Genomic DNA, 72,089 nt, shown 5'->3' on the forward strand with positions numbered 1-72,089 from the left:
GCAACACAAAAGTATTTCACCTTCCAGACACTTCAGATGTAGGTACATACAGCGTTGTGTAGATCAGTATCAATGCTCTGACCAATTCTGGTTGTCTGATATCCTTCAAGGAATGTGAATACAAAGACTTTAAGACACACACAGATGTGTGGACACAAGCTTTTTCCTGTAATGGCAAAACTGGAAAGTATCAGAAAGTGCTGGTATCGTTGCACTCTAGTCGTGATCCTTGTCAGATGTGCTCAGCGTCTCATTTCAGGCTGTGAAACTTGCTCTCTTGACCAGGCCAAATCAGCCAATCAGAGGGAGGGATGGAGTGGCCTCCTATTCTCCAGTTGAGGCACTTTTGTAATGGCAGGCACTGAAGGAGTAATTGAATGTCACAATAGCTGACAGCCCATGTGACAACTCGGACACCTGCTGGAGAGAAATGTCTTGAAATGAGGATTTCTGAGAGGGAGAGGCGCACGGAGAGTGTTCAGAGTGAATCACACAATCCCTGTCAGGTTGTGGCGTTAGGTGGTAAAGTCCGATGTCGAAGTACGTGGATGCGGTCCTGTTATTCTCTAAGGAGGAATGGAAAATCAAACCATGTGTGCAAAATATACATCAAAATACATCAATCCAAAATGGTCATACCACGAAATCATGATGAGAGCAGGCTGACTAATTAATAATCCAGAACATTTTTCAGTTATCAAACGTACAGAACAAAATGGGACTCGCTGGAAAGCAGTTGCTTGGATTACCCTGGTTAAGTGAAGATAATGAATAAATGAGTGAAGGCTTTATGTGGGTTACGTCACGCTCATTGAACTTCTGATATTCCCCTCGTGTGCAAGAAAACATCAGATGACTGAGAAACTGAAAGATACACATCTGCTATCATTTACATGCTTAATTGGCTTATTTCCATAATCGAGAATTAATCAGTGGTATTTTAACAAAGACTCGAATACAGATACATACATATGGACTTTCTTATGAAAGATATGTGCCTAGCTTTTACTGGTAGCCCAAACGTCAGCAACAAATCATTGTTTGTTCCATCGAACCTCAGCTTTTTGCAATTCTAATCCATCTTTTGAATGTCTTTTTTGGTATTGGCTATGTATTTAAGATATCATTTATTTTCCCTCTATCGTTACGAGCACTAAATAACTGACAACAGTGAATGAATCAAATTGAATCACTCGTGGGATCTCTGGGCTCTCTCCACCTGGTTCGACATGCTTGTCCTGTGTGCCGGGCCAGTTATTGCCTCGCTCTGTCAACACACCAGAGGATCAGAATAAACAAGCATGGAAAGGTTCTGTGGAGCAGAAACTGCGATCAATACAGAGTAGTGGCGGTGTGCTGCTGGTTTAGTGCCACCTTCTTGTCAAAGGCCATTACACTGGAATCGATAGCGGTATGGCACGCTCACGACAGAAACACAAGTACTAACGGGGAGACGCTCTAAATGACGACATTCTTTCAACTTGGGGATGTGCGTTAAAAACCACTTACCAGCCCAAAGGGCCAAATAGTTGTCTAAAATATGGTTGTAAAGCTAACAGCAAATTGTACATTATAACTAAACTACGATGTGCACACATATATACTCCACAGAAAGAGGCCTCATGCGTTTAAGTCTTTATCTCAATCCTACAGCCATACATGATCATGGTAGCGTCAAGTGGGCCTGGAGAGTAAAATGGTGCCGCAATGATGAGCGCCCACTCCAATAATTTATAGTCGAGGCACGAGCAGCAATTAAGCAGTCCAAAGTGTGGAAGTCAAGATGACGCAATGGCAGTCACACAGCCAGTGTTTTGTAGCCCTCCCGAGCTAATAGGATGAGGGTGTTTTCTGCCTGGTTCAAAGGAGACACTCTGAAGACCATCTGAAAGATGCTGACATACAGTGTGCTGCAAAATAGCATGCCACATACTTAATGAAGAGAAACCTGAAGACGTTATCTGATGAAACACACAGGAAATAGTGAAAAATGTGCGGCACTTAATCCTTTTGAAGCTTATGAGTGCCAAAACACTCTTGTCACTGACTTATTCGGCAGGGAGTCCAGGCTACTGATTGTATAGTCATGATTCAAAATCCCTTTTCAATTATAGCGATGATCTTTATCAGCTGAGGCGCTTCTTGCTGCTTAGTTCTTTTGAGTTGCAAAACTTCAAAAACAGACTGCTGGCTCTTGCACAAACTTCCTTAATTTTAATTTATTTTCGCCAAGTGTTTTGATTCCGAGGCAGGCCCTTTTTCCTTTCCTTTTTTTCTTTTTTTTTTTCGACATGCAGCAGGGCGATTGCTATAATTCTGCTTTAAAATACTGAGGGGGAGGATGAAGCCTCCTTCATTCTGCCTTGTCAAGCTGCGGGGGCAGTGGATGACAACATTAATGGGCAAACACAGTGCTGGAAGCATTGAGAGTCAACAAGGCCAAGACGTGTTTGGGAGGGAGGGATTCTCAAAATAACGCTGAATAACAATACTCTATGTGTGGTACACTGATGGGGATGAGATACTCTTTTAAGCAATCTTAGGTTGAAAATATTTTTTATGCATTTCATATGCTTATTGTTAAGTGTGAATGCTTATTATTTCAAACTTCTCTGCCAATTACAACACTACAGCACATACAAGGGTGTAACCATGGTATAGACTTTGGGGGGCTTGGGGGATCCAAATAATATTTTTCTACTTTAATATTTGCATATAACATATGTAGCACCCCGCTGCCACAGAGACCCGGTTCAAACACCGTAAAGGCATGTACACGCAAGAGGCAGCGTTGTTATGAAAATATCACTCTTTATTCAGACTATATAATTATTTGGTTTAACCAGTGACAGCTGGTTTGGCGGGCAGGAGTTCACAGACGGTGGGCCAGGATAGGCACCACAAACAACTTAAAGCAAAAGAAACAAAAGACCAAGGCAGCGTCCTACTAACTAGAAAAGATATAAAACGAAAACATAATTAATCACAAATAACTGCCAACAAACAGAAAACGAACCCAAAAGAAGCTACCTCAACCCACCGGCTGTCCAGCAACCCCCCCCCCCCCCCAGCTACCATTGGGTGCACTGCACTTTATTCTGGACCAAAGCGGTATACTGACTGCACCAGGGTGTCTAAAAACTTCAATATATATATTTAACCATTTTTGGACTGTGTGTATGATGCTGAGCAGCAGATGGAACCCTTTGTTGAAGCTGTCCCTGGCTCCAGTATCGGGTGGGTTTTTTTTGAGTTGTGTTCAGATGTGTGGGTGTGTTGCATTCCATCCTGCTAGGTTCCTTTGCTTTCATACTGTTACATTCACTGTCAACTGAGAGACTTAACTTAAAATGTGAAAGTTATCTTGGCACCACTAAATAATGTATTGGGTGGGTATGACCTTTGTTCCCTCATATTCCCCCACTTACAGATAGTTAGAAGCATGGCATCAATAGCAGCATGTGACAGGTGGGGCTAATTGGGTTCAAAAAGAGCAGCTGATTAGTGACCGGATCATGTGTGGGTAAGAGCGAGTGGTAGTTTTAGGTTTATATGATTGATGGGGTGAAACATAAATATTCCTTTAAATCATAAGGGGTTATAATACCAGAGGGAATGGGTGGATGTGAAAATGATAGGGGCAAATGTGTGGTTTTCAGGGAGTAATAAAATAAGACAGAATACACATTCCTGATTGAAATTTTGTCTCGTGTTTTTTGTTATTTTTTCTTCCTTGAATTTTGCCACGGACCAAAGTGTTATATTTTACTACATTGAGGGTGACACTGAAAAACATCCTCCTACAACGGTTGTATGATATCTTACAAATTGTTCCTCCTCGTTTTTTGTGCGTTTACCTATAAAAGCAAGCAGCACGTGTCAATTTCCACTCGTTATATGCAGACCATCTTTTCAAAATAAACTTCTGTCTTGACAGGAAGCAACTTAGTCAGGTTTTGGCAAATCTACTTGGTTAAAAGTTTCGGAAAAGATTTTGAAATACGTAGCTAAGTTTAGGAAGAAATTGTTGTTTGGGTTAAAATGACTACGGAAGTGCCGTTACTAAAGTACACAAGTTACGTGACAAATAATCAACCTTGACTTCTCGTTTGACATAAGTAATGAACAGCGGTCTCCTGGGTGAAAGATTGGTATTTGTTGCGATTAAACACTGCATAAAAAGAATGCTCTGGCTAACTAAAGAATGGACCAAATGCCTGTTTCTGTTAAGAAAGTAAATCATTTTACTTTTATAAAACCTTCTCTTTTTGCTCTGCCTTTTGCTTTGGTCTTTACCAGTTTCTGTTTGTCCTTGTCCTTTACTAACCTATGCATGCACATCAAAAATCATGTTTGAAACCAGCCCGATATATTCAGCAGAATATCTAAAACCCACTAACGGTCAATGAAGATATTATGATGTAAACTGCAAAGATCAGCAGCCTTTTTGTGTGCTGCCTTGCTTGTAAAAGCCCACTGTACTTGTAAAGACAGAATCACTACAGCTAAGCACAGGACAGATCTTTTGTCTTGCAAAGAGATGAGGAGCCAAATGCTACCCTCCCCCTCTTCTTCTGTCCCCATCTCCCTCTCTCTCCATCGCACGCTGTTATTTTTGCAGGTGCATCTGCAGTGATCTATTTTTCTCTTCACATCTTTTAATGATTCATGCTTTGGGGTTTCTCGCCCCCTCATTCTAAAAGCTTAGTGAACACAGAGAGAGAGAATGAAGGGAGGACTGATCAGAACAATAAGTGAGCGATCATAAGGGTATGAACAAAGCGTAGGATTAGAAACACAAAGAATAAAGAGGAGCAAAATATTGTTTCAAAAGAGTGGCAGAAAAGAGGCTTGTAGACGAAATGAAATGCGTGTTCGATAGGATGGTGTTGGAAACGGTTGCTGAGCATTGAAGTATTTGCTGTATCTGAGTCTCTGTGATGCATCGACGGGAAATAGAATGAAATTTCAGCATGAACGACTCACTCAATATAAACATTCTCTGTCTGTATCATGGCACATCGATTGCTGAAGGAAACAGGGAATGTATTAATCCAATGGCTTTTGTGCAATGAGGGTATAAAACACTGCGGATGGAGAAAAATATCTCAATGAAGAATTATACCAGGAATACGTTTCATGCTATTTTATTTAACAATACTCAAATTAGTGTTATTAACTTACAAGTCTCTACGACTTTTACAAAAAAAGTTATTCAAGAATATCTCCATTTCCAATTGGTTATCATGCCTAATTCGAACCGGGAGATGTTGAGATCTGAGGAAATGTGGTGAACTTCCCCAAATGTTAACCGAAGTCCGACCAAACCAATAGAGTCGATGGCAGCATAACCAAAGGAACAAGCTAGAGCCACCAGACTTAATACACAGGTGCTATGGCTCGATACCAACACAGACAGCAGGTTTCATTCAGATGGATTTCGTGATTTTGTGAGGCTAGCACGAACTTTTCAAAAGTTAGACGATTGCATGACCGCCAATTTGACGAGCCTGGTTATTACCCCCTTACCTAACCCTAACCCGACTCATTGTTCCTTGATCCCTAATCTTAACCTCAGGAGAGGAATGAAAGCTCAGCTTGGCATTTATCAACATCTCCCTCAGATCACTGGATATGTCCATAGGCCGGCTGTCCAAGGCAGTCTGAAAATGAACTGCCTCGTGAACTCCCAGGGCTGTGTACAGGCTCCCCTGTAATCCCACCAGGTCCTCAAGTCCAGACCGCGACCACAGGAACAACATGCTGGGGTCCTTAGCCTGTATGTTGCACCCAATGTGGATGCTTGTTGCCAAGATGGATGCAGGATCCGTGATCTTTGAAACCTTCAATGTACTTTGGCTCTTCATTCCAAACTTCTGCAAGGTACGGACAATCTTGATGTGGTTAATGTCTGATTTCTCAGATATGCATCTATCCAACAGCAATAGGATGAATTCCTGGTCCTGTTCCAACATGTTGACGCTTGCCAGGGAGGAACAGCTTGTCTTCTGGATGGTGGGCCTCCTCTTCTCCTTGGCAAACAATTTTAGAATTGCATTCAGCGTCTCACGGACAAAGGTGTGGTTCGTCATGCGGGGGTCAGGGTCGTCCAGTTGGTTTGGACAAGCCGTGAGGTCCAGGAAGAAGCCTCCATCAACTTTGGCTTTGGTGACGCCGACAATAGCACGCAGGGAGCTGATGGCCGGTGCAATGAGCCCAGTTAACTTGATATGCGTACATGGAGTTGAGATCGTTGTCAGTGTCCGAAATGTTGGTCGCATGCACAGGAATATGCAAGCTGTCTTCCTGGAGAAAATCCTGGACGTTGGCAGTTGAAGAAGAAGCTTCCCCCAAAATCTGGCATTTTCTTCAGCTACTTCAAGAGACATATCCATTTTTGATGAGAAAAAAGTCAAAATTAACTAGTACTAACACAATGCACAAATGTAATCCTCTGCAGCATCCACATGACTAGGCTGGAGGTGGTGGCTTTTGCTGTAGTATGACTCCTCCTGTGTAGTGTAAGAGTTGCTGTACCCCCTTGATTTATTAAATGTATATTCAATGACACACTCATCTTTATTAAACAACCATCTCATCTTATCTTTAAAAGACAGAGGACAGACAATGGGTAATGAATCAATATCACCAATATAAAAAATGTAATACCAGTATAGAGATGATGACATTACCATAAAAAATGGTTATTTAATTTTCAAATGAGACGGTTCACAAAGAGTCTTGGCTTCTCTTCCCTCTTTCTTTGCCGCAGTGTATTACAACAATATCAAAGACCAAAGCATAATAAAACTAAATGACACAATGTCAAGAAAAGAGGAATATCATAAGCCTCTCAAAAGGTTTTATTTACTGCAAGGCTGTGTGTTTGATTGGAGTACTGGAGACAGGTATGTCAAACAAACTGGCAACTCAATGAAAATATGTTAAGCCAAAAGAACAGAAGCATGTAAAAACATTTCCCAAAGGTCGAAATAGAGGAGAGATTCTTTCTTGACGTTTAAAGTACATTGAAGCATAACTAACTGAGGAAGGAAAAGGTGCAGTGTCCCTCCTTCATTCCTCCATCCTCCACTGCTCCAAGTGAGAGTTTCACTGATGTAAAGGTGCTGTTGCAGAACCATGAACATTATTGCCCAGATAATGAGCAATTTTTCTGTATGTCATCTGGTGAGCCTGCAAAGCCAACCCTCATGATTGTTTTCCACAATTGCAATTATTATCCATCATTTCACCAATTCATCTAACAGTACTGTAACTTGTAATGTAAAGGGGCAGCAGGATGCTGGTGGATGTGAGACATAGCCACAGTCAGGAGAGAAATAAGGCATTTGTATTTGCCCTTTTCACAACCAATTTGAAGAATATGTCACAAAAATGACATTTTTTATGAATTATTTTGCAATAGTTGCACAGAGTACCTATACTGTTGAAGCAAATGGATCACGAAAACCGAGAAATGTCATTGTCAGTACAGGTAGCACTGTAGGGTTTTCTTTAATGGTGATGATGATAAAGACACACTGAACCAACTGGATAGAACCCAAGATGTTCTTGTTACTGTCGGGAAGGTACAGCATATGAATATAGGCTCTTCAACTATTCCCAGGCTCATTCTGCAAGACTCTTTTTATAGGCCTGGCATCCCATCTTATGATTCTCTTCTTTTATCTTTATTGAAATAATGTATGATTGTGTCCTAGAGGTCCAAATACACTCCCTCCTTATATCCTTATTTAGTCATGTTCTAGATAGGCCCCTCTTGTAACATATGCTGTATGTAATGGGCCTTATTGCACCCTTAAATGCATTGTTGTCAATGTAGACACATAGAAGACCTGCTCAAACGCAAAAGAGACAGTGCCGCGGCACACAATCGCTCCTAAGCTCCCAATTATTCAACTTTTGGAATGCTACACCGTGCACCAATCACAGCCAGCAGATCTCTTATCCACCTACAAGGAAGGATGCAGGCCTTACCTGAGCCCCGGTGAGCTCGACTAGCTTTTTTCGCGGTCACTCCTCTGTGTCGCAAACAGTGTCAGAGCTTGCGTTTGGTTTCAGTTTATTTAGGTCAACAAATAGACACATTAGAAACTTTAACAAAAAACTACAAGGATGAGGGTTATCAATAATTGTCCACCACGGTCTTAAAAAAAAAAATAGTAGCACTAAAAGCTACTCATCACTCGTTTGTTTCTCCGCTCTATCTCCCGTGGTGTCTGCCTTTTGTCTGGCTCTTAGTCAACATGTTCTCACTCCCAACTCTGTGACTGTGACAGTCAACTGCTAATTGCTTGTTTTTTCAGTCACAGAGAGAAAATGTCCCAATATTAAATACTGCTCCACTTATTTTGCCAGTGATGTGTGACAGGTCATTAGTGCATTAGTTGAGAAAATCTCTGAAGAACAATGCAAGGGCTATTACAGGACAAACTTGTACAACTGGCTGATTTTTCATCTAACATATACTAATGTAATAAAGTAAGGTAATAGTTGCTCATGCATTATTTCTGTGGTCTTCTTGATTTTATTTATGTGCAACAGAAACCCTCCAACACCACCATTTGGCTCCTGGTCTTATGTGAAAAAACTAGTCAGAATAAACTAATGCAAATGATCCCTTGCGGTTTATCCATTCTAAAACAGAAAAGTCTCTTTTTTTGAGATGCCTCAGAAGCAGTAACCCCCAAATTAAATCATATAGCAGAGTTCTTCTGCGGACCAGCTTTTGGTTTATCAAACTCTGGATGGTCTTACAGTGGAACAAAACAATTCAAATGAAGAAAATGTAGCAGCAGTGATACTGAAAGTAGATGGTAATGTATGGTAATGTAAGCACTACCAATAATAATAAGGGGTGAGCTCAAAGAAAGAAATATATTTCATAGCTTATGGTCAAGGGTAATGTTACTACAGTAGGCCTTGGATAGTCTCAGTTGGTAAGCACTTTTGAGGACCTCAAGCCACATTTTAGCTGTAAAATTGTTGAACGCAGTAGAGCACAGCATACAAGGTCAGTTACCTACTTTGAGGAGCATACCTGCTCTACATATGGCCTCATAATCCTTTGAGAATATTGCCTTTCAAGCTCTTATTTTAAAGCAAAGAGGTTGCCTGGGCCTGTGCAGGCGAGCGAGGTACAAGTCTTTTACTGTACCCTTTTTCAGAACAGTCATAACCATCTTGAAACTTGAGAGCACATTAGTTACACTTGGTGGAGCAATTTCTTTCAAGGTTCAAATGAGGAGGTTAAGCTAATTCTGTGTATGAAGAAGCAGCCCAGTCAGACATATTCAAGCTTGGGTGGACATACAGCGGAGCCATTTTTGTTTTTCTATATTAAATACAGCCTTTTCCAAGGCATAAATACACTATGTCCAAACTATTAGTCTACTAAACAGAGGCTCACACACACACACACACAGACACAACCTTGTATTTCTATCTTTCTGAGGACACTAATTGACATAATGTATTCCCTAGCCCAGGGGTCGGCAACCTTTTTGATATGACGTGTCATTTCTATATTCTCTTGCTAATAAGTGTGCCAGAACCACACTTAAGGTTTTTGTTTAATCATGACACCACATCATATTTTAATTCTCAAGCAGATCTGTAATTTTATTCCATCCATATAGACAGCTTTCATAGCAACATTTAAAAAACATTTTCATTTTCACAATCAGCACATTGTAATTATATGAGAGCACTGTACAGGAAGGCGGCCATCGTTATGAAAACACCAAGCTGGTCTCGCAGAAATCTGTGAAATGGCCACATGCTCTTTATGGGGCCTTACATGGAGATGGCACGTAATGTGTTCTGCACCATGGAAACAATGCCAATGGGTGGTCAACTAGGATCCTTTTTTGCAGTGGACACACAAACAAACATCCACGCGAATATGCAACAGTAAGAGCTAGTGACCTAGTATAAATACTGAGAAAGACTCCTAATGATGAGTGGGTGGGGAGGGGGGAGGTAGATAAGTCAAATAAACACAGACCTTTCGACCATGAGACCAAGGATGGTGTCTAAAAAATGTTTTAATTAAATTTATTTATACTAAGCCTAATCATGTTTTTCCTTATTGTTTCCATGGTGCCAACATGTAAATTTTACGTGCCACCACCTTGTAGTGAGCTGTTGAGAGGTCATGGTCATTTCACATATTTCTGTGAGATCACATTGGCAAACATTTAACCAACCTTCAGTCAATCTTGTTTATCCAACTGCTACCAGCCAATCAGAGGCATAGGGCCTTGCAGATGGGAATAAAAATCAATCAAACTATCATAACATTACAGTCATTTAGCAGACGCTTTTATCCAAAGCGACTTACAATTCAGATTCTATCACATTTCTACACCGTAGGCACAGCTATTTTGGGGTTAAGTGTCTTGCTCAAGGACACATCGACATGAGACTAGAGGAGCCGGGGATCGAACTGCCGATCCTCTGATTGAAGGACGGCCCTGCTCTCCACTTAGCCACAGTTGCCACCATAAATAAGTCACGCACCTGTGAAAGAGGTCACATTGCATGCAAATAAGAGGATCATTTAACATCTCCAAAAACTCTACTGCACAATTATTGCAAGTCTTCCACTGGTAAAGCTACCGTGTGTAAATGGTTACCCACTTACTTAACCAACACCAACTAAATGCCTGACCCCAACTCTTACCCAAACCTAAAACTAATTCCAACCCAAACCTTAAAACCAACTCGGAACCCTTAAACATTGAGGACTGGCAAAATATCTTCACTTTCCTAAAGTGTCCTCACTCTGAAGGTCTGAGACTCACGTTGGTCCTCACAAAGATAGTTGTACAAGTAGACACACACATACAGCCGCCTTCTAATGTCACCTAGACCTTTATGACTCCTTTGTCTGTCTTCGCTTTTTTCCCCTCATCTTCACATAAATCATGCTGAAAGAAGGTACAATATGAAGCTCAGAGAGAGACAGAGTATATGACAGAATGATTTGGTTCATTTATTCATGGGAACGACAACATCAAAGCGGATACTCAATGAAAGATGAAATGCCTTCTATGTAAATGATTTAATGTGAAAAACAAACGTGTTGTGAGTGAGAAAAAAGAAAAACATGTCACGTATAATATGCAATTAGGTCAACCCCATTAAAACAAGCAACAAAGAATTCAAATGGCAAAAGCATTACATTTTTATTAGTATCTTCCAATATAATAATATCCAGAGGCTGTGAAAAAGACACCATTTGCACAGTTATATTTCATTATTGTTTTTTTGGACAAATGTACAGTAGCAGATATTTGAGATGGATTGAAGTCTGACGTCCACTGTGCCTCTCTGCTCTGAGTCATTGGTCAGATTTCATTCCAACCCACAGAGCAGCCAGCAGCCCCGATGAGGGATGAGAGGAAAGGGAAATAGTTTATCAGCCAAAACAACATCCTTGTCATGACTAACAGCGAGAATAAATGTATAATTTCATAGAATGCTTACTTGTTTAACTGATGGAATACACCCTCACATACTCATTTGCTATTAGTATGTATGTCACATACATTCCAGGTGTTATTTATGAATTATGAAATGTCATGGCGTATTTTTTGCTTGAACTCAACCTGTCTTGTCTACTTCTATAGTGTGTGTGAGTTAATGGGTTTCTGAATTCCACAGCATGCCTTTTGCTAGACGCCATGATTAAAGTTAATTTGGAAAGGGCAAGAGTAACACCCTTTTTAAGAAAAGGAATTCCTCTACTCTGGTCTCTAGGAGATAAAAGGACTCGGTATCTCTGCCGTTTCTATGATGGATGTGACTTTATGACTGTTAAACATCAGTGTGAAATTGTGATTCTGGAAAGAAGCCCTGGCTAATATATACCCATTTTCTATGCGCCACCTTTGGGGGGGGGAGTGTACAACTAGCACAATTACTTAATTCCAAATTGTACTTATTTATAGGATCAATAACCAACTGTTAGCATTTAAAGAGTTGGGAGTCAGACCGGGTTGGTAGTAAGGAAATAAGCAGATTGTCCATAAAGTACCATAGAGAATGGGAGATTTGTGATTTTACTTATTCAAAACAAGTTGAACTGAAAGTGCATTCCTGTCTATCTGCTCTTCCAGCTGGTAGGATGATGCCTATGAGGCTGCCCAGGAGGTAGGACAGATAAAAACACTAAATGCTCCAGGGAGCTGAGGGTTGGACCGGAGTTGTGGTTTGGGATACTAAATGAGAGTTGGAGAGTGATGCATTCCTCAGATAAACGCTAAATCAAAATGACTGGCTTTGAAGAATCACAAAATATAACAGCCACAAGGCCTGGCAATGAGTTTACCACTGCCTGTGTGTGCTGGTGGCAACAAAATACACAAGGGAATAAATGCATGCTCACACACACATTCACAAAACATTCACAAGCACCATCACACTACAAGTCTTCATAACTAACGGGACAAAGTGACTGTCTTTTCTTTTGTCACCGCGGTGGGATCACAACCGTGCAAGATGCAGTCATAAAACGTTCCAGGTGTGTAGTTGAGATTAAAAGGAAGTTTGAAATTGGGTGTGGTCCAAGCAAGGACGCCAGAACAAGCAGGGGGGACGGCGCGGGGAAGGGTCATTGCAGCTGGTGCGATCCCATCACGAGATGGTCTCTAGTTATGATTCGAAATTGAGTAATTACATTACAGTTGCTGTTCCACGAAATGCTCCATTACTTTGATATTTTTGTGGTTAGCTTATTTGCTATCACACCAGAAGTTTGATGGGAGTTTCACGTGACTGGCTTTTCATTTACTCGTGACACAAGTCTTTTGTCACCTGCTGGTCACGGGGGTCATTAGTCTGTCAACTTAAGTACAACTGAACTCTTTTCCTCAACCTAACTCTTGTGAAGACGTCCAAAACTACCGAGCCCGGAAGGGGACATGGAGCAAAGAAAAAAAATCGGTGGTGACATGTTTTGTGTTGTATTGTCAAATAATAGTGTAAAAGACATATTTTATTCTCTGGTCTCTTGTTGGAAGAGGGCTCTCTCTCTATGTGTTTAAGGTCTGCCGTCAGAGCCTGATCACCAACACCTCAGCGCCTGATCACCCACACCTGAATCTCATCTCTCAATCAGTGGAGCTGCTACTCCCATAATGTGTATTCCTCTCTTCTTGGCTCCCGAGCTTTCTGTTGCTAATGCTGCTGTTGTTGAGTTTAACTGATCAAACTCTGTTTTTATTGAGTGCACCTCGGCACAGCTCTGTTAACCTTTGATCCTTGTTAGTCTTGCTGACTGTATTAAGGAAGCATTGTAGGTTCCCTGCTATTTCTTTTGCTTTTTTTGCGGCTAGTCTGCCCTTAAAGACCCGTTTTATTCTTTGTTAGGGGGAACGGGGATCTTTTGGAGGAGTTGGCAGGTGAACAGTATATGCCACTTAAAAGTGATGTACATCACCTGAGGGCAGGTAACTTAAAGATTATTTTCAGATAAAGCTCTGCACTGTGTAAAGTCTAAATCAGAAATGAAAATGAATGAATTCAAATAATTGTGTAAAAGGGCTTAGAACATTATAATGGAAGTATATGATGACCATTCCCAAGCTCTATCATGTCGTTGCAGCAATATTTTGGTTGTGCTTAAAAAAACTTTTGATATTTGGATATTTCTGTAAGAATTGCATTTTTAGCGCTTGGATGGCGAGCACTTCTGTTCTGGGAACTGCTCAGAAATCCCCCAATTGTCAGCTAGCAAAGCCATCCATCACTTTATACGGTGATCTCAGCTTTACATTCATATCCAATGTATATAATTCCAGGACTGTTTAGGGACACCAGTAAGATGAAACCATTTTTAGAATAGGCAAAAATAACACATTTATACTGCATGCAAAAAGCTGCGTGTTTTTTTTTTTATTCCAAAAAATCCATGTGATTAATACAAAATTGGGCATGTCTGTAAAGGGGAGACTTGTTGGTAGCAGTGAACCCATTTTCAACAGTTGGAGAAGTACGTGAGTCAGAGAAGTCATTTCACTTGGCATGCTCGAAAAAGGTTAGACAGATTCTTTGATGTTCATTCTTCCCTCTGGCAGTTTAAAACCAGTATATCTCGTATGTTCAGAGAACGTGGCGATTATCAAAAGCAGCAATGTGAAGCGTCACTACGAGACAAAGCACAAATCTTTTGAGCAAACGTATCCACTCACATCTGAAATGAAGGCTTAGAAAAAAAAGTATATTTGTTTTGTTTGATTCAGTATAATAAGTATTTATTTCATAGTTAGTGTGGATTTCTTTTGTTTGATATTTTGGCCTTGGAGACCCTGGCATCTTATACATAAATGCCACTTATTGTTGCACTTAAAGTGCTTCAGCAGCATTCTCTGTGTAGCTCCCGTTTTCTTTGCAGAAGTTGTGTTCGCGTTGTGATGTTTGATGTTTGTCCTCGTGTTCTCCTGGACATAAAGTTAAGGTCATAAGATGCCTCAAAGCAAAAACACATGAACCAGAATTTCTTTGGTCCGGGTTTCTGGATTGTTTTTTTGACATGTTTAGGGTTAGGGTTGACAATAAAGCTAACTTTGACTTTGTTAGTGGTTGTTGTGGAAAACAACACATAGCTCTGGAACATTAATCAAAGATGATTTGTAATCCTGTAAAACATGTTCAAATGTGTGTATGTGTTAGGGCGGTGGTACCTGTAGTTGTTAACTGATGCCAGCAGTTTGTTCTCATGATTTTTACGTGTCAAAGCGCTGTGTTAGCGTTGCATCGTTTGCTTTATTTATTTATTTATTAGCTTTAACAATTCCAGTTATGACAGGCGTGTAAAGACAGGAACGATTAACTTGTTTAATGCTGACCTTTTCAGAGTAGGAACACTTCTGCAGTAAACAGAAAAGAATCTAAAGAACGTGCTTGTGTGTAAATGTCACACAAATTGATGGATGCTTATGTGTGTGAGGGGGAAACATTGAGAGTTATGCCAAATCTGAATGCACAGACTGATGTCGTGCTGTCCACATGGGCCATTTCCTGCAGTCAATATGATTTCCTCCCTCCTGGCAAACAGCACTATTGGGAAGTAGACACAGACTAGAGCTTAAATATCAATGTTCCCACCTGCTGAAACAAAACGGAACTAAATGAGGACATACTGGAGAGTTTGAAGCCGGTCCGAACACACTAGATAAAGGGAAGGCTGTGGCTCAGGAGGGAGAGCTGCTCGTCCACTAATGCCGTTAATTTTATTTTGGAATAAAATGTCACTCTAAAACCACATTCCTGTCACCCGTGACTGCATTTTGGTCTAGCTGAATATTTTTTCTTACTCTGGGGAAGTTTTCTTCCAAAAAGGAACATTTTCATACATTAAATGCAATATATCAAATGAATGTCAGGCTATGGTGTCAGTCCCCCAGGCCATGCGCCGCTCTCCAGAATAGCCATTTTGCACCCACGTCAAACGATCACAAAGGCAAAAATCCACTTTAGAAGAGGCAGAGATGCCAGTTCCTTCACTGAAAAGTAACCTCAATAGACCAAACTGCATTGCAGCGGCCCAAGACAGGCTTTCAGTACAGGTGTGACTCACTATTTCTCAGCTAACTCACTCTCACCATTCTCATCTTTGCCTCTGTCGCTGTTTCACCCACACATATAACCCAACTGCGGCAAGTCCAGGCAAGCTCTGGACAGGAAGACACTTACTGAAGTAGACAAAGCTGGATAAGGCAAGATATATTTTTTCTTTCCAACTTATTTATTTTGAGATAATATACAGATCAACAGTCTAAAGGCCTTTACACACTGGCAGCATGATAAGGAAACAACACGAACATACAAAATTCTCGCCTACAATTTTTTTTATGTCGAGAGTTTTCATTGTAAAAGGTAAGAAGGGAAGTAGATCCGGTCTGCACTGCCTCTGTCGAGGTTTGAAAGGAGTAATAAAGTTTGCTGTCTTGGTTCGGACTGCGGAGCTTCCATTTCCAAGGCACAACTTAACTCGTTTATTCGTGCGAAAAGCTCAGAAAAAACATTGTTCCCCATAAAATGACATCACATTTGCCACCACTGTGTGATTATATTCATGACAAAAACATCAGGTGTAAAAACTATATTGACATATTAATGAATCGTCCAAAAAAAAAACGTAACATTTGTTTTAGTGGCTATAACATGATGTATAATGGCTGCTGTCATACAGACACATTTTCTTGATTCCTCCACGCGAGACATCAAAGTTAATCACAGCACAGTCCTAGTCCGGCCACCATGTCCCTAACAGCCGTTACATCTGGGGGCGGTGCTGCCATGCATTGCTAAACTCATCAGTCTGCCATGTGGATGCAAGTGCCAGCTGTTGTCATGATAATTACTCGGAAGTTGTAGATTTATGATTTATGTGTTTACCAGCTGAGGAAGGTAACTTGATAGTTGCTAACTCTTCTCTAATTTGTCATGAGAGTTGAGGTTTTGCTACGACATCGGGAAATAATTCTTGTCAGCTTTGTTGATCTATTGGCTGTTAACACCTTTGTATTGAAGAGGTAAGACAATCTTGTTGGAGCAGCAGTACTTTTTTCTTTTCACACCTTTCCGTTACACATACCCTTGAACAGGCAGGGGAAGGCAGAGAATCCCACTATCACACAGTCTAATCAACATGAGGTCTCGTCTTGGGGCCTTTCCCAATTCTCCATTTTGTGCCTCCTTGTCTCCTCGATACTCCGACCCGTGACCCGGAAATCGATCCCCTCACTCCAACACTATTCGTAAAAGTGCATTTCGAACAGCCACATGATGCCACTTTATCAATTGGATTTTAAAAATATATATAGATGTCATGTACACTGTTATGCTCATCTGACAGAGATCATAAAATACAGCCGCATAACAAAACAATGGACATCTGATGCAGCTGCGCCACAAGTCATATATTTATTGGCGTGGCTTTAAAATGACAGCTCCGAGGCGAGGAGGTCTAATTTTTTCAATGTCAGTCTCCTCGACTCCTCTCTTCTCTTCCTTGCTTCCTCCACTCGCATCTCTCGTGGGCAAACTTAAATGCGAGGAGGCGAAGAATGGAATGGAGGATGTTCAAAAATGGGAAACAAGAAAGGCCCATAGTCATCATGAGACTACCTTATCCTGTTTTCTATAAACACTGCAATAGGAACAGTGTCTGGCCAGTCAGCGGTGGGGCATCTTGGGTCAGCGGATGGAACCAGTGAGCCGCCTAATCTCTGTGCCACAACAAGTCTCCTTTATGCCCCCAAGATTAATAACGGCAGTGGAAGCAGGGAGCAAGTGGAGGAAGAAGACGGGTCTAAGTGGGCAGGCATTAATCAGATGTGGTGAGGGCTGCAAGCCAGAAAAGTGCTGGTAGCAAGGTGTTATCAGGCACAAGAAGGAATAGGGCAACTACACTTTAGAGCCACATGTGTGGACACCCAAATATTGCACATATGTGACTATTGAACATCTCATTCCAAGACTAAGGGCATTCATTTGCTATAAAAGCACATATCAAGTATGCTGCTCTTCTTCTGCAACTTTTCCATGGGTTCACAAATTGATTGGTCCTTTAAAACAGAAAATGTTCTCTTCATTGCATGAGATTTTAGATCTTCCTCTCCTGGATCTACACCGTCATTGCAGATGTGAAGTTCCTCCACAAGACCAGTGTTCATCATGCACCCACTAAAGCATGAAATGTGACCGCAATTATTACAAGCAAAGAGTCAACACTACACGCCACACTATTGCCCAGGGATGTTTGAACATTGAGTAACTCAACCATCTGCACTCCCCTGCATCTCTCTCTCTCTCTCTCTCTCTCTCTCTCTCACACACACACACAACCTTTCTTCAAGACCATCTCTCCTTGGGGAGCATATGCGACGCAGCGATCCGACACTATTTCTACTGCATGCGCTCAGTATAATCCAATCTGCTCTACTGGGGGAACGGAGGAACGGGAGAAAAGAGAAGAGGCCCCCGCAAACAAACAACTCTAGTCTTTCTGACAGCAGCACAATTGAGATTTCCTTTACTGCGCAAACTCCTTTTTGATTCGATCCGGCCACACGTTTGTGTGAGGAAGAAATCCGCGCCGTCACTTTGTCTTCTTGCAAATAATCGACGGTTCTGTGCCCCATTTTATTTATCAGCTATACTTAGATAAGGCAAAAACAGAATCGCTGATTGGAACTGCTCCTCCTTTGCACGTCCCTCCAGAGATTTTCAGAGTGTAATCGTTTTGAAATTCAGGCTCGCTCAACTTCCACCAGAGGAGCGTGAATATTTCAACCTCTGCAAATGAGGACTCAGCGTTAAATTCCTTGATGGCAGTGATTATGACACGGTAATTAGTGAGACGGTTACGCGATGATGATTGTCATTATTGTGCCCTCATCAAAGGCTGTCAGTCACAGCTCAGGCGAAGCTTCTAAACACGATGAAGAAAGGGTGCGAGAGCTTGTCTTTCACATTATATAAAGCGCTGACATGCTGGCATTACATATTCACCAGACAATACATCTATAACCCCAATTAAAGATCAAAGGATTGTGATTCTTTTTTCACATGCCTTGACCATGTTCACATTCATTTAATTCTTGACTCGTACGTGGGTTAATCATTGTTGGGGTAAAGTAGGCTATTAAACATAAACATGCGTGCAGTGCAGATGACTGGGAATAGTTGAGATCACTTAAGCTTTGAGGTCAGAACATTTTCTGTTTAAAATAGAAGCTTTTTTTCTACAACTGCATGAAGGCAGATAATCCTATGCTAATATATAAAGAAATGTCAGGACAGTGACGTTGTTCACCTATATGGAGGAGTTTAGTGAAATTAGTAAGGAGGAAGACTTCTTTTAACACCTTTAAAATAAAATGCCACGAGCCAGATTCCACACCACACATTTTGCCTGTGCTGCGCTAATATTTTCATTAACCAGTTCCGACTCCCACATCTCTCTGCACAACTCCCTTCCCTTCATTATTTAAGTCATGCAGCAAGCAGATTCCTGAAAAGCAAGGGGTGGCAGGGGAGGACGAAATACCTCTGAGGATTAGTAACTAATCCAGGCTTTGGTCTTGGAGGCTCTGGCCTCTTCCTCCTGTCATTCAAAACACTGGGAGCTCTGTCGGCAGGGTCACCACTAATGGGTGGGGGCTTCAGAGGTTTACAAGGGAGGAGTGATAGGGGTGCTCGTTAGCAAGCCAAGGGAGTATTAGCTGCTTGTGTTGGTTAGTGAGGATCAGACTGTGTTGGACTGGATGTGCAAAAAGAGTGGCAGGGCTGTAGCGAGTTTAAGTTCCAGTCAAGATTATCGATTTAGGTGATAATTTCCACCAGTAGAACACAGTAAAAGTGCAATCTAAGCGTGTTTTGTTGAGATATGACACTGATTTTGGTGCACAAACACTTGAAAAAGTCAGCCGCTAAAGTCTGTTTTTAAACGGCACCACAGTTGTTCATGAAAACCTACAGACCTTGCTGTTAACAAGATGTTTTTGTTCCTGCTGAGCAGAGAAACTGATGGGGGTGTACTTTAAATAAAAAAAATACCCAAAGCATTTCATTTTTAAGGAAACTAATGGCAACCAACTCTGCTTCTCAGGAACTGCCCCCTGTGATAATGACAACTGAAATCAGTTGTCAACACATATAATCGTACAGCATGCACCAAGCTGTTGTAGGATTACTCTGATCCCTGATCAGTTCATAATTTGGTGATCACGTTTGCAGTTAGCAATCCGAGCATATACAGAAAGTGGCTTGAATCTCACCTTGAATTTATCTGGATGAAGTGATGAAGAAAAGATGGACAGGAAGGTTTAATAATCCGAATGGATTATAATAATGAAGCACCATCATTTACGCGTGCATGTCATGAGGTTGTTTATTGTGTCTTTGTCATGACCACTGTCCATGGTGCTGAATCTGGTGCTGAATCCATGGCTGTGCTGAACAATCCCTAACATTTGGGGACCACTGGTCAATGTCTTACATTAACTGATAGGCCTCATTTGTGTCCAGTCAGCTTTTCCTTGATCTGAGAGTAAGATTCATCTTTTTTCTGCAAGTAAATTACCACATGTGTTAAGCTCCCAACGAAGGAACTAACTCAAGATCTCAACACTCTTGGCTGTGACTGAAGTGAAAGAATGTATTAGTGAAAAAGGTCATGTGGTAACTGATGCAAAACAACTCTAAGGTCAAAACAACAAACAAATGTGCTATCTATCTCCGACCCAGGATTGTACTATCAGAGGATGTGATAGTATCCAGCATATGATAGTATCCACTCATCGGACAATTCTTTACTTGAAGAAATTCAAACTACGAACATTACATTTTCTAGAAACATCAGGTGGTTGTAAATATGATTAAAACGACTGAGAGGCCGTTAAAAGTGAGTCAGCACTTTAATTTAAGTCATAGTTTGATTGCATATTCAAAATGCAAAAAACATCACTGTCCTTTTACTGCACTGCCAGGTACCTAAATGTTGAGTACATCAGAACCGTAAAATAGGACAGGTACCCTGAGGCATGGGCTCAGCCCTGGAACACGGGGTCCCAGATACTGTGGCTTAGACGGGGAATACATTACATTACACTCAACTTATTTGCTCATGTGCTTCTGTTGTGTTGAAATTACTTGCACACTTTTCTACATAGATTTTGAAGTCTGTTCACCACTTGGCATGCAGGAAAAGTCTGATTTCTCTTAAACAATCCAACTGACTGCTACCGATAGATGGCAATTTATTTATGCATAATACATTGATCTTCTTTACTGTGCTAGACTTCCACCTGCCTCAGCAATCAGATTTCTTTTTTTCTGCTTAATTATTCTAGTTTCTGGTAGATGGACTGGGCTGACACACCTGTCATCTCTGTGGAGAACAGATACTCAAAGCTTGATGTTGGAAGGAGAATATCTTGAAGCTGGTAGTCAGGGTAGAAAAAAATGGACGGGGATGTTTTCTTTTTCCTGCCTCTCGCTTATTGTTGAGAGCAGCAACTGATGACGTGATTAGATCCAACGCGAGGCAGGTGTGCTTCCTCTGAGTGAATTTAGATGGCAGCACTCTAAATAGACACAAAATAAAGTCGATGCTAGAACCTCGGGTTACCATTTCATTTTCTTACACCGATGTGTTTCGACAAACAAGCCTCCATCAAAGCACCACAAGCGTGCTGTCCTCCTTTTGGAGAGAATGAGCAATTATCCCCGGGTGTGTAGGAGAGGTGCTATCTTCCGTTTCCGCAATGAACAAGGATGTCCAACACACACTGTTCATCAAAAGAATGCAAGCCTACATTGCACGATGGCATCAAATCGCACACAATATCTCGGAGAACAAATTCTGTATTCAAAGTATACAATGTGGGCATACGATCTAAGCAATGTTAAAGACTTGGTTTAATCTTGTGACGGATTCGCCCAAGTTTACCGGGCACTCTAAATATGTTTATCTTTGGGTGTATGTCTGTGTATGTGTATGTTTGGGCCCATCTAACTAAATACGACAATGGCAAAAAAAACACCCCAAGGGAGTGTAAAAAGGTTTTTTGTGAAATTGAGGAAGTCATATTTAATTTTTCCGTGTCCATACAGATTTTCCAATGCCATTAAAATATAAATATGTCAATTGAAATGCGTCTAATGCCATAATATGAGGATTTCATTCATTGCAATCCTTCAAATGCAATTCTGTTTGACTGGTAGGGCCTATAATGGTCAAACTAAAATACATCTAAAATAAGAAAATAGACCAATTGAAGACAATGTAGCCATTTGGTTTAAATTATTTATGATTTTCTTCTTTGGTTTATTTATGACGGTAAGCACAATGTGGACATAGCCACACACAGGATCTGTCCCTTGATATCACTCTCTTGGTAACGGCTGTTAATGTAACATCTGAATGACACTGAAATCCTCCTCGTCTCAATAAAACAACAAGACATAATGTGTTATTTGAGTGTTAATCTCATCTTTGATGAGTGCAACCACTGAACAATGTGTTTGGACAATGCTTGATTTGAAAAGGTGGGAGACTGAAGACAGAAGGATAATAGGAGATTTAACCAATTTGTAATATTTCGTAAGAACGCACACTCTAGACGATTCAGTCAAGACACGACACACTTGGGGTTTATATTTCACAAAGTCAGATTGGCATTTTCAGGGACTTGGAATTTCACAGAAACTTGTGGTCAAACGTCACTTCAGACAAAAACTGGAGGCGGACTGTCGTCGTCAGACGTCTTGCAAGGGACATTAAACAAGCACTCGTACTGTTGCAATAATTCCACAAGCTTGTCCTCCTTTTCTACATACATTTTACTCCATCGCCGTTCCTTTTACATTACAGGATAAGTCATAAATATTAAACATGTTTGATTTGGAATCCGGGAGATTCAGATCCAAATTAAGATTATGTCTGTAAACCTCTCAGCTAGCTGAACTGTTATAGACAAATCAAATGTTATTCTTCTTCCTCTGATGTTTTTGGCAGTTACCAAGCAGCTTCAGGTGCATTACCACCACTGTCTAACTAGGGCTTACCATGATACGGCTCTGATCTGGCCAACAGATGAATGAAATATGACTAATGTAACGTTTAAATGAAGCTATTATAGCAAGTTGTACCAGGTTGATGGAAACACGTATAGAGAGAAAGGTGCTGTTTTCAATGCACTGATGTGACTTGGTGCTCCATCAGTCTATTGTATAATATGGGGGTAGGAAGTAATGAGTTCTCTGAGGAAAAGAGGCCATCATAAACCCCTGCTGACATGCTAAGCTATTTTTATTTCCCTCTCCAATTGCACTGCTGTTCGGCACAGCATGGGCTTTCCAATCCACAGTCTAAAAACCTTGGGAAAAAATGACTTATTACCCCAAATATGAAGAGAGTGAGACAAAAAGAAAGAGAGGACAGTTTTGATTAAAAAAGGAAAATGTGCAATGGCATTTCAATAGGAGCTAAGTTTAAACTTTGAAAACAAAGAACAGATTGAGGAATGGGGTGTTACTGAAGTGAAACAAATGACAAGTGAGAAATGAAAAACCGAGAACAAATTAGAAGCAATCAAATGAGAGTTCCAGTTTTTCTGCAAACTAATCCATTAAAGCTTATGGCAATCTGTATTGCTGCTCCACTTCTCCCAGGAAAATGAGAAGGTTTGGAGGAGACTGAACCAGGAGTCGTGGTTCCTCCACTGTTTCACAGGGAGCCATTTCTGCCCAGCAGGGTGAGCTGTCCCCGGGGGGCAGACCTCATCTTTCAAAACTCTGCTTCTCACCAACATATCTGCCAGAGGATGATGGGTGGAGGGGCTCTCAAGCTACAAAAGAGTGATGGGTGGTGTCAGAAGGGTGCAGCCAAGCACACGCAGCTCCTGGCTCTGCTGGGACATCCAATTCCATGTGTGTCCGTGGCAAGATGTGCCTTGCATGTCACCTGAAGAGATCGCCGTTCAGGCTCCAAAGGAACGTCCCTGACATAAACAAAAAGTCACTCCAAATACTTTCAAAATAGTAGTTTAAAACTACATGATGTTTCCAAATATGTTGTTGAAATAAAAATGTTAACGCAAGCAAACAGACCACCCTTATCTCTTTGTCAGTTATGAATGTGGTACAGGGTTCAAGAAAAGCACAGGAAAGCATTCCATTTTTAAAAAGCTGCTTTATTTGTTCGGAACTTGGTGAAAAATGAAAACCAGATAGTTTTTTTTAACTACCCATCAGAATGACACACAGTAGCATTTTTTGATCATGATTAAGTTGAGAAACAAGTGGTTAAGGTTGGATTGTGGTTGTCAGGCTTATAAGAAACCAGCATTGACTGTGGGAAGCGTCAACGTCTGTTGGCCCAACCTCTACACTGGCCATCTTGGTTTTTGGCAACCGGAACTGACAGGAGTCGCCCCCTGATGGCCATTAGAAAGATTGCAAGTTTAAGGCACATTCGCATCTGCTTCACTTTTCGGACCGGGAGTTTGCCGCCTGTGTAAAACTTACAAATACAGAGCATCCCCTGTTGCAATCAATGGGTGTTTCATTAATTGAAATATTTTTAAGAAAACCATTATTTTTTGAAAAATCACTGATGCATTCAAGTTAGTTTGTTCTAATGTCTAACCTTGTATTTTATTTTATATCTACCATATTTAATAGATTTCAATTCAATAAAGAAGTAAGTGTGCGGAAAGCAACATTTAAGTTCAACATGAAGTTGCAGTATAGCACTATCTCATTTGTTCAGGGAAAAGTAAAATAAAATGTCTCCTGAAATGGAAGGCAGACAACATCAAGTCCTTCCTTCTAGGCCACTCTCACTGAGAATCACCCTTTCATTATTGCGAAATTGCTGGTTACTGTGTCAAGGTTGCCTTTTTATCCATTCATTTATTGCCTTCTCTTCTTTTTTTAGCTTGTCACATACAAGACACAGCTTAGAATTTTAAAGTCAAAGTGATACCCATCTGGTGCATCTGCGAGGTGTGGATTGATCCGTTAAGTCGATGTGGCAGGTTGTGCCTGGGGAGATCAGCAGAAAAGACACACACACATATATACACATGGTGATCTCTGGAGGCAAACACAGTGCCGAGCAAAGTGACAATGGTCACGTCTCTGCTGAAAGTTATATGAAAGAAAATGTTTCCAATTACATAATGATTTTTAGTCAGGAAATGTGAAACAAAAGACGCATTCGTTAAACCGCCAATGCAGTCGGATTGTGGACATGTTGCAATTAAAGAGCAGAAGGTGGCTGGAGGGAGAAAGGTTCGCATGCATGCAGAGCGTTGGCAATACCATTAGAAGCTCGCCCCAACCAACCACCCACACACACAAACACACATGCACACAAACAGATCCCCACAAAGTATGTTTCCTAGTGCCCTCTACATGATGAAAACTACGAATGTCTCCCGTACCCTGATGATTGCTCCAAGTGGTCCTTTTCAAGCTGAGAAACAAATGTTGCCTGGGTCACTGAATCATGAAGGTCATGTGATGCATCATTCATTTCCCTCCCGTCACCATGACCACCGCATGCGGTCTACTACTCCAACTCCAGCGAGGCAGTGTGTTTTTTTTCATCGCTTTTTTGGCTTTGAGGCAATCTGGCAGTTACCAGACTGTCACTCTTTTGTCAGATTTCTACAACAACCCTCTTTCACTGACCACGGATGTACTGTCAAAATAGATTAATAGATGAATAAAAAATATATAAATAATATATTTTCCTGAATTTAACTATGGTGCTAACCGTGTGCAATCAGTCAAATGATAAGTGCATGGTATTTTTCACACTGAATTTGAATCTGTTTTGAATGCAGTTTTGCTGCTTGACGCATGATGTTCCTGCTTCAAAAGAAAAATAAATTGGTGCACACTGAAATTCTAACTTCCAGCCTTTCTGTCTGCAACTGCTCAAACCACAAAAAATGACAATGATTATAGTATGATCAAAGTTCTGTATACTGTGTTTATTGATTTTGTCTCTTATCTTTGCCTCAGCAATAATTCTAGCTTGCTTAGGAGCTGAGGTACTGCATGTATTGACTAAAGTCTATAGTTCATGCTGCATTTGGCTGTGCTGTCAGAGAGAAAGCCCAAAAAGCCCAAAGAAAACACCTCTGGCCCTGTCAGCCTTGAAAGCTTAGTTTGATGGGGAAATACAAACAGGCACTGCAGTCAGAATGTGAAGCTGGCTCTAAATCACCACTGCAATAACTGCTAGCTGTTGGCATTTACTGTCTGAACCTATACCTACCATAAATAATGCTCTGAATTCACCTAAAACCCACGTTATCCTGAGCCAGGACGCGCAGGGCTGTCTCTAAGGAAGTCATGTGATGTAGTTTAAAGGACAACAAAGTCCACATGGGGAGGAGGTGGCGGTGGATACATGAGTCAAACAAACACAGGACTTTGACTTGGGAGGCTGATGCTCGAGTCCCATGTGAAACCAAGTCAACTGTTCGTATATCCTACAAAACGTTACTCCCCAATATTTTGTCCGGTTTCCTACGAAGGCCAGCGACACATGTCAATTTCTCTCCCGTGACATGCGTACGGTCATTTCAAAATAAATTTCCGTCTTCTCAGGAAACAGCTCAGCTTTAGGTTCCCGGAAAAGATCATCGTTACTGAAGTACGTGACAAAAGAATCAATGTTGACTTCACGACCCACAAGGTCTCAGGATGTCTGTCTAGCTTGTTGCAACCACAACCTCTGAGCATTGCTAATGACTTTAAAAGACCATTATAATTTGAATTACTCCTTATATCTGAAAGTAGGTTATTTGTCAGCGTTTTCCAAAATGACTCTTGAGTGCTTTGCTGATTTGACACCTACTGTGGTCCTTCTGCTGAAAAGTACGAAGTAGACTTTTCTATGTAATTATAGATATGGACTTTCAATTATTGTACCGCATGAAGCAAATGACATGAAGCAAAATGTTCTGTTCAGCTATGCACAGCCACAGCTGCTCCATAACGTCATCCCAATACAGTAATGCCTTCTTGGTTGTTAACCATTGGATTAATAACGTTTTCTCCCTGGAAAGTACTTTCCTCTGCTGACTATTTGGGGTGTTTGAATCTTCTCTGTGTATAAGATGGAAGCAATGGAGAAATCGGGGAAGCAGTGGCTATAAAAGAAAGCAGCTGTGAAGGGAATGGACCAACAGAAGACACTGGCCATCGGTTTGTAATTGCACTTTGGCCAAACATTGAACCTCAGCTTGCTTCAGTCATAAGCTCTCTGATGTATCTGACTTAATACCAGGATTGTTTTGTGCATGTTTTGTCATATCTTTCGCCTTGAAATGTGATAAACAGATTAAGAAGAGCCATACAGCACACGATTTTGCAAAATCCCGCCGAGGATCAGATTCCTTCCATTTTCACATCAAATGGGAGTCATTCATGCATTAATCACACCATTTCTAGATTACTGCATTTCACTGTATTATGGTATTAGTCATGGCTTTCTGCTCCAATCCAGATTGTACAGGATACTGTAGCCAGGAATTAAACTGGATGCAACAAATGAGCCATATTACACATAATGGCATAACTGGCACAGGTTTTTTCGCCAATTATAGAACTTACAAATCCTAACCGTTTGTTTGCCAGTTCAAATCATTCTTGCTTCTTCTTCTGAAATCCCTCACCCATCATTCTGATCCTGTCGGCCTATTGATCAGAATCTCTTATCTGTCCCACAGCTGAAACCAAAGGCTGATTGAGCCCCCAGGTTATGGATCCAGCCTCCATATAGTGGAGTTTGACAGTTCATTCTTGACGCTGGAAGAAATCTCACCCAAGGCGCCTTACGACTTTTTTTTCATTAAAACTGGGAAGCTCCAGTAGTAATAAAAAAGAGTCAAGCTGCAGAAAACTATAATTAATTTGTATTTTTTTTTTATGCTGCAAAATGTTGATTTGCAGCAACATTATATTATTATAGTATTTGATCATATGGTTATATGTTTTGTGTCTGAAGTCCTTATCTGCAAAGTGACTAGTGCTGCCAGAGTGAAAAGTACAATATTTACATATGAAATGTTGTGGAATAGAAACATAAAATAGCAGAAAATGTAAATAAGCTGTACCTCAAAAAGCAAAAAATGAATCCAAATGGACTGCATTCATATGGCACTTTTCCCGTCTTAGCGGCCACTCAAAGCGCTTCACAACACAAGCCAGCATTCAGCCATCCACATTCATGCAAGCTACCATACAAGGTGCCACCTGCTCATCAGGGGCGATAAACATTCACACTCACTCTCACAGGAGCAATTCAGGGTTCAGTATCCTGCCCGAGGACACTTCGACATGTAGACTGCAGCGGTCAGGGATCGCTTTTCTGATTAGAGGATGACCGCTCAAACTCCTGAGCCAAAGCCACTCCTATCTGATTATATTTATCAGGATTAGTCGTGGATCTGTGGCGTACAGATTAGGATATTATTATGTATTGAATGGTAGATTCAATAACATTAAAAGCCAACACAGTTTAATCATAAGGCTTATCCTTGATGTTATTTATTCCACCATCGTCTGACTGGTTAGATTCAATTTTACCCTTTTTCTGTTTTCACCATTCACTGCAATCACTGCCAGTAGAGGAGCTTCCGTTCCTCTTGTATCAAGTTTCTAAATATATCACCCGCTACAGCTGTTTCTGTGAATGACCTAAAAAGGGGGGGTTTGACACGTGGTATGTAACAGCCTTTCCCTGCCAAATCCCTCTCCGTGTTTGCCAATAGAGCAACCACGACAAATTGATCGGAGTAAGGAGAAACTCAGGGTGACGGCATCTGTGGCTGTGGTATTAAAGCAGAATATCACTGAAATTCGACCCTAATTCATCCGCTGCCATGTGACACGCCAGTACGCGAACAGTAATTGCAGAGCAGATTATTCATGGCATTTCATTGAGCATGTCGTGAGAAGTGCTTTAGATTTTTTTTTGTGTAGAATACTCATAATGTGTAAGCTACGAGTGGCTGCACAACTCGATAATTTAAAAGTGCAGGGCAATTCTCTTTCAACAGAGGAACATTACTATTTCCCCCCTCTGACATTAAATATTTAACTTGGATTGAGATAAAGCTGGATTTTGTGTAACTGCATAATAATGCAGTTGTGAGACGTTAGACAGCAGTTTTAAAACATACATCATGTCAAGGCAGAGATGGACAACATCTTATATATCCTGCACATATGTCATACGAAATCAACTGGGGGTGAAATTCCCAGAGAATGAGGCAATCAAGGTTTGGCTCCAAATAAAAGTCTCACACAGAAAGCCTCAAGCAATATTTCTGTGTGTGTGTGTGTGTGTGTGTGAACGTGCATGAACCTAAATGTATGTTACATCTCAGCGCACGTACATACAGTGTTGCTACACACACTGTTAGGGTTGTGCGTACGGCTCCTGCACACACTGCCAACGGGCACACTCAATCCTTGCATTTCAAGGACTCGACATCTGTGAGTCAGAGTTGAGTCACAGCTCCACTCTAACAAGATATCCACGACATGGATAGGTGTATTTCTCGGTACTAAATAATGCAAAGAGGGAAGAGAAAATATAGCTTTTGTTTTGTCCTCCGGGTCATCCGCTTTGGATATTGTCAGCCGATTGAATGGGCATCAGTGGTAATCACCATGGGTTAGAAGGGGCCTGCTACACCTATTAGTAGGTTCAGATGGCTGTTATCTATTCACATGGTTGATCACCCATACGAATACAAGAAGACAAAGTTAAGCGTTGACCCATCGGGTCCGTAGTAAGTATGACGGGAGCAAAGGACGAAGTCAGGTGATGTAATACAAAGAGCGACAAGTCTGTGTAGGGAGGAGGTCGGGGTGGATGGATGGGTCAAACAAACGCAGGACTTTCACCCAGGTGGCTGCTGTCCAGTGTGAAAGTTAACTTGCATAACAAACGTCTCTTAACTTGCATTTAATTTGATATTCAGAGCATTAATATAGCAGCAAACAACTACTTGCTATGTAAAGATATGTTGGCTAAATGTAGCCGAGAATGAAGTCACTCCCCCTCTGTGTGTGTGTGTGTGTGTGTGTGTGTGTGTGTGTGTGTGTGTGTGTGTGTGTGTGTGTGTGTGTGTGTGTGTGTGTGTGTGTGTGTGTGTGTGTGTGTGTGTGTGTGTGTGTGTGTGTGTGTGTGTGTGGCCGCTGCTCTGCGCTCACATGGCGGTTACGTGGTGTAAGCGCTGTCAGCACTGTTGCTGTTGTTTTGCGCTGTTCATGCTGTTAGCACTGTTAGCTTCTAGCCACCGGCCCAGCTGTTGAGATTCATGGTGAGGCAATCCCTTAATCGTAGAACTTCTCGGAATTTCAAATGTAGCACCTTTTAACATATGCAACGTCATTAAAATCAGGATTTGGTCACCAAAGCATGATCATTGACATTTCACTGATATCCAACCATTACGTTGCATAAACATTACAAACCAAGGTTCTAGAAACACAACTTAAGTTTATGTTGTAAAGACTGTCACACGGAAAACACACCAGGCAGTGAGTGGGGAAGTATGGCTCACAACGGCTCACTGTAAGAACTACACTTTTCTTTGGCCGGGAGGCGTGTTTATGTGTTTCAGGCGGACAGAAATTCTTTGTATCTCAGGCCCACATGTCACAAGAGTCACAATGTTCTGTTCACCGATTGGCTGCGGAAATTCTCTGGCCGCAATTCGGTGCCAAAAATAAAACTAAACCAAAATTTGAGTTTGGCCGTACTTCGCAGCAGAATCAAATGGCCACAGACATTGCATGGCAGCTCGCCCCAGGCCACACTTGGCTACTTCTCTGATGTGTTTTCGCAGTTAGTCAAGCAACTCAATGAGTCTTTATTGACAAGAAGTACAATGATTTGCATTGCTCCAGCAGATCGGTCCATGTTAAAGGCACATGGTCCTACTTTGATGGTTTTACCAAACATGAGTATTATATGTTGGTTAGAATGTGACATAATCCATCAAAACTAATAAAGAGTATACTGTACATGAGGCTGGAGTGTAAATGACTCTCACTAAGAATAAAAACTCGTATACAAGCACTTTCTGTTTCACCCACTCAAACCATTTCCGACATTGCCCAGCAGTTCTCCCAGGACCAGAGCAACATATGTTACGCAGATGTGTCGTTTCCTCTCGAGCTTTAGCATCATCTGCTCCCTTTGGTTAATCGAAGGTGGCACATGTATGCTCATGGCAAACATGCACCTAACGCACAAGAGCACCAGTTTCCTCTTGGTTGGGGGTCAGATTTAGTGGCAGATTTGATCTGGAAATGTTATGCATCATCACAAAATCATCTGAAGTAATGTGTCACAGAGCGCGTTGCTCTGGGGGATAGGTGGGAGTTAAAAACAAGATAATGTGACAGCAGCTTTATGATCATCAAAATTGGATAACTGAAGAGTGGAAATTGCTTCACTCCACCGCAAATAACATAAATCCATGGATCTCCTCTACCTGGTGACAGTCCAAGCTGCTGGTGGTGTAATGAGAGTAGGAGTTTTTTTTCAAGCCTGAATAAACCCTTCATCAACCTGCAGCTCTTCTGCGACAGCATGGTTACTTGGCTCATAGCTGTACCTCGGTGACTGTTTTTTCTGTTGTAATAAAATGAGGATATTGATGTCCCTCTACAGTTAAGGGTATTTCGGTGAATAACAATCAAATTAGGATACTGGCGGCTTTTTATGTTCATGAACTAGCAGAAAGTTATAAAACATATTCATCTATCTCAGGTGTAGGTGTCAAACCACTCATCAGTTTGTGAAATGACATTAATCTGAAACAGCTGTACTGTATTTGAAACAGCTGTACTGTATTTGAAACAGCTGTACTGTATTTTGAAAAAGACAGCTTGACTAATAACTGACTTTTATAGACTGTTGTATTACTTTTTGTTCATGTAATGAATATATGTAAGTATAAATGCTAATTAAATGGTAGTAAAGGAAAGTAAAGAAAAATGTCCATTGTGTTGTTATTTTAGATCGCACTGACATATTATGACCCATTTAGCCATTTATGTTTCAGGACGTTGACAATATCTTTGATTGAAAGCAAATGTAGACAAGTACATTAGAATGAAGACCAGAGTAACAAATGCATTGATTGTGCACTTGCCAGGAGAGAGATTACTTTCATTAGGTTTTAACAGACAATCTCACCAAGGTCTTCATCTAATAACAGCCACTGTGAGCCCCTGGATTTCCCTTTAGCTTCTGTAGCTTTTACCATGAGAACAAATGAATGAGGATCACTAAAATTAATAGACAGGAAAGAGCGTTTAGAAGCTCTCTGGAGTATGTACACGCAGCTTGTGGGGAATAAACATACCATTTTTCTACAAGATGTTATCCATCCAGAAATATTAATATTTTACACCATTTCACTTGGTTTGTAACATAGTTGAAGAAGGTAGCTATAAATATCAAATGAGGGAAGTTCTCATCAACAGATGGTGAAGTAGGAACAGTATGGATATTTAAAAAAATAAATAAATGATTAATAAATTAAATGTAATAGCAGTGGTGACAAATTACATATTTCTATCTTAAATATTAAGATTGATGCTCTCTATGGGCCAGTTCTAGTATTCTAGACACATAAACTCTGTCACATTTAACAAGATGAAAATCATAAAGAGCTAAAGAAAGAAATAAGCCTAAAGACATCAAATAAACCCTGATAGTAGACTAATCAGTCATGTTAGAATTTTTTTTTTTTGTTTTTATATCAAATGTAATTTGGAACAGCCGAAATGTTGACTAAAAATTAAAATGAAGCCCTATCTATAGTCGACATTTAATGCAAATCAAACGCACGCAGAGGACACTATACTTGTGCTAGTTTTATATGTTGCAAGTCGGACATGTCGGGTGAAGACCTCTTCTTTTCAGGGAAACCCACATGCACGCCCATCAGACAGGAAACGTGGTTAAGATGGGTGACATGTTCTCTCCGCCCGAGACTCTCAACACTTGGGCCCCTCAGGGTCGTGTTCCCTCGCCTCTGCTGTGCTCACTGTACACCAATGATTTGTGTGTCTCGTTCTGAATCCGCGCAGCTTTTTAAATATGCAGACGACACAACAGCGGCATGCACGATAAGGGACGGCGATGAACTAACCCACACGGCTGAGTGGAGAGGGTTGACACTATTAAATTCCTTGCCGCACTTCTACAGAGCTACTGTGGAGAGTGTCTTCGCCTTGTCAGTCTCAATGCTACCTCTTCAAATCTCTCCCCTCCGTAAGGATAATCCAGAGTTTTCAGGTGTGGGAAATTTCACCTCAGGAACAGCACATATCCCGAGGCTGTTCGATACTTGAACTTCCGACGCAGGATCATCTTTAGTAGTAGAACAAGCATCGGCCAACAAGCACTGTCAATGTAGATGGGTGCCAACACAAAGATTTAAAATCAATAGCAAAAGCACTTCACGTTTTTTTGTCATCGTACGTTTGAAAGTATAAATGTGGTAAATGTTTTCATTATGTCTGTTTTCTTAGTACGTTTTTCAGAGATGCGCTGAGGCAAATGCCTTTCAGCTGCGTTGACATGGCAATGACATGTTGAAGTGAATTAGAAAAGCTTTGATGCAATGACGAGGCTAAAATATCCATTCCAGGCTGCACAGGTTTGCAGATCCCCACAAGTGCTTATCTCCGCTAGGATTTATGACAAATGCTCTCTTTACCCAATATGTAGATGAGGAAAAAAAAGCATACATAATGATGAAAAATCCATTACATAACTAAGGTTTAGCATGGAATAATATTTTTCAGACCGTCATCGCTGCCTTTCATTCACAGCGACCATGGAGCTCTGATTTACGGCCTCAGTGTCTGAGAAAAACAAATGTGTGCTTGTTAGCCGAGAGTTTGATCAGGATTCATGCTCTTTGTCAGACATAGATACACATAGCACAGCGCCCAGGTTCCGTCTGTGTCATGTTGTGCTATGAATATTTGCAAGTCTTATTCCTGTGAATCAAAAATTCACACACTGTCAAAATTGAGATATTTCCACGTTTCCTCTGTTCCCTCTCAGAGCTTCTTTCTTTTTTTTAGCTCATGACTGCTCATACTTGTTTGCTTGTCTGCGTGTGTGCTAATCTCATTTCAGCTTTTCGGGCCAGCCGAAGGGAGAATTTGAACATCGCCAGCAAAGCGAGAGAGTCACAGCTGACCACAGTGACGTAATCTGCGCTCAGCGGCCCGACTGACACTGCGCGCACACACATCCCCTCGCTTACCTATACCCACATTGCCACGGGGGGGAATGAACCATCAATGGCCCCTCAGTGTGAACGTGTGTGTGTGGGAATGAGAGAGACAGAGTAACCTATGCTTGCCAGTTGCAGCTGTAGCTACTAGCATTTAAGGGACAGACATTTTCCCTCCCAACACTTCTCATTCAAAAATACCCACTGTAATGCTTTGAAATATGTACTGTTACGTATGAAAAATGACACGTTAGGATGTTTCATAATATCCAAAACAGGCTCGGAAATGTTTCAGGAGCGCGCTTTGTGCAAAATCAAATGTATCCATCAACAATGCAGTGACCATATGACTTTAAGGAACAGTGTAGCATTTAGGGGGACCTATTGGCGGAGATGGAATATAATATTACTAAGTATGTTTGCATTAGTGTATAATCACGTGAAAATAAGAAGCCTTCTGTTTTTTCTACCTTAGAATGAGCTGTTTAAATCTACATACGGAGCCGACTGGCATGTTTCTACATCACCTCTAGATCTAGATCAGGCCATTTACGTTTCCTGTTTTCACGTTTTTTGTTCGGCCAACGTAGTTTTCCTACACGCCTGGCACACGGGGGAAGTTTCAGTTGGTTGCAATCTGCAACCAACTGAAAGATGCCGCCAAATCCTACACACTGCACCTTTAAAGCTAGGTTGATTTATTTGACTTGCATTTTATTTATTATATTTGTTGAAACTCACAATAAATTCAATGCACTGTCCCAGAACTGTAATAAGCCGATCATTTCATGTGGGCCAAATTAAATGATTGGATGGCCTACCTGCCTGTCTACCAAGCTATGAAGGGAGGGGCTGGGATTCGATTTTTTGTCAGTTGGATACTTTCACAATCTAGCTCGCTGGTTTCTCCACATTTTTCTACCCCAGCTTTAAAGCTGCGATTTGAATTCAACCGAACCACAAAATTGTATTACTCGGAATGATAACTGTTCCACTGTGCATATTACAGAGAATATTTCAATTTTTAAAATCTCATTTCAAAGCTGCTCTGCCCATTAAATCATGGTGCTCTGGATCTCTAACTAGGCGACATAATGACCCGGTTGCTACGCCTCTCTTATGCTGACCTGCTGACAGCTTCAATTAAGCTGCATATATTGCTCCTAGCGAAGCTCCAGCTCGTGCCCCCCCCCCCCCCCCCCCCCCCCCCCCCCCCCCATCTCACTGCTACTTTACCAGCAATCAAATGACAACTTGGACAAACTGTTTCCAAAAAGTTGAAGAAAAACTATCATGATTTTCACATGAATGGTTCTGATTGCTCGGCTCGACTCTCGCTAACAGCTCTGTGCCGGGAAGAACGTCAGCGGGTCGCCTCAGCAGCAGCTGATTGAATCATCCAGGCCGCTCGAACGCAGAGTCTTGAGGGGTCAAAGACGATTCGCGGACGAGGACATGGGAATGCTTGCATAACGTGTCCACTCATCACCTCAGCCACAGTGACACTGACACATTTAAGTGCCATAATTCCCATGATTGGTTCAGTTCACTGAGCTTTTCACATATCACCACATCCAACTGAGGAGCAGAAAAGCTTGCAAACACTCACAGACTCACGGACGCAAACAAAGGCAAAAGCAAAGCATGTCAACTACTAGCAGTAGAGACTTTCATCTCAGACTGCCTTTTGTAAGAATGATCACTTCATTCCAGCAGACTTTTCAAGAATCTTCTCTTCTCTAACGAGTGGATTTTAGCTACCAGGACATGTTCTGTCAGCTCAGCTCAGTAAGCAGTGAGCACAAAGAAGCAAATATCTTTCTGCTCCGTCATGCAGTCACACAGGGTCAGGTTATTATTAAGGTCACATTATGAGGGGATGAGAATAAGAAGGAGAGGGATTTGCTGTACTTTCTTCCAGGGGCTGGTGAACCATATGTTCAGCCTTGGGACACGATACATACCAAGCAAGGGGCTCAGCGAGAGCCCAGAGACACTCCGACACACTGACACATGGGAGGCAGGCTGCAAACTGTGTTGCCGGGGTCAGGCGTGCGGAGGGAGAGCACTATTAGTGGTAAACTGTCACAGTCCCGCATTAGAAACAAGGGGCCAAGTTAAGTTTAATTGAGAGCTTCAGTTCAAAAATGTGCACGTTCAGCTGGGATATCGCTTAAATGCAGGACCGTTGATGAACTGCCCAATGATGTAAGTTCTCGTTCATTTGCAATGAATAAATGAGATAGAAATGACACAGCAAAACACATCCAGTTTTAGCTTTCAGAGGCTGAAGTTGCTGATGGACTCTTGAATCCATTAAAGCCCATAAAGAGAGATTTACCGACAGTGGACAGGTTAAAAACTAAAAGAGTGTCCTACAAAAGCTTGGAAGCATTCCACGGCCGTGTTCCCTCATTTTGTTCCGAAACTGATAGAGGCTGCAAAGCTTGGCGCGGGTACGTGGCATGCATACGATTTATTTGAACAATTAAAGTAATAGTTTGACCTTTTGGGACATACGCTTAATTCTCTTTGTTTTTTTACGGTGGAAAGTAGAGAAGATTGATGCCACTCTCCATTTGGCCCGTACAGTAAATATGAAGCTACAGACAGCAGCTGATTAGCTTAGAGGTAGCATAAAGACTGGAAATGGGGAATCTAGCCAAATAAATAGTATAGAATATATATATATATATACCTTTTTAATTAATTGCTCAAAGAAATCATATGCATGTACACGCCCAGCGTTGCAGCATTTTTCAGTTTTGAAAGTATGCCAAGCACATCCAAAAGATTCAGAGGTAAAGTGAAAAACAGAGTGAGCGCTGAAGCAAAGGGACAATCCCCTGAGATCTCAGTAAGAAAGAAAGAGGTGGATGATGGAGAAAGCGCAGGCAGAGAGGGAGGGAGAGAGTTTGCCTCCAGCCTCGGCACAGAGGAGGATCAAAGGTTTGTGCTCTGCATCTCAATGGACTTCCGGTCACCAATACTGATGAGCCATTCACAGGGTGTATGTCTTATGGGTAAACAAGTGGTCATTGCATGGAAATGAATGGTTGTCTCTGGCCCATGTTGTTCGACTGCACGGTTACCTGCAGTGATGCCATTGGTTGGAAATTCAAATTTAGGATTGTAAAAAGCCAAATTGACAAAAAAAAGGATTAAAAAAAAACCCAACATTGTTATCAGGACATATATTACTTTGATGTTTTCTCAGGGTATACCCGCTCATTTATCAGATCCAAAATATTTCAACAATTTCACGAAATGCATTTTGACACCTCTACAGTCTTGTGATAGGATGGCGGATCGGAAAACCAGGATCATTTTTTTGTGTCAAATTGAACATTAGTTTATACCTTTCAGACTGACAGTTTCTGTATCAAAGTGACAATTAATTCTGCCCCTGCCATCGATGAGACTCTGCCCCGTCTTTCTCTCTGGCATATGAACCAATATGGTCATCATATTGAACGCAGCGTGTTTACCAATGTCACTCTGAGAGGAGTTTACTCTGCATTTTATAAGCGCAGCTGTGTGTTGTGCACACATCCTTGACAGTTTATTTGCTACTTAATGCAAACCGACGCTCAATTTAAGCTGCTACAGTAATAGAAAGAGATTTAGAAATGCAGTGCACAGCGTGAGACGATCACGTATTCTGCACACTAACGGGGAATACAGTTTGGCAAACTAACCACTGCTTAAGCAGGTAAACATGCCGTCAAAAATAAACCAACTGTACCAGATCATTGTTGTTTGTGCCAGTTGGGGTTGGGGGTCTCAGAATCCATAAATATAAAACAGCTTACAACATGTTCAATTTTACTTTGGGCCTGAGTTGAGGAAAGTTATGGGAATTGGATTAAAGAAACAAAAGCCAGTTTCTGTTGATAAATACATAACATTGTGTTCAGTGTTTTTGCAACTGTCCAGTGTGTTCAGCATTATTTTAAGGAGTAGGATTAAAAAAGGACACATTACATGACTGTGGTGTACCAACCTGTTCTCACTTCCAAATACCGCAAAAGGAGTTTAGGAAACGTGTGCTCATTGTTATAAAATAACAACAATCCTCAATAAAAGCCGGTATGCTATTCATTTACGGAGACGTGCAATTCATTGCGTTTTCAACAATGTCCTGCAAATATCTCAGAATAAAAGCCACAGAAAGATGCTGGAGGGCTTCAATTCTGAGACGAAAACAGGAAGAGTTGAGTAAGAAATACATATACATTCTTGTCATGTCTGTGACATGTTTTACAGATAGAGACATTGAAACTTTAGCGACGTTGCTGGTAGGATGTTGGTTTACTGTCAAAAGATAATTTACAGTCTATTTTCGCTGTGAACCGAGCGCGGCACGGGGTCAAAATATGCGAGACCTCGAATCTGTAGAAGATACGCAGCTAAGCCGAGCCCAAGGATGGGACAGACAAACGCGGAACTTTCATGGAACTAAAATGAAAGAAAATCATCAAAAAATCAAAAATAGTTTGAATAGCTTTGGGCCACTGACCAAGCCTCGCTATTTGAAGTGTTGGGTGCACTATAATTCAGCCGTGACCTTCCGCCCTTTAACGTTGCCTGGTCGAAACAGCAGACCAACTGCTACTTTAACGATCAGAGGATTTGTCCCAGATTGTGGAGAGTCATTACTCTAATGCTCTTTTTTATACGTGATCTAATGTGGGTATACTTTGAGAATGTGGTTGTTGTTGTAAAGTGTAAGCAATCCACTCATCCGGGGGAAAAAAAGAAGAATCTGCGGTGCAACCTGTTCTACAAAGACATATCGTCCTCAGTTATGAATCTTTCATGAGGAGGATAAACATAGATCCAACATGAACTGTTAAAGATATTTTTTGTTATTGTACTTGAGAGAGAATGCATATGCTATTTTTGTTCGGGGATGTTTTCTGTTTTAATACCCTCGCTGCTTATCTGGTGACATAAAAACAAGGACATCCTTTACTGTTTCACTGTTGAGTTAATGTCTCACCATCAACGGACGACAATAGCTTGAACAATTTTAATTATAGACAGAAGGCCATGTTCATTTCACACTGTGAATGATTTAGAATAAATGGACAACAAATAAAAAACAATAAAGTAATAAATAAAACTCACAAATGCAGTTCATCAGAGCGCTTCAGTGTCTATATCAGGACCTATATTATTTCTACATCCATGTTTTTAATGCTGTAATCATCGTGGAAAATTGGATGTATTCTCTAAACACCTATTGTAATTACAATTTTGACATTATCTTTCATTAGTGTGTGTTTGTCTGTCACAGATGGTTGTAAATCCTCTAGTGAAACACTCACGACCTCCAGTGGGATTCTGTCCCTTTAACTTGAGAGCCTATTAATTGTCTGCAATTATCCATTGCGAGCATAACATCTGTCAGAAGTATCTCTTCTCTTCCCACGTGGATAGAAAATGCCATAGTGGTAAAGGTTGACTGCGACATTCACTGTTTATTGCACAGTAGGGCTTGTACAGTCCGAATTTCCCATCGCAGGTTTAAAAGAAACATGTCCGCCTCACCACTACCCCCATCCCATGTTTTTTTGATGGCCAACGTTTTACTTTTGTTAGACAACAGCTTGCATACAGGAGAATTCATGAAGACAGTGCCTCATATAGGTTCTATTAATGAAAGACAAAAACGAAATAATGAGACATTTGTAAACTAGCTCGTTTGATTACCGTATTTTCCGCACTATAAGGCGCACTTAAACGCCTTTAATTTTCTCAAAAAACGACAGTGCGCCTTGTAATCCGGAGCGCCTTATATATGGATCAATTGGTTAATTGGTTGATCCATACTGGTTGTACACGGCGCTCTGTCAAAATGTTTCAGTACGACTGGTAAACTACAAAGCCGCACCGCGGTAAACACCGGTACTGTGCTTACTCCTAGTCCAACACCACTTGTGTGTATAAAGACCCCAAAATGGCACCTTTCAAGAGACACGCTTACGACGCTGAGTTCAAACTCAAGGCTGTCAGCTACGCAGCCGAACATGGGAATAGAGCAGCAGCGAGAGAATTCAATATGCGCCTTATATGCGCCTTATAATCCGGTGCGCACTATATATAAAAACAGTTCTAAAATAGGCTATTCATTGAAGGTGCGCCTTATAATCCGGTGCGCTTTATAGTGCGGAAAATACGGTACTCTGTGTTTAAAGTGTGCTGTTCTGTAACAATGGAGGAATCATCCGCAGTTCCCTCGGTGCATTCAAAATCTTTAGTGCAAATTTCAAGAAACAAAAGTAGAGAAACCAAAAACCGACACTGAGGAAATCATAAGGCAACAATTATAAATATATCAAAAATAGTCATTAGAGAACTATCTTTGTTACAAAACGGGTACAAAAGTTTTGTCCTGCACCAGTGAGAGGGACATGTTTTTCAGTTCCTCTACTGATTTCACAGCCTTGTATCCCAGCTGGTGAAGTACTTTTTGACAAACAGTCTGTGTGTATTCTACCATGTCGTAAGACAGTTTCAAGCGCCAACTCTCGGCATTAGCTGCCGAGTCCCTCACTGTACCAAACTTGTGTTTGGCTGAGGGCTCACTGCTGCCCCGAGTGTTTGCATGTATCCAGTCTTCCACGTTTTTATCCAAAGGCAGCCCCAGATAGTCATAGATCTCCTTCGTCTTGAGGAGCGGATTCCTGGCCAAATCCTCATAGCGAACCAACATGTATTTCCCTTTCAGCCAATAGGGATGGCTGAGACCAGTTGAAGCAGAACTGAGAAAGTCTTCACAGACAACCGTGAGCTGACTCAGGTCTAGATTGTAGGGCCGTCGCCCCGTGGCCCTCCAAATACGCCACAGACGATACGTATCCCTGAACGTCTCGATCCGCGATGACAGGATGCCACGCGGGTCTCTGACCAGTTGGATCACTTTGATATTCAGCCGCGGGTCCTCCACCAAAGCGCGTAGATCTCCGATCTCGGGCACCCGGACGATTTTGATTGCCACGTGCCGCTTCTCGCGGCATGCCTCCGTCGCTAAGGTCATGTTCAGGGCCGCGCACTTCTTCACGCAGTCCCCTTCTTCAACATTCACATCAGCGGGACCGAAGGCATCGCACACAGGCTGCTGGCACAACGCCCGGCTGGCGCCACGACGGAACAGTTTATCCGTGGTGTGGTTCGTGGGCGTCGGTTTGATATAGCTCTCCAGGAAATAAAGGTCGCAACCGTACAGGCTGCGCAGGAGGTCCCGGCTGGCGCCCAGCATCACGCGGCGGTCCGCAGCATTGCGGCTGTGCGAGAGACGCGGGATCAGCGTGGTCTGGACATGATAAAGGGGCTCGAACAGGTAGAACACCTCCTGGTGCTGGTTGAGTAGCTGGCCGACAAAGGAGGAGCCGCTGCGGGTGGTGGCCAGCACCAGGATGTGCGTTTTACGCGTGGCATTGATGGAGAAGTAAGGGTAGTCATCGCAGCCTCCACCGCCTGCTGCTCCCCGCTCAAAGGGGGGTTCGGTCTCCTGACCCCCAACACCACAGTTCTGGCGGCTGGGCAAAGGGCACAGCTGGAAAGGCTTGGAGGTGAGTGTCCGGATGGCCGTGTACTGGATGGCGATGGAGGCCAAGGCCAGTAGAATCACTGCCTTCCAGGAACATTGCATGGCGGAACCACTTCATTTAGACAAAGCGGTCCATGCCAGCTCCTCCCTGTCAACAAAAAAATATATATATATATATATTTTTATTCTTGAAAATGATTTGTTATTTCATCAGGTTTTGGGGTCCAACAGTTCTGTGAATATCTTTCTAAGTGTTTCTACCCAGACAGGATCCCTTCCTACCCTTAAATGATGATTGATTTGACATATTTGACACTACAATTGGACACAGTGCAGTGGAGAGAGGAGACCGTAACAATGAAATCTCATTTAAATATGCCAATTAAGGGTGGGACCACTTGAAATGTGATTGATTTTAGAATTGAGGGCGAGTCACCAGTGGCTTGAATATGAAGGCTATAATTTATTTATCATTCTGGGGACAAAAGATTTTCATTCACTTTCACACGTACGTTGAAGGCAGAGTTGATGATTTACTATATGCTGAATAAGAAAAAGAACAAGAGCAACCCTTAATACAGATTGCTGTGGCCACGAGTCAGAGTCCCGTGACCTAATCATTTAATTTGTCTCCCGTTGCTCCGTCATTTGCTACAGCCTCATTTTTGAAAATGAAAATAGACAAAGAGGAGAGTTCTTAGCTCTAACTTTTGGTTCCCATCCAATCAGCTGACACTGACTGCCAAAAGCATGTACAGCAGTCTGAGGGACTAAACCGTATACAGTATCTAAAAATGGCAAGACATCTTTGCACCAGTGTTTTAAAAATAGCTTTTCTGTGAATATTGAATAAAATGTTCTGGTTATATGTCTGGAGCAGGCTTTACGGGTACAAAATGCATCAACACTTACCATATAATCATTATTAGGGACACCGAATACTTCTAAGTACACTATACTGCAGTAAAGCCCCACACATCCACCCTGGCTCTCTGTCTTCTCCAACATGTCTGCATCTAATTCAAGGAGCTTGTTTGGCCTGATTGGAGAGTCTGAGCATTGTGCCGTATTCCACTTGTTCATCAGGGGAAGGAAAGCCTGGCCCACAAAAGGTAAACAATAGTTTAAAGCTTCACTGCCAATGTCACGTCAAGGGGAAACGATGCTGCGAGTGTAGAATTAGATAGAAAACCTGTCCCATTCAGAGTGAGAATTATTATTTTTTAAACAACACTTTAGCATAACATACCGGTTGTCTTGATGCAGGGAGCTTTGATGGTGTAAGTAAAATGAAAGGCTCACCATCATCACTTCAGAAGACCATGCACGAGACCTGTAAGGTCCAAAAAGAAATGATGCATCAGGGGGTATCTCTTCTGACTCCAAAGCAGCTCTTAAAAAAAAAAAACATCTGAGGAGGAAAATTAAAATCCCAGACTTGTTTTGTGAAAGCATATACAAAATCTATTCTCCTCCCACTCTGTTGAAGGAACTGACGGGGTTGATGGTTTGCTTTACAACACTAAATACCGACAGCAACTCTGACGACTCACGCTTACAGAGAGCGTCAATGCTTTCTTCTCATACACATTTTGAATGAAAAGAAAAAGAAAAGCCCACTATACTGCAGCGGGGACAGGTTAGGCTTCCTGACAAGATATGTTCCCGCGATGCAGACATCCTCACCGAACGCTGCGTTAAGATAACACGGCGCAAACGATCGCATCCTACACCAGCGGCAAGTGTTTTAAAAAATAATCACCTTAAAAATAAAAAAAACCTGCATTAATCTGATGACGAAGGAACAGTGAAATGATGGAGCGGAATCGCACTAACTCCGTTATACCTTGATGGTAGTTGTAGTATGCTCATGGTGCGCTGCACGTCCACGAATCACTGCTGCTTTTTTCCTTCAGTCCTCGAACGTTTTCCACCTCTCGGGTTGGAGAGAATAAATGCGCCTGGCGGAGCCGTATTTTCCCATGTAACGGTGGATGCGAGTCGGTTTAAGTTGAACGGTTTGGCTTCGGACGCAGAGAGACAAATAGGGATGTAAAAAAAACAACAAAAAAAACAACAACAAAGTGGAAACGCTGGAGCGGTTGTGTTATTGTGAAGCAGCCGGTCGGTGAGAGGGAAAAAAAAGGCGACAGCAGGGCTCCCCTTAAATGATGCGCATGAGGCTGAGAGTGTGTGAGGTAGCTACACAAGGACCGACTGTCTGGACCACCCCAGACCCCTCCCCCTTTCCACCTGCCTCTCCCTCTCTCTCTCTCTGTCACACACACACACACACACACACACACACACACACACACACACACACACACACACACACACACACACACGCACACCATCATCCTCAGTCTCTTGCCTGCCACATCACACACTCACAGACACCCCCCTCCCTTCCCCGCTCATCACGCAGGCGAATCAGCTCTTTTCACCCAGCCAATGTGGAAGCGAGTTCAGTGATTCCATCAACCCTTTTTTCCAAGTTTAAATTATGTGCAAATGTTTGATTGTTTTGCATAAAACCAGTGCTACTTTTATTTATATATATATATAAATTTGACAGCATATCCTACAGGTTAGTTTTTATCTGACTTATCTCCCATGTTATCCCACTTGTCTGATTCTATAGCGCGCCCGTTTTGTGGGATTCTTTTTTATTTATTATGGCAGAATCGTTTCTCTCCTGCCTCTTCTTCTTTTTTTTTTTTTTTTGACGTGAACTCGTCACATCAGCAGTACCGCCTCGGGCTCTGTGATTCTGCAAAGCCTTCGCTAACCGATACAGGAGTGAGTGGGCAGATAATGAACAGGATACCTAAAGTGTGAAGAGCTCATGCCGTTTGAAACGGGGCTGAAAATCAGGAGAAAATAAGCTTTAGAGAATGGCTGAGGAGGAGGAGAAGGAGAGGGATGCACAAGTAAGTATACTGCACACGTGTGAAGACAAGCGGGTCTATAACGGTGTGGCAATAATGCAGTGCACATGTAGGTTGCAATCATACCATGCCACCCCGTTCAACATTCTAAGAAATGATATAGTTTGGTACCACTTTCTAATAAGACACCTTTTATGAATGATTGCAATTGGTTTTATGTTAGAAAAATTCATTCGAGGCCGATGTAAAAATCATTAAACAGGACATTTATTCTTGCAAGAAGGAGACAGAGTTGATTCACATCCATCAAGACTGCTCAGAGGTCTGCCTCTGAGTCTCTGATATTTATACTTGAATAACAACAGGCAGTCTGGTGGCACAGGGTAATTTACGATAAGTCAAGTCACAAATGGATAACACGCATACGTATTGCGTTTCACACAGCGTAATCTTCACAAAACCTGGAACAACACTTTAACAGTTTGCTCTAGTACAAAAGGTCATTCTATGAAATCAGGAAGTCTTGGTTGCAAATCAGCTCTGCGTAAGTATTGACATCTTCTACAGCTTTATTATCTCTTATTTAGGACACGCATCTGCTAGCCCCCAAGAGGAAAGATATCTGAGACGCTTGGTGTCAGAGGAAGTTTCACACAACCAGAGATGCGAGGACACAGGCCTCGAGAGTTCAATTGAGGACATCAGTCTTTTGTAAGTCAAAACATTCCTTAGTCATTCGATTTTTCCAACATTTTATTATCAGCTAATAATTGTATTAATGTCTTATGGATAAGCCAATAATAATAATACAAAGGACAAACTTAGGTTTACCAGGTTTGAAATAGTCTCTGGCGAGTGATTATCCTCCAGCAAGAGACTTGCTTTGTGCTTTTCATTACATCATCAGGTAGATCACTCCATACGGCCGTTTGGCCACCGAACGTCTTGATTGTCAGTGTTGTTGAGCACGTGGATCCAAATTCATTTATTAAAAACGTATTAACATTTAAGCTACAATTAAAGATTGGAGGGATTGTTGCAACAAAAAAACAACAAGTGACTTAAAAACATTTAGGTCAACAACTACAGATTTGATGACTCATTTGGAAAGTGAGAGAAGTAGCGCCTTGGCAGCAGAGTGGTTACAGCCAGCCCCGACCGCGATGGTTTTAATGAACCTAACCTAAGTGTTTTTGTTTGAATGGCAACCAAGGGTTTACTGCGACCGTAGTCGAGCGTCGTAGTTTGACGCATTAGAAAGTGAAGCCAAGGGTCCTGACCAAGCATCAACGCGTGAATAATTGGGATGAGAACTGCAACATCCTGGGTTCCATTCCAGCCTCACGCTCCATTTCACCCTCTCTCTCTCGACCACCGAGATAGTTGAACTCCCTCGCTTGGGGCGGTGACTCACTCTTGACTCGGAGGGCACAATCCACCATTTTCCTGCAGGCAACCGTGGTACTTACTTGTATCTCAATCGCTCAACAGTCGGCTGCAAAGCACCAGTGCCTGCTGAAGGTCTGATGGAGCCAACAGAACAGAAATTCTATTGTGTCCTTTTTAATTATTTTGATTCATCTTAGTATCGGTGTTGAGCAACAAGCATCTCTCAAATGTCAACATCCCTGGGAAAAGACGTTAGTTTCAAACCGACTTAGCGTTGGAGATTTTTAGGAAGATTTAATTAATTAACCGAAAGGGCCACAGAATGAGACATTGGCCATGAAATGAAATGCTATTATTTAATTAAGTGATACTTGTATATAGAATATATCCAGATGATGACATAGGACACAAAACTAGCAGTTGCATGGATCTAAACATGCCTTTTTTTTTCTCCTTCACGGTTATATATTCATTCTTTGACAACTGAGTTTCTCTTTTTCGCTCTATAAAATCTCAACAGGATGTTTTCCTGATCTATATCTCCCAGTGAAAAGAGATATAAAAGATGTAGTCCAGCTTTGGGAGTCAGGGGAAATGGACCATTTTGAGGAACTTGTGAATCCAGCAGACTATCATGATGCGAGACATTGGTTCCCCAAATTCGCTGGCAAGAGGTCGGCGAGGTAGTTAAAACGCTCTGAGAGTGCCAGAGATGCCGAGATTTGACGGCCTGACGCGTCACCAATTCCATTTTACTCAGACGTCAAATAGCCTCACGATGCCGACCTGAATTAGCAATCTCAGTTTAAATGGCAATATTTCAGAAGCACTGACTTGAGCCTGGACACAGCAAGCTGGACCGATCAATAAACCATGGTGAGTGGTTTAGAGATGATGGCTTGACTCTTGAGCCCAAGCCATCTACATGTAATATCCACAGTTGTAGATATTACATGAAATATAACTGCGCACTGTCAATGGAAAGGAGCAGTGGCTGTTTTTAAACTGTATTTTGAAGCAGCCTAAACAATAATGTGGCAGTCTTAATAGACTTGAAGTGGTGTAATAAATATTTAGATCCTTTAATAAAATAGCAATACCACACGGAAAATGACAAATAAAAGTTCTGCAATCCTGCAAGTACAGAAGTATTCATTGTACTCACTGTCCAGTGAAAACCGTTTAGTGATTTTAAGTATTACAATACCAGAAAGATTGAGTAGATGCTTCAGTTTCTTAAGATAATTAATCCAAATCTGAAAAATGCATTTTGGAGACAGTACGGTGTGGAATGGCTCCTTTCGTTTTGCCATCTTTATTATAATAATGGATTATAATTACAAATGTTATTATTATAACCTGTATTTAACCAAGGAAAGCCATTGAGAGGAAGCTGTCGTTTACAAGGACGCCCTGATTACAGTACATATAATACAATAGAAGCACACAAGAGTTACACCTGACGTCAATAAATTATACAAACGGCAACAAACAAACAGACCAAGGACGTCAACATAAAACAGGCCAAGGTGATAACATCAATTCATAGAAAACACAGACAACATGTAAGCATTATAGTAATAAAGCTAGTCGAGGTAGAGAACCTGTTAACTGCTTTTAATACTGTTTTTCATTTTGAGAATACAACTGCATCCCATTTTCAAAGTGTTTCGTATGTAAAACCTTTATCCACAAATAAATATGTAGTTACTACAACTCTCAAATTCCACTCGGAGTGAAGTAGAGGTTTACAGTAAGATAAAATGGAAAACTCAAGGAACTTGAATACATGTACTTAGTTTTCTCTGGCGGTGTCATACTCTATTCCCTGGTTAACATGCTATTCACTTGATATCACTATATGCACTATTCAAGGCAAACATCTGCCTCAGCAGGTCTTTCATTACATTTCTCTTTGTGCATGTCCACAGTCGCGTTTATTCGCCCTTTCCTGCACACTGCGAGAAGTCGCATGGGTATTGTCTTCGCCTCATAGCAGTGCCGGATGGAGCGCCAGCGAAAGATGCAGCCATACAGCTCTGAGTCCACGGCTGTCCCCAGAACGTCAATGTCAACGAACCCAGCTTGCGGAAAGCCTTGTCAAGGGACGCACTCCCACACTGACGCCGGGCATCTGCTGCAGCACGATAGCCTTTCAGCGCATTATCACGCAAGGGTATTCTTCTTGAGCATGCTATAAAAGGATTTGTAATAGATTCATAACATGCCAAGTTCAATAATATGTGTGAAGGGGCAAGGGGGGGGGGGGGTGGCTTTGTTCTTCACTCTCTCCATCATCCTATTGTATGCACATGGTGACAGAAGCTGTTTTTTTTTGTGTCTGGCGTTTTTCATTTACTACTTGGAACTCTGTGCGCACAAAGATTTCAAGGGATTGTCGTGTTCTCATTTACAAAATAGGAGGAGGCCGAACAGAGAGCGTCTGGAAGTGTGCTGGTGTGATCGGTGTAGCATATGACAACAATGTTTGATTCAATATAACGCTCTTTATTGTGTACTGTAGTGGGTGTTATTCACTTATCGATGTAAAGGAGGTGAATGTTAAGAAAGAAACCTCTGGCCACACATTTTGTAAATAAATGCGTTTTGTATAATAAAATCAAAATGCCATCGGTTATCTTTCATGTTGTCCCTTAAACTGCATCTACTATTACATATTCATAAAACATATCTGTCTGAATAAATTAAGTTGAAAGCCATTTTAAGTGTAAACAATAGTGATAGCTTCCGAAACCTTCACAAAAAAGTAATTTTAAAGGGGACATATGCTCATTTTCAGGTTCTTTCGTATTTTGGATTTGTACCTGACCTTGTTTACAGTAATGTAAAAAAAAACATACTTGTATTCACCCTCTGTCTGAAAGGATCAGTTTTAGCGACTCTTTAAGGCTCCCTCCTGAAATAGCCCAGTCTATTCCGACTGGCTTGCGAGAAAAATATAGCGTACAAAAAACAAACTGTCTATGTTTTCTTGATATGTCCCCTTTAAAACACAACCTGTAAAACAATATTTTGTGCAGTCTGATTGGAATAATTAAGTCATTTTAAATTCTTGAAGTTGAGGACAGTTGGCATAGTCACACACTCCCTAAAACGGCAAACCTTTAGATATAGAGTCCATTTAGAGCCAACAACATTAGGATGAACTGTTAGGAATCCAGCTAAACTATGCAAGAGGTTAGGTTTGCCAGGTGATGGCGTTAAGACCCCCGATGCCCTGTACTTCCAAAGCATGTGCAACTACCTCAATTTAATGAACTACCTAGTGGAGATATAGCATTACGATCCTGAGCCGCAGCCGACCGTGACCGCGGCTTTATGGGGCGTGGAAGCGGTGATGCCGCCGGCTCCTCTCGAATTTTATCAAACGAGCCAATCAATGATATCGTAGCAGAAAGCAGAGTATCGATTTGTTTAAAAGCCGTTCAATCATTCTCATCTTCTCTTCTCAAGGGTTGAGGGAGAGCAGAAAGCAAGTCCAACGAGGGTCTGCGGGCTTTGAGTGCGCAGATTCCAGCTCTATGTGAGTCGAGCACAGTCCACACTCGATTTCTGTGCGCAACTCAGCTTTTCAGGTTTTTTCTCTGACCTCTCAGCCCTCAGCATCTTTACTGTACCTGCCCTCAGCATCTTTACTGTACCTGCACTCACCCAGCGCAAGTGCCATCGCTGGTCATGTGATGACTCTAAGTGCCTACTTTGCAATTACCATCATCTCCCAAAGACCTGTACTTTAGGCTCGGTGGATGTTCGTCTTCTTACTCAGCACAGCAGCTTGCGAGTTTGTCGTGCTTCTTTATTCTGTTCAGTCGAAGAGGGCAGGTTTTGGGCTACTGTTTGATATTCAACACAAACAAGAACTGCCCAATCTGCATCTACACTGAATATGTAAGTGACCTGAAAGCCTCCCGTCTCGTCAGCTTCTCCAGCAGCGATGGCTCAGCTGTGTGCGCTCCCGACTGCTTGAAATTCCAACAAGACGTTGGTCCCTCAGGGTGAGCTTTATGCAGTGTGTAAACCCACAGAGCTTCAGCTGTCATTCTGCTGTCCTCCTTTGTCAAAGGTCTCCTTCATCAAATAAATACCATATATCCCCTCTCACCATGCATCCATATGTATGGGGTCCTTTGATAAACGACTTCATAGCCTTGGCAAAATAGCATGACATTTGAAACATACACACAGTGGTTGCACACATGAGGAAACACATGAACCACATGCGACTGCAATAAAAATAATTTTAAGCCAGTTTGTCACTGGAGCCCATTTGGAAGTCAGTTTCAATCTATTTCAGGTGGTTATTTAAATCTCAGTAGTAACATAACAAATTATACTTTTGAGACGGTTGTGTTTGTAAAGGGCTGTGAAGCAAGATCAAGTGTAATTAAAAGTTGAACAATAAGGTCCTGGAAATTTTTCGGCTATCGGTGATTTACATGTTGCATAACGGAGGTTGTTGCAAGCCTGGGTGCCATTAATCACCTTTCCATCATATTAGGGGTTGATGATAATAACCATTTAAAAGAAATAGTCAAATCAATGAATTCCTGCATATAGCCAAAACACAAGAGCATTACAGTATAATGTCTATTTTTGTGTACGTGTATGAGCAATAATCACATAGCAGGGGCACAAATCTGTTCACACAGTCAAATGATGGGGACTCAAATATGGGGACTCACATTATATGGGGACTCAAAGCCAGTACACACAAAATAGTAAAACCATTATATTTTAAGATTAAGCCTTGGTTTTAGGGCTAGGGTTAGAATATTTAGGTTAAAGATCTGGATGCAGATCTTATACAGAAAAGAACAAAAACATTGGTACAATCAGCGCAGTCCCTGGAACATTTGTTTATACAACTAACCCGCTTACTATTTAGCATCTCTGTAGAACATTTGCGTGGGTGCTGCTGTCGAATGGGTGGAAGCAAACATTGGGCTCATCGAGGCCTCCCATGATTTACTGCATCAGGCTACAGAAACATCTGGAACAATCAGCAGAACATCTGGCCACGATAGACCCATCCCGCCACCAAACTAAACAGTAAATTCAGCACCTAAAATGAATTTTAGAACTGTTGTTTTTGTCATATATACTTTCACATCACGCAGCAAAAGAGTGACATTTTTTTTGCGGAGCTTTCGCACTGCAGATACGTTTATCAACCAATCACATTTGGCGAAACGGGTTGAGTTGCGCCGATACTTACTAATTTCAACCTGGACTAAAGGCACCAGATCCACTCCTTCCATTCTCACCTTTCACAACAAAAGCCCGAGATATTAAATTTGCAGGCGAGTATTTTACATTTTTGTGTTGTTCATTCGCAAATGCCCCCTGTGTGTAAAAGCCTTTTAGAGAGTGGAACTACGTAGAGAAGACATCATCGTCGAGACCGGGCATATATTAATAAAGCTCCACTGGACATTCAAACCTGCTATCAATCCAGAAACAACTCAAGGTGATCTGTGAGGGTATCGAAAGCAGTATCCTGGCCATTTGCTAGGATTCATTTTGGAAGCCGGAAATCCTGCGTATTATTATATCATTACAACTCAGTTACCATATTCAAATATCCTCTACAATGTCACACTGCCAGGCATTTAAGCTACTACTAAAGTTGGAATTATTATAGCTAAGCCTCCATTAACCCCACTGCCTCCTTTACCAGTGCCGGAGACCTCCACCTCCTGTAACCAGCTGATACACACTGTAATAATGCTAATGCAATACAAACTGCCCTACCGACCGCAGATTAACTGGAGCTTCAGATGAGTCTGGCACATCTTTATCCTTATCCTGTGGCCTTAATCATTTGGTGTGCTAAACGTTGGATACTTGGCTGGCTGGTGGACTACAGCTGTTGGCTGGATGGTTAGCTGACAGTAGTTGGAGCACACAGTAAACTGGGTTAGTACTAAACCCTTCAAAATAAGTCCTGCAGTGGGTTAATGCAAAATAAATACCCCATAATTCCTGTTACAGGACACATTTCAACATTTTTCCACCATACCATGCTCTTAACTGTTGCTGAATTAACGATTCAACTAGAAAGATGCACTAGTGTCTACAATGACCACTGCTGTAATGTTTAATTGGGGCTGGTTCAGAGTAGTGAGTGATGAGTCAGCAGGCAGTCAATGGCAGTATAAAACAGGCAATGCAAGGTGTTTTGAGACAGTATGAATCACAGCAACCACAAGAGGCTCTTGAGCATGCAGCCATAAACGAGCACCCAAAATATTATGCAGTTTGCTACAGCAGCATGCAAGACTTGCCATGGACAGACACAACAATGTTCACTCAGCATGTACGCACTGAGACACATGACTGATTTCATGATCCTCCTGGCGGGGAGAATAATTTTAAGAAATTGAGTAAATCTATTGTTTGTTTTGATTAAGAACCATCTGGTTGCCAAACTTAGAAAGACTCTGCAAATGTCTGGAGATGTTGTGCCATTGAAACTTCAGCAATTAATATAAAGGGGGAAATAAGCTTGCAGATATCGCCTTAAATGGTGTTATGTGATGCCCATCATGTTGGCGACAAATTTGACAGAAAAATATACACAAAACAGCAGTTATGTATGAAAAAAGCTTTAAATATTTGCGTTCTGACAAAGAGTCACATGTATGTGTGTTAAGAATGGAGCAATACGCATTGAAATGCTCCTTTGCCCAATTCAATACACTAAGTGCACCCCTAATTGTGCTGCAAAGCACCATTTAAATAAGGCGATATGCATAATTTTGGCACAAAATTGGCCTCATTCTATAAAAATAAGCCTCATTGCCAAAACAGTCTAATTCACTAAGATCAGCGCTAATAGCCACATGCAGTTAAGTGAAATTATTAGCATCTTCAGAGTGTTGGTGGTAACTTAAGCGCATTAATAAGAGGTGTCACGCCCAGACCTTCCAGTGATTGTAGCTAAGCGAAGGCTTCGTCAAGCTCTGCTCACATATTTTGGGACAGTTGGGTCATGAAAAGTAAAGCTCCCCCACACGTCATTTTTGAAAATGCATGACAAAAAAAAAAGAATAAAAAAATCATCCTGAGGGATCCCTATGTTGCTCTCCCTAAGGTTTTCCCCGTTAAAAGGGGCTTTCTGGGGGAGTTTTCCCTGTACCGATGTGACGGTCCCAGGATAGAGGATGTCGCATGTGTACGGATTGTAAAGCCCTCTGAGGCAAATTTGTAATTCGTGATTTTGGGCTATACAAAATGAATTTTTTCAATCTTCAAAAAGGGGCAATTTGCACTCATCTGCAAAGTTTTATGGGCATGTCTAGGCTGTAATATCCTCAGGAAAATATATGTTTTGCATTGGAGACAGGGCAAATAGTAGTTGCAAATGATTCACAAGTTATCAGCTGCTGCAATTCATTCTTTGTTAATTCCTGAACAGGAGCAAATGTTTTTGGTTGAATTCACAGTGTTAACCATGTCTTTACTGTTACCAAAGTTGAGGGTCATAGTATGAAGCGCTAGGATATGAGAACTTATTGGGAATGGAAATGGGAAAAGTCTGCCTTCCTTTCTGCCAGAAATCTCCTTAGGGTTAGGCAACAAACCTTCTTGCCTAGGTTTAGGAAAAGATCATGGTTGGTCTGGCAGAAAGCCATGAAGGCAAAGTTATCCCATGTTCCCATATAATATTTACAAGTCCTTTTACCGCCAAATAAGTTCCCAATAGATAATTATAATATTCATTATGTTGATCATAATTGTTAACTTGCACACCCTTTCAGTAGCAGTTTGGGTTTGCTCAAAGATACTTCAACACTCCCCAATCGTGTCACGGAGAGATCCTCATTCAGCAAATGAAAACATGTAGAACTTTTTTTCGGGCATTTTCAAGTGCCTGAATTTACATCACTGGAACTTGGGCAAGTTATCCGTCTGTCATGGACCCACTGTACCTCCATGAATCGTTCTCCTCCTCTGACTGGCATGTAATGTGCTTGTGGGATAACTCATTCATGTGTGACAGACATCCTAAATGCTAGATTAGAGAAGCGTCCCTTATCTAAAAGAAGTAAAATGGAACAAGAAGCCTTCCAGTTAAATCATTCTGTCCCTGCAGGATACCCATCAAACCCTGTTATTTTTTATCGTATGTACTGACAGACTAAGAGATTATGTGTAATTATGGAGATAAGAGAAATTAAAGGGCCCTGTTCTTATTGACCTGCCTAATGCAGTGGACTGAAATCTGGTTCCCCGAATGCCTGTTTGCGGGAGGCAAATGTGCATTATTGTGACATTCTATGAGAGATGCTTTAAATCAGCATCTTTTCTTTATATTTTCATCTGGCACCGACTCTGCAAACGAAATAAGAAACGGGCAAAGCACCTCATTTGGAACATGAAATAGAGTGCATGAAAGCTGGCATGGCAGTGATTTAAGATCATTCGTGCAATTTTTGGTTAAAATATATATTTTCTTCCTCCAAATAGTCTGTGTAGTAAACTGCATGTCTCTAAATAGACTGGCCATTCAAGCAAAGGGCTTAAGAACAACATTGGATGGTAAGGGCGCTATGACACATCATCATTGTTTTTCTTGATAAAGTGTAAGTATATATTTAATTTGGTCAGCCCTTATACAATGGATGTGGAGGAAATTGTAATATATAGAACATAGAAGAAAAGGAGCTCCACATTTGCAGGATAAGTCATCTATAATGCATACTTTGCTTCCAACTGTTCACATTAGGCGTTATTTCATCTCACATGGAGCCCGAATAAAAGCTCTCTGAAGAATTTGTATATTTTACATATGTGCAAAACACACGCACACAGTTTTTGTGTGTGTTTTTTCAAACCTATTTTCAGTAGGAGGGAAACAATTGTCAGTCGGATCATCTCATGCTATTGTCAGTGCTGACCCAAATTCTGCTTTGTTGCCATGGTAATCAATGCCAAAAGTCAGTATTTGAATATTCTCGCTGGGCTCCTGCAGGAAAGGAGAGAATGCAAACACAAGCTGCTGTTCAACATTAAACAATAAACATAACTTTGTATTGAAGAATGGCCTCAGTCGATGTGATTGCAACGAATGCTGCAAGTCATGTGCCCAAGTTATCATCGCATTCCTTTTTTTGATTTGGAAACATTTCTAAACTCTTTAACTCTTGTTTTACTGCCATCTGTCATGATCAAAATTACACAGTGTTTGGAGTTGATGAAAGTCCAGAAATAATCTGAGGTTTGTCAAATTTTAGTGGACTCACACTGAAGCAAACAAAAGGAAAAGGAACCAAGATGACGGCACACAGATTTTAAACTCTTAACAGTAACCCGGAGACACCTTTATGAATATGATAAATCAAATTGTAAACACGTCTCTTCTCCCAGGTGTCTTCCAGCACGCCCTAGAAACTACCGACATCAAGAACAATCTAGACATATCTCGAATGAATAATTACAGGCCCGTATTAAACCTCCTGTTTTTAAGAAAAACTGTCTTTCAACAGCTGAACAACTTCTTGGCACTAAACGTCTGTTTTTGATGTATTCTAATCATGTTGTCGACCACACCGAAGCACTGACACTGATCTTGTTAAGGTCTTCCGTGACATCCACTTAAACACAGACTGTGGCAAAATTTCACTTTTAGGATTACTAGATCTCATCGCTGCATTCAACACAGTCATCCACAACATGTTATTAGACTGCCTGGAAAACTGGGTAGAAAGAGTGGACTTTGAGTCCTGCTATGTGATTGTATATCAGTCCTTGAGTGTGTGCATAATGTATCTTATGTGATTAGGTAACCAAGTTATTTACAAACTCTTACTTATATTTATCTCAGCAGCAATAACACTAATTGGTTGTGTCCTTGTCACACATCTCCTTGGATGGATGAAAGAGCACAGAATGGCTTTAATGTGTTCAGTCTAATTGTGTGACAGTCTAGAGTCCATCACTCGAAGACTATTTGAATTCAGAGAAGGGTGGCTGTCCTGCCTCTACCTCTTCATTTATAACTTTTAACTGATGTTAGAAGCTCATGTCCTTGTGCAATGCGGAGTAAATTCTAAGACCTGACCTTGTTGCAAAACGGTTATCAGGAAATCATACAAGTCTTGCTGAATTTGGTGTTTTCTTTCCTTAAACTAAAAACTAGTGCTGCTACAAGCAAGTTGAGAATGTTTTGTGCTGGCCACTTCCTGACCCAGATATGTCACGAGACATTTCTTCACAAGTTCATGGACGTTAACACAACTAGACAACTTATCCACATAACACTTAATATGCACGTTTGATAAAGGGTTAGAAATGAATAGCGTAAATTTGGTTGTTAGGATGTGTGTAGGATTTTCTACATTTGATGCTTGTTATGAAGCAAATTATGCAAAGGATACAAACACAGGCATTTTCTGAATCTAGTTTGTGACCTAAGTACCCCGTTTACATGGCCTTGAACTAAAACAAGACGCTGAGGTGGACAAAAGCTGGATTAGGCTGGAAATCAGGGAAGTGGCTGTTTTTTTGTGAAATATGATTTATTTTTCACAGATATTTATATAAAAGAAATGGTATTCTTGCATTAGTCTTAAAAAGGCATTTCTTAACTTCTAAAACCATTCTCAAATCCTCTCCCCTGAAGTGACGGGAATAAAAAAAATCTAACTTGCATTAGTCATTTCTGTCATTGTGAGCTTGTCAATTTACTGTCAGCTTCAACTGCAGCATATAAACATAGCTCAGTGTGCATAAAGAAAGGCACAAATCTGAAGACTGTCAATTAAGGATGGCTTTTTGAATGGCCAAATTGATTTGACTTTTTCTCTTCATACACAATGAAGACATAAAACCAGCGTATGACCAACTCTTTTGAGAATCTAAAACACAAAGGCACAGTCCTGACCCAAGAGGGCTGATTTCCACCCTTGACTGGATTGGCTGTCGAGTTATCTGTGGGCCGGGGTGAATCAGAGTCCAAACCGAGGATGGGCAGAGCCAACAGGGATGCAATCAAAGGCGATTTGTATCATCTGCAACCAGGGTTGAGAGGACTGATCAGGTGTCTGATAGCTGCCACCAGTGTTGTGTTCCTCTCTGTTTCACACACATATGTGACAGCCCACCCTCCCTGCAAACCCCTTTTTTTATTGAAAAGCGGGAATGAAAAGGAATGAGGTCGGGGGGGTTTAAGAGGAGTGAGGGATTGTGGAGAGAAATAAACCCAAGACGCAGACGGCTTTCCACCCAATCCTTGCCCAGAGCAAGGTCCCCTTTCACCCAACAACCCCCCTCTGTAAAGCTTCCAACCCTTCCCCATTATGCCCACCCCCATTTGCTGTCCTTAACCCCTCCTTCCTCTGGGGAAACTATTCAGCTTAGCATGAATACAAGGATGTGCCGGGGTGGCCACTCAAAGTATATCATTTACATGTGTAGGGCGCGCCCATCCACAAGACGCAGCCTATAGGGCCCTCATGTTTCCTTTTCCACTTGGTTCAATGTCAGGGTTTTTCAGTGCGGCTGTCCCAACTTTCACGCCTCATTGGAGCCTTGCAGTCACTGAAAGGGGGTATTTCAAACTCTGTAATGGTGAAAGGAGATCCTTGGGCGTCTGTTTATATGAATGATCCATGTGTATTTAGGGTAGTCGGTGATAAAAGGAGGGTGCCTTTGAATGGCCGCCCCATAAAGCAGTTGGTTGGTGAAATAAACAGATGTTTGTTGTCAAGGACAGGATGATGGAAACGGATGACAAGAAAAAAATAAATACTGCGTTATATGTGTAATTTTGTTCTGCTTGTAGACAATTTTGACATTGCAGAAGTTATGTTATTATTCTTACACAAGGTTGGAAAAGGACCAGTTTCCAGTTTAAATTACTGATTTTCGTCTGCTAACCTGATGTGCCAGATGTTTTTCAAACACCCTTGTCATCGAGGAAAGCTTTCAGTGCCAATCTTTGCTCTTCTTTCAGTAAAGAAATACTCTCCAGTTCTGAAATAACTGATGGCATGGCCACATCTTCGCTAACCTCGTTGGGAGCCGCTATTATTGTTTTGCCCACAACTAAACCTCGTCTGTGGCACAGGATGCTGATTCGTCTGTATAGCACTGTGGTTCGGATACAAATTCATCACTTGAAGTCTGACCAGATGGATTGTTGAGTAAATGTGTGTTCTCATGATAATCTTGGGCATCCAGCTGCTGTGCAATGTAACTGGAATGCAGCTCCAGCAGTGACCGTCGAGATGGAATGGCACTGATAGCTGGTTTACACTCTAAAGTGTGATTTGGTTGATATTTCTTTAGAAACATATACTACAGGTCTTTCCAACGGAGCCAAACAGAGGATACACTGGAGGTATCTATTCCTCTGTCTCTATATTGACTGTAGGTGATGGCCCTGAAGTGTTTTTAATGTTGCATAATACAACTTTTTTCAATCTGATTTAACAATGCTCTCTTTTACTACATATTGTGCTCACCCAGAATTGATTTAGTTGCAAATTGAATATTTGTTGAACTTGACTGATAACGTCAAAAACATTCCTAGTTCAACTGTTGTTGCTGCAGAGGACAAGATGTACAAATCTGTTACATTCAGGTAAATGTTCTTTATTTATCTTGAAAACCTCTCTACAGAAACGTATGTTTTTAAACCATTTCAAATTAATTCAAAATGTTGTTACAACTGGCATCACTACTGCAGGTGTTTTCTGCAAACATCTGCAAAACAATGCCATTCCCATCAGCCTCACCAGTTCACAGCAAATTGTATTTCCAAATGTCAGTATGTGACTCATTATTCCAAGGTGGTTGGCCCCAGTGCTATTCTTGTAGTCACCTACTGTTGTTGCTTTACTTATTTGTAGCTATACCTATGTTGAATACACTTATTGTAAGTCGCTTTGGATAAAAGCGTCTGCTAAATGACTGTAATGTGATGTAATATAGCAGTTTATTAACAAGTGAAACCAAATACAGTGTATAGCTCCAATAAAATGAGCACATTTGCTGCCATTCTGTCAGCAATTCAACAAGTGGGAAATATCATTGGTGTCAGAAATTCCTGATAGCTCCAACTGGGAGGCTGCTTGCGGTTTGTCATAATTTAGATTAAAACAAAATGACGTAAGTATCGACCTCACAGAGCAGCTTGCATGGCTGTAGACTGTTCATTTCTAGGGAGTCACCATCATTGCTCCACTGGCTGAATTGGCACAAGCTGCTCAGCCATGACTGGAGCCAGTCGAGGGCTGTCCTCGACCAAAGAAATCCTTAGTCATCCAGCAGAGGACAGATTTGTAAAACTGAGTTTCTCCAAAGAGAATCACACAAAAGCACCACTTCAAACTTGTGGTTTCCAGAGATGTGCTCATATGATTCTTGGAAATAAGTCATTCAACATGAAAATACATTACAAAATTATTAATCGACTAAATAATTCTTAGTCTCCTCAGACCAAAATGACTGATCAGTTGACGAATGGATCAAGGGTTGATTATATACAACACTGTGCTCATCGTTTTGTTTGTTTTTCTAAACAGAAGCATACATTTTCAGAGAGGTATGTGGGTAATAATAGTAACTGTACATAAACACCCCCCATATTTTCATGTTTATCGTTTAATTGTTTTGTTTATTCAACTGGCATATGTCAATCTGCAATGATATTAGTAAATTTATTTTTGGTTGCTTATGAGTGAAGCTCATACAGGCACTTGAGCCAGCTAAGGGGTCCTTTTGGGCAGGAAGCGTGGACAGCGTGACGCTCGCTTCTTGTAAAGTAAACCGGAGAAATAAAGCCGTTCTTTACAAAACCTAATGCACGCCTGGATGTCCCTTGTGTCCAAGTGTGCAACACATAGTATTAATCTTTCTTTAAAATTTGAGGAACTCTACCTACAACAGAGAAACATCACATTATTTTTCACAATCATAAACAATAAATGACGGTTTAAACATACAAAAAGTTTATCTATCAATGTTTTTACATGGCTGGAAATATAGTTGAGGGAAAGCAGCAGGTTTTAGGCTAGAGTGTGATACAAATTTCCCTCTTCATCATCTTTTTTTAATTTACCGGTAGTCATTTCTAAGCACATGTGAGTTGCTGGTTTTCTTCAAGTGCAAATCCTGTGAGCTCTTGCTTGGCATTTTCTTTGTGCAGTATTGTGTTCCACTGTAGATGTGCTCGGGGGTTGAAATGCAACATCTGTCAGTCATGTTCGTTTGCCTTGGGTGAACACACTCATATGTGGATCTCTGGTGGTTGAACTGAAAAATGAACAAACAAACATAAACACTGAGTGCTAATTAGCATAGTTGACTTAATGATGAACATCCAGTGAGTAGTTTTTTTCCCTTCCTCCTGGCAGTTGCACTTGATCCTCAGCATATGTCTGCCACCTTTTTGATGGGTGGAAATCCTGCCTCAGCTTTTTTTCTAAATAACTGTGGAATCTCTCCACTGCACTCCTTAGCTTTATCCACTCCCACACGCAGGCGCACAATGTGTCACTTTAATTTAACCACCTGCTTTCAGTTCCTGTTACTGTGTGCACACTGGACTGTTCCCTCCGGGCCAGTTTCATCAAACATGGATGATTTTAAAGCAGCAACCACTTGCAGAAAAAAAACAAAAACTAAAATCTCGTCTTAAACTTTATGAAACTAGCAAATGTACATGGAAGCAACAGAGCTGTGGTACTCAATTGTGTCTCTAACAGCCACACACAAAAGAGGAACTCACTGTGTTATTGTTCGGTGGGAATTTTTGCACTTAGCATATTTTATGTAGTATTTATCTGTAAATAAATAATCGTGGCAGTGGCAGTATGCTTCCTTCTGCAGCTGCTATTGTATTGTTTCTGAAATGTCACAAAAGCAAAAAGCCATGGAGGCCAAGGATTTGGAGATGGAAATACACAAACATGCTGCAGAGTGAAAACTGGAGATGGAGCATATTTTATTAATTTCTACCAGAGTAGTTGTCTAGGAGAGCTTTTGTCACCCTTAATATGAAGAAAAGACACTAACTTTGAAGACGGCATAACTCTGCATAAGATCAGTATTTAATAAGGGATATTGATGCAAACTGTAGCCAATTGAAGCATTACATTTATCAGTGCATTTTGCAGCTGCAAAATCTGTTTTTTCTGCATCCAGCACCATCATTGAAGTGACATTGATGTAGTGGAGGCAAGGAAGAACCTCATGTTATTTAAGCTTGGATCTGTAGCCTCTGCCCCCGTCTCCCATTGTATCCAGGTGTCGAGCTATTGCTGGCACGTACAACGGAACTCTTGGCTTGTATTGCAAATGAATTATGTTTCCAAGAGAGAAAATGGCATCCCTAAATATGAGTGCAGAGGGTGTCATGGACGAGGACACATTTTACAGTGTTTTGGCTGACTTGCATATTCAGTCGTATTTATTTTACAGCCGGAAAAATGCAGCGGAGCGAGGCTTTGGTTGCCCCTGTGCAGGATAGGGCCGGCGGTGACCCTCCAGAACCTGAGCTGGCGAAAAACCAAACACCAACCGATGCTGCCTTTGCTCAGATTGCCCTCTAATGCCATCAGAAAATGAACTCATTCTGCTGCAATGAATGTCAGCGTTGGCAGTTTTTGTCGGCTGCTGTAGCCGACGCTAACCCTGAAATGGGGGACCATGATTCCCTAAATGAACATCATGCTATATTGAAGAAGACTTGAAACTAGCGATTGTGAACCCAAACCCATGTTTTGAATATTTACTGAGGTAATCAAGTAGGGTTAGGGTTACTTCTCAGAGACTTCCATACAATCAGAATTATTTTTGAAACCAGACAAGTCGACTCCTGATGGCCATTAGAAAAAAATGCAAGTGCAAGGCACTTCTGCATTGATAAATTACGATTTCTGCTATTGCATAGGAATGACACGACCTAGTCTGGCTCTGATTGTCTAGCAGTCATTGCCTTCGTTGGTTGGATTTGATGAAGTGAGATTGGTGAGTGTTAGGTTAAGAATATCAGGGGGTATCATGCTTTCACCATTATAGCATTCGTAATATTGTTGCTACATTAGCTGCACCATTAAGAACCAGAGATTACCACCTGGGCGCAATTTATAATACTCGACTGCAGTTGTGGCTGGGTGTCGGTAGCTCATGTGCAATGCATCCAGGTGCATGTAGGCACTGCCGACACAGCCCCACGAGCAGTAGAACTCAGCTTTCTCGGTCAGTATAGCCCACACTGAGGACATTTACCATCAACACTGATTGGATATCCACATAAAAGGTGACAGATTTCGCTTTTAATACTATCTGCTATAAGCTAGTGTAACATGTTCTTTTTTGACTGTTCTTCAGACAGCAGCACAGGATGAATTCAGTGTGAGACCTTTTTTTATTTTTATATTCACTATTTATTTAGAAAGGTGTTATTTTCAGCAATATTGATCCAATGAGATCATTGTTAAAGAAACGCATCCAATCACACTCAATCAAGAGTGTATTCAACCTTTCCCTCAGGGTCACTTTGACTTTTTCTGTTTTGGTTGACCTTCTGCTTCCATTCCTATACCTGCACTTCCTTTTCTTCCTCTACAATATCTTCCAGCTCATCATTCACCCTCACATTGATCTTCCTCTCAATGGCTGCAGCAGCATCCTGGTAGAATGATCATGATAAAAATAGCAACAAATAACATTTGAGAGCATCTCCCCCCCCCCCCCCCCCCCCCCCCCATGTGCTGCCCAAAGACAGTGAAAGGGGTTTGGAGGGAGAAGCATTTGAGTAAAAGTGGAATTTTTCAAACTGCCTCAGTGCTTCAGAGAGCAAATGTGTCAATCACTCTCTATGGTGCTCTGGCTCAACATGTTGTGTTTATATCCCTACTGCCATCCATGAGCGATTGTGAGCACATATAAATGTAGGTGCAATTTAGGAATTCTACTATCCTTTCCAAAAGGTTATTCAGCATTTATTTTCTTGTAAATTCAGTGTATATTGTATTTATATGCTTAAAAATCTAATTTAGTGTCAGATTTATACAGTGTAAACCACTTACTTGGATGAAAAAGCTTGGGACAGAATAATTCACATATAAATGTTTAAATAATCCACTTATATTTATCAAGTAGTCCACTTATGGTGTTCATTTTAGGTATTTTCATACACGACAACATATGGAAAAACATAAAACTACTCTAGGCTAGCGTTAAATCAAATTTAGGACTGGCACCCTGAGCCTGGTGCTGAGCACACATGGAAATAATGATGGGAAAAAGAGTAATATGTCTCTCAATAAACAACAGCAGTGAAAGCACCTGTAGTTGAAGCTGCCCTTGTCAAGTAAATTGATCACGTAGTGCCCGCAAAGGGAAACTTCACCGATCCTCGACCGGCTCTGTGCCACCTCCAGCACACGCAGACGAAAGCTGCATGCACTGCCTGCGCTGCAGTGACACTGTTAGCACTGTTAGCTGCTAGGGGCGGACTCAGCCGTCGCCATGTCGAGAGCCGCGCTCCGAATATCGTATTCAGGACCTTTTTAACAGCTGAGAAAAAAAGATATGAGTTCTGTTTTAGAAAAGTTATGTCAGGGAATACGGAAACCCAAAAAATAAATATTAACTCTTTTTACTCTGTAATTTGTCATTTTAAAATATATTTAAAGTCTATATCGTGACTTGAAGTTGAGCACTTTTTTTAGCACAATAACACTGAAATGACTCAACTTTATTTTCCAAGCAAACAGTTGCACAACATTCTCCTGCTGTTTTGAGACAGATGTGACCTCAAGCTTCTGGCCTGTAGTCCTGCTGAGAGGTGTGTGCGTGGGGGGGATTTGTGTCCACTGTCTTTGGGAGGAAATACTTTAATTTGGTGCCAACTCATAGATGCCCTCTCCCCCTCCTACTCTTCATCATGACTTCATCTCGGGGAATCTGTGCTGTCAGATATGGACTCGGGGGTCACGGAAGGCCTCGGGGCATCTCCACTTTAGGAATACAGAGAGCCTTGATAAAGCAGCTGGCCACATAATTCCTTCTGGGACCTGTTGATATTGATCTTTACTTGAGAGTAAGATCTTCTCTCTCCATTTCTGGCACACGGTGATAAGGAATAGGATACACGTTTTTATTTTCCTCTTCTGTGGAATATTTCTGTGGTCACCTGCTTGGATATGAGAGTGTACAGCGCAGTAGGTAGCCTACTGTTAACATGTCAACACTTTTACTCATTAAATGATCTTGTCCCAAGTGATTCGATTGTAGTGAGATGAGATTTAGAGGTGCAATTATATGTATCCATATGTAGTCAACGTGTGCTGCGACGGGCTCCATCCAGCTCCCCATGATCCTGAAATGGATGAAGAGTTAACATGACGGATGGGTGGGAATAAAACTGAATGGCTGTTAAGTTATTCCACATGGGGATTGGATTTAATGAGAGGAGAAATGGGGGGACCTAATGCTTGAGCAGTTGAAAACCTCAAATCTTCACTCGCTACAAAAGTGGTCACTGATACATGAAGTATATGTATATTCAAAAGGACTTCGACCCAGAGAAGCAGCTGCGTGTCAAATTTTGCTTTGCTGATCCAACCAGGCCGGGAACAAATGTCATGAGGGATTTAAAAAAAATGTACTGTCAAGTTATTTGTGCACGGAGAAGTGAGACGCAATGCATGTGTGGAGTAGTAAGTGCCTCAGTTGTCAGCATTATCAGATCAGAATATATGACTATATAAAACAGTTGAACCAAGTGTTTACTTTAAATACACATTTTCTGTACAGTTGGTTTTCACCACTTTATTAGTAGTAAGTCGTACCCTAGGGTACGTCATAGGGTACGTATAACCAATCTACTTTGGTGGAATACAGATCACTTTTTAACTAACTACAAATCCCTGAACAACCATAGTCGACACCATTTGAACTACTTCAGAACTTTTTATTGCCCACACGAAAACCCCAAGTGCTTAAAGTTGGATTTTGACATTGCAGTGTTGATGTTTATCGCTCGTCAAGTTGTCAATCAAATACTGTTACACAAGAGTTATTTGGATGAGACAGCTTCTTTCAGTGAAGTGTATTCGGCACGAGCTAAGAAGATGCTTTTGAAGACTGTGACCTTGTCAGCAGCAGCAAGCGGGTGAGGAATGATGGACTGCTTTGACATCCCAGGCCCTCAGGATCATCGCAACTCAAGTCAAGTTTGCTGCATATTCAGAAATGGTGTGCGTGCCCTTTTGTTGCACACAACCCGGTGTGCCTCGTGGATGTTAACTGGCTCGAATGTGTGTGTGTGTGCGCCTTGGTGTTTCAGTGTGAGCGTCTCGCCTGCAGAGGAGGCTGATCTGATCCTTCAGAATATCCTCTGTGACAGCACATCACCACTATGGCCTCTCTCTCTTCTGACATCCCCCTCTCATTACTGCACTGCAACTCTTTGACTGTTCATTCATTGTGTTTTGTCCAAGTCCCTGTCTTGAAGGGGATGATGTGACAATACACGAGCTGTACGAATTTGGAAGCGAGAGGGAGAGAGATGGGGAAGTCCAGAGTATGGACGAAAAGAGTGTGAAAACAACCAGAGTGAAAAGGGAGTTAGTATTTCATTCTTGAATGACTCTGGTTTGTGATTACTTTCATCCTGTGATGGAATCATTGCCTGAAGGTAGCAATGATTTCCAGGATGTTCATTTTCCTAGAAGTACAGGCTGATTAGTCGAGGATAAGAGCTGCAGTTTATTATGAATTCATAAAATGCTCATTTGATGTGTGCCGTGCAACTGTGTTAATCTGAGCAAAAGCCTCCCAAATGAAAATGAAGCAAATAATTACTGACTTGAAATCAAGTTGAGTTAGAGAAAGCAATTTGTGTTGCTGAGAAATTGCAGGCATCAGATTGAGTCGTTCTCCAACAACACTAAGTTCCCCAAGTAAATACAAATCCAGGACATATCTTACCTTGTCAGCATGTTTAAAACTCAAGCATGACCCGCCTTGTAATTTCTGTATTACTTGTAATTTCCTCCTCTAGAAATTACATTTTTACAACTAAATTGTTTCGCCAACAATTTGAGGGAAATGTAATTGCTGCTCGGAGCATCGTCTCTGGCAACATCTTCATCACACAAGGAAATACCGGCGCTTTGTCACGCCCCTCTGTGTCTGATACCGACAAGGCACCCTTTAGCGTCTGAATTGAGTTCACAATATTAACTATGTGTTTACTTCGACCGTAGTGGACAGTCTGAGTTTGACTCGCTGGGCTTCCCTGTGCGTTATAGTGCGACGCCAAGGGTCCTGACCAAGCATCGGTGTGTGACGAGTTGGGATGAGAACGCGTTGCTTGTACCGTACAGAAGTTGCGAGCGCGTGTTGGTGTTGCATGTTTACATCCTAAATCCTTTAGATTCAGGTTATTTAAGCACTTTGGTAAAGTTGGGGAAAGATTATTGTTTTTGTTAAATACTATTAACGTAAACAGGCTCTTCCTTATGGACATTTTAGGGCAAACAAATAAAATGCTGTCAGCCAATGTTTTGCAGATATACATTTACCCATGTTGACAAAGCTATGTAATTCATGCAACATTACATTTCATCACTATGTTCTTTACAGTAAATGTATAACTGGAATAGTGAAAAATCTCCATCTCAAGTCCAAAGTGACATTTTCAAATTACTTATTTTGTCTGATCAACAGTTCATAATTAATGATTTATAGCCTACACTTGACCCTTCACTAACTCCCGCCCCTCAAACAAAGACTGGCCAATCATAGCGTAGCATCGGCTAGCTCCAGGTTCTGACAACTATCCAACTCCGCTCCATAGGCTCTAAGCCAGCTGTTGAGGATCATCTTCATTTTCAGGCTGGTTTTGAGGATTTCAGGCTCGTCATAGTCAACCTTTCTCTTACATTGTGATCAGTGGGCTTTAGCTTCTATCTATCTTTTTGTATCTGTTTGACATCCTGGCTTTATCCTACAAATTCATATTTGTTGGGGAAAAATCTAAATGACTAATTAGTATGCGTTTAAATGATTAAGGAATGTTATACATTTAAAAGCTCATGTCCTCTGTGAGTGTTTAAGGCCTGTGTCCTTGTCTGTGACACCAGGCGTCTTCAGCAGCTGTTTTGTTTATCAGACATCAGCGTCTCCTAAGAAGAACACTTAGTTACACAGAGCTGATTTGCAACCATGACTTCCTGATTTCGATAAAAGTGACCTTTGTACTAGAACGAAAATGTCCAGATATGTAGACTACGCTGTATGAAGACAATTCCTATGTGTTATCCTTTGTGACGTGACTCACCCTGTGCCAGTACACTGTTGTTTACTCAGTATACCTGTATATACACCAGAGGCTCGGAGACAGATCTCCGGGCAGCCTTGATCCATGTATACTGTGTGTGTTTCGACTCTGTTCCTTCTTGCAAGAATAAATGTCCTGTGATTAATGATTTTTACAATCGGCTCGAGTGAATTTTTCTAACAATAGTGTACACCCCTCTGTCTATTTCTCCCTGAAATAAATTTGCTTTTCCAAAACTTAGATAATATTAATTCAGTGAGTGCAGTTAGTGAAAGTATCTGACGGATAACTGAGTAGCAGCAGGGGGCGGGGCTTTGTGAAGGGTCATTTGATATAAAGGCATCAAACGCTCACATCTTTTGTTGTTGTTGTTAATTACTTAAATATTTTATCATCAAAATGATTGTTATGATTAATTGTTGATTTTCTGCCCCATTTCATATTGTCCCTATTTCTTTGTTCTCAGGCAGTTACTGCATCGAGTGAATACCGCACCATGATGTCTGATAAAAAAAAGTGTGTTCGATCAACATATTTCTAACAATGTACAAAACAACTACATACCCATCACAAGCACTCATGTTCTACTTCTGTCTTCAGATTGAAATAATTGTAACTCAAACAGCCCAAACAACTCTCCTCTAGAATTGAGTTTGTCTGATTACCCACAGGTGTGGATAATGAGCTGCTGCAGAGCACATCCCTCTCCCACGCAGCACTGATTGGATTAAGGCTCATTGGACACCAGTTTTGCATTGATAAACTGCAGATTGCAAACCACAACAAATGAATGCCCACTACAAATTAAAACATCAGTCAACTGCGATTACCATTTACAAAGAACATTTCTTTACAGATATTTTAAAGTGTTTTGTTTTCTGTCATGATATAAAAACTGGAAACCGGAAAGGATCAGGAAAAAAAGTAGTGATGAGCACCACAATCTTCACCATAGTGCGAATAAGAATTTCAGCTGATGCTTGCATTATTTTCTGCATACTCCTAATAAAAACAAATGGGTGAGGGGATTGTCCAGTGTGTTTCATATGAAGACTATTCTTCTTTTTCTGGCATTATGTGAAATGATAATGCTGTAGAGGTATGAATAAGGCTTTTTCTCCCTAACTGAGACACTAATGGTTCAGTGTACAACTGGCAGGCATATGCTGAGATCTGGTTATTTGGGAATCCCTCTCTCTGATAATGGTTAGCGTTGCGTCCATTGAAATAAGTAGTTTTCAGTTTAATCACGAGCAACAATTAAAGCAGCAAAGTCCCCCTCTTTTCTTATTCCTAAGTGAGCGCATCATGCTGCTGGGCTGTACACTGCGGTTTGCTGCTCAGTCAGGTCTCCCTGCGGCGATGTCAGCTCTCCTTTATGAATAGCTTAACAGCCACTGTAGATCACAGTGAAACCAATTACTGAGGTGAGTCAAAGGGAGGCGAGATTGAGCGTGCATGAATTTAGATCAGGAGACCTCAAGCTTGTAGCCCGTGTTACATCGCTGAGATATTCTGAACAGATCCGAGGCATTTCAGATAATCCTGATTAAACAGCGGTCCAAAATGGTGCTTAGATCCTTTGATCACGGGAGGTGGTATTGCTGTTTTCACCACTGTGATGATGATCATAAACCAATTCAATCCCTGACAGGCCTGTAATGGTGGACATAAAATATTCAGAAGTCCCACCTTAAAGTTTAATAACTAGGTTTCATTGCTGCTTTCTGCTCACTTTGTCAAATAACAGTTTACAAGTAGCTTTGAAGGCCTCATGGATATTCTACACAGAATTGTTGAAAACCTAAAATTCCTCAAGTATAATTGAAATTAATTCAACCAGACTTGGATATTTTGATCAGGGCGAAACAGAGAGGACATTTCTTGTTTCTTGTCCTCGCAGGAAAAGCAGAGGTGGAACTGACACTAATAACAGCTCTGCTCCATTAAGTATCCCAGTAAGCCATGCCAGTTAGTCCGCATGCATAAGAGCGGGGTCTGGGATCCGAAACAACTCAATTTGATTACACTTATAATCCCAATTGATTGTGTGTGTTACCAAATTCTGTAGTGACCAGTATAGTTTGCAGTATACGGATTATTATACTAGTGAGCTATTAGGGGACTAAATAACTGCCCTCCCATCTAACCATCCAAATGACTGCCAAGCTGCTCTTCAATGGATGCCCAAAAACAAAACTCAAGAAACAAAGTCCAGAAGAAGTCTCTCAACTAAACTGTGTCTTCAGATTTTTCCAAAATACAGATGAAATACAAATTGAATGGGCTATTTATAGCATCAAGCTTTGCGGTTATATGATATGCCATTCCTTAGCCTCTATTTTAGCGTTATCTTTAATCTTTTTACTGTGGCATACTTTAAAAAAAACGACAGTCATGCATGTAAGACGGTATGGAGATAAACCTGGGTCAATGAATCATGTTAAATATTTATAATTGTGTCTTACAGTGCTGATTATTTGTTGCAAAATGTAATTAATTATGTGTTTGCTTTTGAATATCCCATGAGACTAAGTAATGTCAGCATTCCACACATTGGAACTACCTCATAGCAACCCGTTTGTTGTGATGGCAGTCTCAGCTAGTACTACATTATACATCCAGTTTGTTCTCATTTCAAGGCAGCAAAGCACACATTTTGTTGAGTAAATCTCTTTTGATGTACGGTGTTTGTGCACGGTTTCTTTTTCTGCTTATTTCTGTTTTGTAAGAAGCATGTGTGGGTGAGGAACACAGTGGGAGACTGTTTGAGTGAGACCGGTTTACTCCAACCACACACCACAGTGCCTTGGTTAAATATCGGGTGGTACCACGTTGTATTTGTCTCATAGCCAGACCCTTTCGAGAGTTCTTACTGTGATCTGTTGATGAGGAAAGTGAGGTTAGGATCTTCATCTTTGTGCCCACAGTAGTCATCACCTCTTTTACAAAGAACAAGCCATAGCTTTCAGTTATTTTACCTTTTCCATTCCTGACAAGGTAACGACATACAAGGTTTTCGCCTGATGGCGAAGAAATTACGAGGGCAATATGGCAGCAGTGTACTTTGCATTCATAATTCAGTCCAGGGATTACACAAGAAAGCTGACCACCTGTGCTCCAATTCAGAACCAAACAACCTAATTAACATAATAGTGCAGTCAGGTAACAATATGCAGGTGTTTGTTATTCTCGGTGTGTGTCTCTCTTTCATATTATTTGCATTTAGCAGCAAGCGTTCAGTGGGTTTTCTCCAGTTTACTAATTCATCCGATTTGTTGAACCACAGCTCACGTTCTGCCGAGATCAAACCAACCTTTTCTTAACATGGAGTTAGTTGCAGAATCTGGTTTTCAGCAATAATCTCATTGGCTCAAGTTGTAAACTGGCACGTGCCAAATCACACAGACAAACAAATGCGAGGAAAGCTGCTTCTTTCTTTTCTGCTTTGATCTGAATCACATCCAATCAACGGATCACATTGATGGAACAGCTCATGGTGCGAAACAAAAACACAAATGTTTGCACCTTTATTTTATTTTATTTTATTGAAAATGGGTAACGAAAAAAACGTAATGTTATTTTCATAATATGTACAACCGGTGAGAAGACAAATGCTTCCTCACATCACAGGCTTAAAATAAGTAAAGATGTAACCGTGGAGCAGACATTGGAATTGAACAAATGCAGGACTAGTACCTTGTTAGTTTGCGTCTACTGCATTCATTGATGTTGTCATCAATAAACTACTTGTCAATTACAAAATGCTACTTCCTTTAGATGAGGCCTTGCAAAAATATCTCCATAAATTGTTACTTCACTTGCCATCACAGACAATTTGAGAAATATAATTCAGCTACATAATAAAGTACGACAAAGCTTTTATGCAAGGCTTTAAAAATGTAGATCCTGGGCTCCTAAAAACTGTTTCTATATAACAAAACTGCATTGTTTATTATGTTTTGAGGGAAGAGTTTCCACATGTACAACCCAACCATCTGACCAACTTGAATACAGCATGAGATGAAGTAGGACACACTGTCCAATGCAACATTGACACCAATACATTCTTTGTCATGTACTGTATACGTATGGGAAGCACTATTCTTTAAGTGAACAGTTCCACTGCCGTGCTAAAATGTATTTTTTGCTGTAATTTCCAACGATGACACTAATGCAGATGGATTATGTAATTCAGGACACTGATTTAGCAGATGCCACAAATATGTCAGTGGTCAGTTTGACACAGCAACCTAGCTTTTATTAAACCCATTTTGGACAATGTGACATGCAATGAAGCTGCTGCCTTCACGCCCTGAAGGACGTGTGAATGGGCTTGGTGCTCGGATATGATGTTGATGTCCTCTCCTGAACATGGGGATCAAGGAATCTAAGTAATGAGAGAGGCTTTCACAGCTGGACTACCGCAGATCCCTTGTTTCTCTTTTCTCACTTCATGTTCCTTTGCTACATTGATCACTTAAATCCCACCGCCTCGTCTCCACAACCACTGTATGTGCTGTACAGCAAGAGGAAAATACAGCAAAATAAATACAATTGTTGCATTCAGATACATATCTTTTTAAAGCCACTGTGAAACAAAACCGGTTTGTTACATTATGTTTCTTTCAATGGGCATGACTACAAATGAATCTGTAAAGTTGTCCACCTCTATTATTGGGTGAACGAGATGTCAATCAAGTGCAGTGTGCACATGCCCACACAGTTCTGGCAGGGGGTCTAATCGGCCAAAATAAGTGAAAACACCCGTGTGGGTGTAATCTAAGTGCTAAATCCCCGGCTGCAACCCTAGCTTGGTTGAGCAATCCATATAATACAGTTGGCAGTGTTTGCGGTTGGGAACCTGGCAAGAGCTTACGTCTTTCTATCTGGATAAGCAACTGCTGAGGCGCATCATGAGCCATTTGTGTCCATCTCTTGGTGAAAGCCATATTATCAACAACTGTTCTAAGGAACAAAGTTTGCCAAGGAATCCATTTCATGTTATGTCGCATGACTGCAAATGAGCAACTTTCAACAATTAAACAATAAATTCTCAGTCTAAATGCCCCGATTCCTCGAATGATAATGAATAAAAA

At 41.2% G+C, this 72,089-nt stretch overlaps 1 protein-coding gene across 1 annotated transcript; it reads right to left on the bottom strand.

Annotated features, from left to right (window-relative positions):
* Positions 1-40,203: 40,203 nt before the first annotated feature.
* chst1 (carbohydrate (keratan sulfate Gal-6) sulfotransferase 1) lies at positions 40,204-41,490 on the bottom strand. The gene has a single exon (XM_076078504.1). It carries the CDS (start codon positions 41,488-41,490, stop codon positions 40,204-40,206), a length of 1,287 nt encoding a protein of 428 aa, XP_075934619.1.
* Positions 41,491-72,089: the final 30,599 nt, after the last annotated feature.

Source organism: Anarhichas minor, unplaced genomic scaffold (assembly GCF_050575085.1).
Source record: "Anarhichas minor isolate MPS153535 unplaced genomic scaffold, ASM5057508v1 ptg000067l, whole genome shotgun sequence".
NCBI lineage: Eukaryota > Metazoa > Chordata > Actinopteri > Perciformes > Anarhichadidae > Anarhichas > Anarhichas minor.

Excerpts from the sequence above, each read along its gene's own strand:
- chst1 (XM_076078504.1), bottom strand. The coding sequence starts at position 41,490 with ATGCAATGTTCCTGGAAGGCAGTGATTCTACTGGCCTTGGCCTCCATC.